Here is a 72,089-nt window from a genome sequence, read left to right on the forward strand (position 1 = left end):
TTCCGGCTCACGATGGATCAGAACGCATCCAATGAGATCATGAGAAGGGGGCATCAGAAGGCTCAATCTCGACTCCCTCCGGTTTATGATCCTCGAAACCTCTTCAACACGCCTGGTGCAGGGCCCAGTAACCCGCCAGAGATCACGGCACCCGGGCTGGAACGCCGATTCAGCCGCAAGTGATGGGGCCTCCCCGTGTGAACATTACCCCGCCTCACTACGTGCCGATACCGCCGGGTCATTATGCCAACCTGTTGGAAAACATGATCGCCGCAGCGGCGCGACTGGCGGCTCTCCCAATCGATGGCGACTCTCCAACGGCGGTCGAAACCCGCAGGGTCAGAGAACTTCTTCAGACGGCTCTGGCGCAACAGGAGGCATACTCATATAGCCGGGACAGGATTCATTCAACCCCTCGTCCAAACCGGAGCCCAAGTTATAGCAGGCACATGGTTTCAGCGACCGGCTCAAGCAACGTCCGGCGCCGTGACTTGCCAGCTGGCCATGACCCGGCACATAATGAAGCCGTTAATGTGATAGACCATGACAGAGCACGGCAAGAGGCTCAGTTGACAGCTTACCAGCCCCTCCCGGCTTATCCGACGGTTTCTGTCGATGCGGGCGTACCTACAAGGGCTGGAGGTGTCCCTTGTCTGGTGCCGGCTCTCCGTAATGAACGTCTGCCCAAGGATTTCAAAGGACCTAGGAAGGTACCTAATTACACGGCTGATTTACAACCCGGAGCGTGGATTGAGAGCTACGAGATGGCTATGGAGCTACTAGAGGTTAGTGAAGCGGCGATGGCCAAATACTTCACCATGATGTTGGATGGGACTGCCCGCACTTGGTTGAAAGGACTGCCACCTAACTCCATCGGATCATGGGCCGAGCTAAAAGCCCGGTTTATCCAGAACTTCAAAGATACATGTAGGCAATCTATGTCAATTGTGGATTTGACTAACTACAAACAGCAAGAGGGCGAGTCTACAACCCATTGGGTTTGCCGGGTCAAAGAGATAATACACTCATCTGATAAGATGGATGCCGGTTCTGCAGTCTTAATGTTGGAGCAGAATTGTCGTTTCGCGCCCCTGAAGATGAAGCTCGGGCGGCTCAAGCGCGATTGCAATGATATGGGTACGCTGATGGCGGCTCTGGTCATGTACGCCGACTCTGATAGTACCAAGGATCCCGCGTCGGATGATGAAAGGACAGGGAAGGGAAAACGGAATGGCAATGGCAAGGGCCCTCAGCATAACCCGGCGAACCATGGAGGTAACAAGCGTAAGGCTGATGGCAGTGTGGAATTTGTGGCCAACGCCAATGCGCAGGGTAACAACCACCGATGTAAAGGGAGACCACCTCCCCGAGCCGGCGGGTCAGGCCCGACGCTTGAGCAGTTGTTTAACGAGCCCTGCCCAAGGCACGGCTCTAGGGATAAGCCGGCCACTCATCTATGGAAAGACTGCGCAATCATGAAAGCCTTCAAAAATTCCAACGCTTTTAATGGCAACAGTGGGCCGGGCGGCGCCTCAGGAGCTGGCGGCTTTCATGGCCCGGGCGGCGGCTCAAATTCCAATTCTCAGAATTTTCAAGGGGGTTTTAATCAGCAGTCTGGCCAGGGTAATCAACAGCAGCAGCAGGGGGGATACCAGACCAATCCAAAGTAGCTTAATGGTGGGCAGTATCATGTGTTCACTACCAGTCTGTGCAAGCGAGACTAGAAGCTTCATAAGAGGGCTGTAAATGCTGTTGAGCCGGCGGTTCCCCGTTATTTGAGATGGTCTGAACAGCCTATCGTGTGGAGTAGGGAAGATCACCCTCCCCGGTTTGATAATCCGGGTCACCTGGCCTTGGTGGTGGCTCCTCAGGTTGGAGGATACAAATTCACTAAAGTGCTCATGGACGGAGGCAGCAGCATCAACATCCTCTATTATGAGACCTTCCGTCGTATGGGACTAACTGATAAAAGCCTCAGCCAGTCCAACACTGTTTTCCATGGGGTGGTGCCTGGTAAGTCGGCATACCCAGTCGGTAAGATCGAGCTGGAAGTAGCCTTTGGAGATGAGTACAACTACAGAGCGGAAAAACTGACGTTTGAGGTGGTTAAAATAAGAATCCCGTACCATGCTCTATTTGGGCGGCCAGCTTACGCCAAGTTCATGGCGCGGCCGTGTTACGTGTATTTGCAGCTCAAGATGCCGGGTCACAATGGGACCATTACGGTTCATGGCAGCCGAAAGATAGCCTTGGAATGTGAGGAGGGTGACGCTGCTTATGCTGAGTCAGTTTGTGCGACAGAGGAATTGAAGTTTTACAAGGATAATGTTGACCCGGCAGATATGACGTCTTTGAAAAAGCCAACCACGGAGCATGAGCCGGAAATGAAATTTAAGTCAGCTGATGAGACTAAACTTGTTGATTTTGTTCCAGGTGACTCATCTCAGCAGTTCAGCATCAGTGTCAATCTGGATCCGAAATAGGAAGGCGCGCTCATCGAGTTCATCCGTGAGAACAGGGACATCTTTGCATGGAAGCCTTCTGACATGCCGGGTGTACCTAGAGAACTCGCTGAGCACACCCTTAATATTGATCCAAAATTTAAGCCGGTCAGGCAATTCCTCCGGCGGTTTAATGAGGAGAGGCGGAAAGCCATTGGTGAGGAGGTAGCCCGGCTCTTGGCGGTCGGGTTTATTGTTGTAGTTTTTCATCCTGAATGGTTAGCTAACCCGGTGCTCGTGCTCAAGAAGAATGGCACCCGGTGGATGTGTGTGGACTATACGGATTTAAACAAAGCTTGTCCGGCTGATCCTTTTGCTCTCCCCCGTATTGATCAAATTATTGATGCTACGGCGGGTTGTGAGCGTTTAAACTTTTTGGATGCTTATTCTGGATACCATCAGATCAAAATGGCAGTTAAGGACCAGGAGAAGACGATGTTCATCACTCCTTTTGGAGCCTTCTGTTATGTGTCTATGCCCTTTGGGCTCAAAAGTGCACAGGCGACTTACCAGCGTTAAATTGTCTTCATAACCAGATTGGGCGCAACGTTCATGCCTATGTGGATGATATTGTGGTTAAATCCAGGGAGAAGGAGACCTTGATAGATGATCTGAGAGAGACCTTTGACAATCTCCGGGTCTACAAAATGATGCTTAACCCGGCCAAGTGTGTTTTTGGTGTTCCCGCAGGCAAGCTCTTGGGTTTTCTGGTTTCTCACAGAGGCATTGAAGCCAACTCGGAAAAGATCAAGGCAATCACCTCTCTGTCTAAGCCGGCGTGCATAAACGACGTCCAGCGTCTAGCGGGTCGCATCGCTGCTTTGAGTCGGTTTATAAGCCGGTTGGGTGAAAAGGCCATGCCATTGTACCAGATGATGAAGAAAACAGATGACTTTATTTGGAATGATGCTGCTAATGCTGCTTTTGAGGACTTGAAAAGACAGCTAGCTGAGCCACCAGTCCTTGCTGCTCCTGTTGACAAGGAGCCTTTATTGCTGTATGTAGCCGTTAACACACGAGCCGTCAGTGTGGCTGTGGTGGTGGAGCGTAAGGAAGCGGGTAAGGAGTATCCGGTTCAGCGGCCGGTTTACTACGTCAGCAAAGTACTCATTGAGTCCAAACAACGGTATCCACATTGGCAGAAGCTTGTTTATGGGGTGTTCATGGCGAGCCGGAAGCTTAAGCATTATTTCCAGGGTCACCCTATCACTGTGGTTAGTTCTGCTCCCCTAGGAGATATCATCCAAAACCGAGAAGCCACAGGAAGAGTTGCTAAGTGGGCTATAGAACTTGGGCCTCATGATTTAAAGTACCTGCCACACACTGCTATCAAGTCTCAAGCATTAGTGGATTTCATCAACGATTGGACAGAGCTGCAGGTGCCTGAAGAGAAACCAGATAATACTTACTGGACTATTCACTTTGACGGGTCCAGGCAATTGGAGGGCTCGGGGGCTGGAGTGGTACTAGCTTCCCCTCGAGGTGACAAGTTTTGCTATGTGCTACGGTTGATGTTTCCCTATACTAACAATGCAGCTGAGTACGAGGCCTTGCTCCATGGTCTTCGGATGGCTAAGGAGATGAGCTTAAGCCAGGTAAGGTGCTTTGGCGACTCAGATTTAGTGGCCCAACAAGTGTCAGGCAAGTGGGATTCCAAGGACCCCCTCATGGCGGCTTACCGCCGTGAAGTTGATGCCATTGCTGGACATTTTCGGGGGTACCAAGTAGAGCACATCGATCGCAGGAAGAACGAGGCGGCTGATGCATTAAGCCGGCTGGGCTCTCAGCGAAAGCCGATGCCGCCTAATACTTTCTTAGACATTTTGCATGACCCTTCTGTTAAGTTGCCTACAGAGGAAGATTTGGCTGTTCCTGACCCGGAAGCACAGTTGGTGGTGGCCCTCCACGTTATCCCAGATTGGATAGTACCATACTTGGCTTACATGACCCGGGGAGAATTGCTTGAGGATGAAACTTTGGCCAGACAAATAACCCGGTGGTCTAAGTCAATGATAATTATCAATGGCGAGCTGCATCGTCGTAGTGTCACTGGAACTTTCCAGCGTTGTATTTCCCCTGAGGAAGGTCAAGAAATTTTACGTGAGATTCACGAGGGGGATTGTGGCCATCATGCCGGCTCAAAATCCCTTGTGGCCAAGGCTTTTCGTCATGGTTTTTATTGGCTGGCGGCTCATGCTGATGCAGAAGACTTGGTCAGTAAATGTGACGGTTGTCAGAGGTTCTCACGACGGGCTCATGTGCCGGCTCAAGAGTTGGGGATGATTCCAATCACTTGGCCATTTGCGGTCTGAGGGCTTGATATGGTTGGGCCTTTTAAAAGGTCCAAGGATAAGAAGACCCACCTCTTGGTGGCGGTTGACAAGTTCACAAAGTGGGTTGAGGCAGAGCCAGTTAGTAAGTGTGACGCAGCCACATCGGTTCAGTTCATGAAAAAGGTGATATTTCGCTTTGGTTTTCCACACAGCATTATAACTGACAATGGCACCAATCTGTCTAAAGGCGCCATGGAGGAATTTTGTCAACAAGAGCATATTCGGCTCGATGTTTCATCAGTGGCTCACCCTCAATCCAATGGTCAGGTTGAGAGAGCCAATCAGGAGATCTTGAAGGGCATCAAGCCCCGGCTTTTGGTCCCTTTGCAACGGACGCCGGGTTGTTGGGTGGAGGAGTTACCTTCCGTGCTATGGAGCATCAATACTACTCCTAACAGGTCTACGGGTTACACACCTTTCTTCATGGTTTACGGAGCTGAGGCGGTCCTCCCTAGCGACATCCGTCATAACTCGCCTCGAGTGGCGGCTTATGTTGAGGCGGACAATGAGCATGCACGTCAAGAAGCTCTTGACTTGTTGGATGAACAACGTGACGTAGCAGCAGCTCGTTCGGCGATTTACCAACAAGACCTGCGCCGCTATCACAGCCGCCGGGTTAAGTCCCGGGTCTTTCAGGAAGGTGATTTGGTGCTCCGGCTCATCCAGGATCAAACAGATGCGCACAAGTTATCCCCACCTTGGGAACGGCCCTTTGTGGTCAGCAAGAATTTGCACAACGGGTCATACTACATTATCGATGTTCGAGGGCATAAAGATTCACGTAAGTCGGAGGAGGAGACCCGCCGGCCGTGGAACATAGCTCAGCTTCGGCCTTATTACACTTGAGCCGCCGGCTCTCTTAATGTACATATTTCTATAGCCATGTATATATTTTGATAAGTAATAAAGCAGGACCTCTGTCCTTTTTTCCTCCCAAGGTAAATGTATCATTGTTATTTCCATTGTAACATTACATGGTCACTTGGAGGATGATCCGGCTTATGATCGTATTCGGATCTCGCCGTTACAAACATGATCACTTGGGGGCTTCCTGTTCAAACATAGGTCGTATTCGAACCAAAGAGAACATAGCTGTCGATACCCATTTGATTGGCATATTGCCGAGCTCATTGGGGAGTTTTTCTTGATCATATTTGAATCATAGCTCAACCCCCTTTGGGAGCCGACATGGATCGTATTCGAATCAGCGTCGTTAAACAAATCTCAAGGTCATTTGGGGGCTTCCTGTTCAAACATAGGTCGTATTCGAACCAAAGAGAACATAGCTGTCGGTACCCTCTTGATAGGCAGCGCCAAAGCCACTGGGGGCTATATGATCGCATTCGAATCTTAGCTTAACCCCTTTGGGACGGTTCTCTGGTCGTATTCGAATCAGAAGCCCTTAAGTTTCTGATCTCTTGGTTTGCAACACGTTCTTTTAATCATATCAAAAGTATTCAAGGTTGGTTTTTATTCCACCGGTTTAACCTTGATTGATAATGTTGATAGCAAACAATAAGCATTATGGGTGCTGGTAAACCGGAGTTGAGTTCTGAACCTCATTATTCGGGTTACAAAAATCAGAAGTGCACTTGAAGGATCGCAGGTATGCTGTTATGGTTATCTCTAAGATATAATCGTGAGCCAGTTTATTATGACTCGGATTCATATTCCGGGTTATATGTAAGATATATGATTCTCCATGCGGTAAGCCGCCTAGGGACATGCGATTTGTTTTCTATGTAGAGCAATTACAGACAGCTCTTTAAACTTAAGGAAAGCAGAGGATCAAAACATAACCCGGAGGAATATAAAAGGGCAGCTTAAACATAACACGTGCACGATGGCACGACAAAATTAAGTGTTCAACCTACTCTATTACAAGACTCCCCGAGTCCAAAAGGTGAGGCATTGTTTTGAGGCATAACCATGAACCGCCTAAGAAATTAAGGTGCCTGTCGGGTTGAAGTTTCCGGCTCATCCCTCTCCGCTCCTCCGGCTGTTTCCATGACCTGGAAGGTTGATGATTTCCAGTCAATGCCGCTCAAAGCTTCAAATTGAGCCTCATCATCAATTAACCCGGCCGGGTCAACTTCAGGGGCGAAGGTATGCTTACGAGTTGGCGGAATCAGGCTGACTGCCTCATAGCGTGGTGTTGGGATTCTCTGATTCTCCGCGTCATAGCCCGGCTGATATTTGGTAAGATCTGTGTCATTGCCAATCAAGGTGGCCACAGGGCGTACGCTCTTCACACAGGCGGCGAAGTCCTTCTGGTCAAAGGGGGTGCCGTCTTCCTTCAAGCTGGGATACCCCAGGGCGATGTCGGCCCGGTCTAACTCCGGTAGAAACGCCTTGGCCCGGCTCAGAGCGGCTATGGCTCCGGCTCTCGCAGAAGCCCGTCTCAGCTCTTGGAAGCGCTGAGGAAGTACGGCAAGCCGCTTGAGTACATCCGCCAGGTGAGTGGGAACTTCATTGGACAGAGCCACAACGGCTAAAGCACGCTGTGACCCGGTGTAAAGTTGCTCCACCAAGGTGTAAACCGCCTTCAGCTTGGTCAACACGCTCTGGTTGAGATTGGAGCTCCTGGGACCTGCATTACAAAGTCAGGTGAGCTGATGGTAATTGAGATATCTATGGGAAATAAACGATGTAAAGTAGTTAGAAACTTACAGAGTAACTTACCAAAGATTGCGGAGACCATCTGAGAAACATGGCGTTTTAAGCCGGATAGCTCGGCGGTTCTTTCAGTAAGGGTAGCCTCCGCTTGTTCGGCCCGGCTGAGCAAAGTAGTTTTTTCATCTGCCCAGGCTTTCCTTTCTACTTCAAGCTTCTTCTTCAGTTTCTCTACACTGAGCTCAAATTTGGAGTTGGCTTTTTGGGTTTCACTTTCCTGAGTCTTCAGGCGGCTCTTCAGATCAGAGATTTCCGACTCAAATTTCTTACAGACGGCCTGTGCAAATTCCGGGTTACAGTTAAGGTGAGTATAATGCAATATTATGTCCCAAGCACTTTGCAAGCAAAGACACTTGGCACTTGGGGACTAATGTATGCTGAAAGGCTCTAGCTACAGTGCCGGTTCATGAAAGTAAGTCCCAAGCACTTCGTAGGCAAAGGTACTTGGCACTTGGGGGCTAATGTATAACTATGGAGTAAGCAAGAGAATCATACCTCAGATTTTTGCTGGATTTGCTTCACCATGTCAATTTCCAGGTCCCGGCTGTTGTGCACTTGATTAACATAGCCGGAGATAATATCTCCAATGCTCAATTAGCATAGTCAGTGATATCCAGCCTGACCCTGCGGCGTTCCAGCAGTTCTTCCTTGGCAGAGCATCTAGCTAACACAGTGGGTCTTCCCGGCTCGATAAACTCTGTCCGGGTGATTACAACGTCCGGATCATCGGCCGGTTGAGCCGGGCTGGGGATCTCCGGGTTATCAGAACCCTCCATGGCTTGTTCTTCAGATGGAGCAGTAGTGGGTTCAGGAGCTGAGGCAGACGGCGGCTCATGAGCAGAAGCCTCAGGTTCAGTCAGGACCGGCTCTTCGGCCGGCTTACTTTTCTTTGCCCTCTTGCTGGGCTTTACTTGTATACTGAAAATCAAATGGTTAGTGCAAGGACATGAGTAAGATAAGTACAAAAGAAGTTGGCTATCATTACCCGGGTGCGGTTTTGAAGGCCGGCAAGTTAGATTGCATGGAGTCGCCGGAGGAAGGTGAAGTCCCCTGATAGTTTGAATCAGAAGAATTGAGTGGTTGACGAGTGACGCCCGCCAAAGGATGAAAAGGATATAAGTCGGAGATAACCTCGGTCCGGCGCTTCCTTGATGCTTTGGGTAAGCCGGAGGAGAGGTCTGCATCCTTGCTGGTCCGGGTCTGCCGCCGACTCTCATGAATCTGTCGCTTCAAAAGAAATTGAGGATCTTGATAAGCTAAAGGATGTGAAAATCTTACTTTCCGGGTTACTCTTCAGACTTTCAGTCTTGGCAAGGGCTCCGAGTCGGAGGAAAGTATAGTTACCTCTTCAATCACCGGGTTACTCGCTCCGGTATCCTCCTGCTGATAATCAGTGTTAATAAGATGGTTAAAAAGAGTCTAAAAAGAATCAAGGGCTACCTCTGACTCGGAGGTGTCTTCCAGGTGAAGCAGGTCCGGGGCTCTAGGCTTACTCCCTTTCTTGCGGGGGGCGGCTCTCCTGGCGGCTTTTTTAGCCTTCCTGGCTTTTTTAGCAGCTTCATGGTCATACCTGACCTTCCAGAACTTATCATTAGCCTGAAAAATACAACAAAGGTTTTTTTGAAGTTAAGACGAAAATTGTTAAAATGGAAAGTAAGGTGTTCAGGTCAATAGCTTACCGCTGGGGCCGGGTTCGCCTTGCAGAAGGGGCTTAGACCTGTCCTCCCATAGTCTGCTAAGCTCTCATTCAGAAGAGACTTGGTCATCTCATCGACGATGTCCTCAGGTAAGTCGTTGGGGCTGTGCCGAAGAGGATCATCCTTCCGGCCCGTGTAATCACACATTAAGCCGGGGGCGGCGGCTTAGAGGAATCACCCGCCAAGCAATCCAGACCCGGACCAGATCAACGCCGTTCAGGCCGTTTCCCAGAAGAGCTTTGATTTTATTGATGGTGGGGATAAGCGGTTGACGCTCAGCTTGAGATAATTTGTCTGGCAGGGGGTGATTTGACTCCAGACGCAGGGCGTGAAAGCCGGGCAGAGGGTTCTCATCAGCCGGAGAAGTATCTTGACAGTAGAACCATGTCTGGTTCCAGTCCTTTGGGTGGCTTGGCGGCTCAGCATAAGGAAAAAGACAATCTCTCCGTCGTTGGATTGAGATTCCACCAAGTTCCAAGCTAGGCCCGTTGGCACATTCATTCTGGCGGTTCAGGTAAAATAGCTCCCTAAAAAGTAGCAAGTTGCGCTCTTCTCCAAGGTATACCTCACAGAACACTTGGAAGTTACAAATGTTCGACACGGAATTGGGTCCAATGTCTTGAGGTCGCAGATCAAAAAAGTGCAGAACATCTCTGAAGAATTTTGAGCCAGGAGGTGCAAAACCCCGGCTCATGTGATCAGCAAATATAACAACCTCTCCGTCTTTTGGTTGAGGTCTCTCTTCGGACGGGTCAGGAGCACGATAGGGCATGACCTCCTTTTTAGGCAGGTAACCCGTTTTCACGAAGTCATCTAAGGTGTTATCAGTAACGTTGGATCTCACCCAGTTGCACGTAATGGGCGCCTTGGGAGCCTTGGGCGGCATTGTGAAAGATGGAAGCCTATGACAAAAGGAAATTTCCGGTTCAAATTTCAGCCGGGGGAAGACTTCAGTACAGTGTTCAAGATGGCGGCTTATGAAAGGGCCTAATGATATATTACTAACTCTGTCAGGTTATCTAAGCCGCCGCGAATACTTAAGCAATTTAAGTTGTTTAACTCTACTGTGAGTAAGCCGGAGATTTCACAAAGCAGGGTTCCTTTAAGCCGGCGATATGAGCCGCCATGGCTAACAGATGCAGTTTTTTGTCTAAGTGTTGCACAAACAAGTTTCACAGATTGCAGGGATTATTTTGGATCAAACGATCGTCTGGAAAGGAAAATTTCTAGACCTAAAAAACTGGTACAGAGGAGTTCGTAAGCTCTAAATGAGGTCTTTTTTCAGGCAAAAGGGATCTACTAGCATAAAAATGAGTGAGAAACTACTACCGCAGGGAGTCTGTACCGTTTCCGGATCAAAAGGAGCCTCGGTGGAGGAACTGTGACGAACTCGAGATGAAACTACGAAGAACAGGGAAGAACGACAGAACCCTAATGCGAATCTACTGTAAGGAGTAGCAAGGACTTACTGGAGCTGATGAGCCGCGGAGGTCACCGCCGTTTCTCTGGACCAGTTCAGGGTGATGCAGCGGCCGAGGTTGAGGAAGACAAGGGGCGCGGCGGCGGAGCTCGAGCTCTGGGGCGTCAGAGGAAGAAGACGATGGATCGAGAAGAGTGATGAAGGCTTATGGGCCGGGCCTATTTATAGGGGCGGCTGATAAATGGGCGCGAGAAACGAGGAGGCTGAAGACATGATTATCCAGCCGCAGAAATGCCTCGATTCTCGAGACGGTTATTAAGATAAGATCCGTTGGGATATGGTGGAATAAAAAATGAATTTAATGGAAGATGACGTCATGGCGGGTTACCAAGAATCCGGAAGATGATGTCACGGCGGGTTATGACCTTTGCAGAAACAAAGCCGGAAGATTTTCTCTTAAAGGTATCGAAGATTGACATGAACCGGTTCAAATCAATCTGGGGCCTAATGTTGAGGATATAACTACTAGAGTCACCCGCCCAGGAGGGGCCGGGTTACATCGTAATGATCATCACATGAAGCCCAGTATCAAGCTCGAGGATGGCGGTTCAATAATGGGCTTAAGGCCCGGAGGTGGCTTAGAGCCCGTAGTGATAAACCGCCGTTATGATGTGACTTATAGTGTAAGGCAAGAATAGTTAAAGAGTCCGAGCCGGACATTGTTATAAGCCGGCCAGGACTCTAAGAGCCGCGGGGCGTTAACCTCTCTATATAAAGGGACAACCCGGCGGCGGTTAAGGGACAGGCAACATCAGATCGATAGCCAGGCATAGCGGTTAAGCTCCCTGGTCATCGAAACCCTAAGTAATTCCACCTCAACTGGAGTAGGCTTTTACCTTCACCGTAAGGTGCCGAACCAGTATAATTCTCGTGTCCTTTGTCCCGTTTAACCCCTTTAAGCTTCCTAGCTGCGATGGCTCCACGACTAAGTCCTTACACGAGGACATCTGTCGTGACAATTCCACGACACAACTGGCTAATCGTTTCTCAAGTCTCTCTTCCACATGCCTCCACTCAGCGATAGTTAACCGCCGATAGTGTATGGGAATACCCAGATACTGAATTGGAAACTGCCCAAGCTGGCATCCAAAAATCTCGGCATATTCGGGTGCTGATTCTGCAGCATTGCCAAAGCAAAAAAGTTCGCTTTTATGAAAATTAATTTTGAGACCTGTAAGTTCCTCAAAAGCACATAAGAGCAGCTTGAGATTTCTTGCCTTATCTAAATCATGATCCAAGAATAGTATCGTGTCATCCACATATTGTAGAATGGATAGACCATCTTCTACCAAGTGTGGAATGACTCCACTAATTTGACTATCCAGCTTAGCCCGCTCAACAAGGGTAGCTAGCATGTCAGTGACTATGTTAAACAGAATGGGAGATGCGGGGTCGCCTTGACGAAGCCCATTACGTGTCTGAAAATAGTTGCCAACATCACCATTAACTTTAATGGCCACACTACCTCAAGAGACAAAGCTCTCAACCCAGCGACACCATTTTTGTGAAAACCCCTTCATGCGCAAGGTTTGCAACATGAAGGGCCACTTAACTTTGTCGTAGGCTTTCTCAAAATCAATTTTAAAAATGACACCGTTCAAATTTTTCCGGTGCAGTTCATGTACAGTTTCGTGCAGGACGACCACTCCATCTAATATGTTTCGTCCTTTCATAAATGTTGTTTGAGTGGGTTTTACGACATGATCAGCTACACCATTCAACCGATTAGTCGCTACCTTTGTAAAAAAATTAAAACTTACATTCAGAAGACAAATCGGTTGATATTGTTGAATACGACTAGCCTCCTTAATCTTAGGCAATAGGATAATTTTCCCAAAGTTTAAACGAGAAATATCAAGGTCCTCAGAATGCAGTTGGGTAAACAACTGAACCAAGTCTGCCTTAATCACATCCCAAAAGCATTGATAGAACTCTGCGGGAAAGCCAATAGGATAATCAGACAGCTTTTAAGGCTACTCCCTCTGTCCTTTAAAAAGTGTACTTCCAAATAATACATCAACATTTATGCCATCAAATTAGTAGCATTAGATTTCTAATAAAATATATTTTCATCATATACCTATTTCGTTTCACAAACATTGATATATTTTTGCCACAAACTCGGTCAAACGTTATGATAATTTGACCCTCCAACAAAGTTGGAAGTACACTCTTTAAAAAACGGAGGGAGTAGCCTTAAAAGTGATGATTGACTCGACTACTGAAGTGTGAATCCTGGTTCCTCGATGTCTACCAGAAACCGCGTAGCTTTCAAGGGAAGGACCAAACAAAGGTCAACTGGATGATATGCATGCACACTAGCTGCACTTAATTATATACTCCGGTCCTCAGCTACAACAACTACCACTAGCATTTTATATTCAGAATTAATGGACGTGAAGTAGAAGGGATAATTAATTTACTTACATTATATTAAAGCAGCCTTTTTTTAGAAAAGGAAGATGACCTCCGGCCTCTGCATCTGGGAGATGCATGTGGCCATTTTATTAATTATTCTCGAGGACCTTATAAAGTAGAACAACAATATGCCTGAATCCGCCATGTTGACAACATCTGCCGCTACTTCTATCCAAATAATGAAGGGGTGCAAGCTAGGCCACATACCCAGACCTCTCACCTAAGCCTAACATCTAAAGCCGGAGGCCCCGACCGAGCCATCTGCCAGGTCATGGGCTCAAACCAGTTCGACGCACTCACATGTGTCGTCGCCGCCGTCTTCCACTAGTCCATCTTCATAGCAGATTGAGGTGACAACCTTGATAGGTCCTCCACCATCGACGTCACCATGACGTCAAACGACGACCTCCACCTATGCGAGCCTTGGCAGGTCCTCCGCCATTGACGCCACCACGACGGCAGCCGACGACCTCCACCTACGCGAGTCCATCTCCAAGCAACAGACGTAAATCCATGCTAGGATAGGGCCGCACCACTGCCGTCGCCCACCACCCACAAGCGCCACCCAACCCCATGGTTCCCAAAGCGGCGCCTTCAAGAAGGGAACGGCGCCGTAAGCGCCGCCGCCGCCCAACAAAGTTAGGGCTTTCGCCTGGGAGACCTAGGAGAAGGTGAAGTGAGGAGATCAGTTAATACCGACGCCTCCAAGGAGGGGAACGACGCCCTCAGGCGTCGCCGTCGGCGCGGCCGGTCAAGGCCGGCCAGGGATTTTGCCCGAACTAGATCCCCGCCACCACCAGCGCCTCCTGTACACAACCGGCGACCAAGAGAAAGCGCGGCCCGACTAGGCTGACCTGCACGCCAAACAGGGGAGGAGGGGAGGCGCCAGATCATGCGCACCGGCCGCCACAGGAGCCGCCGCTGGCCGCCAACGACCACCGGATCCCGCCGCCCGCGCGGACGGGACACCAGATCCACCGCCGGCAAGGCTGCTAGCCGGCCGTGCCTTTCCAATGAAGCCACCGCTCTAGATCCGGGGTTCCCCACGCAGAAGCAGGGCAACTGAGGCCCCGCCGCCACCATCCTTGACGCCCCGGGCTTGCCCGGCGGCTGCCTCAGGCGGCGGCGAGGAGGTGGGACGAGGTGGGGAGGGGGCCGCGGCGGCGTGGCTAGGGTTCCCCTGCCGCCGCCGGGGGAGGCGACACGACAGCTGGCACTAGTCAGTGCATCCGTGATAGATAATCATATACACTAGCAGTGCTTCTGTATTAGTATACTGCAACTGCAATCTCGTTATTCAAGCTACAGTACAGTAGTTCCATAAATCGAGGGCATCATTCATCCATCCATCCATAACTCAGCCAACTGAACTAATGTCGCGACAATATCAGTAACTGTCTGGTTTCAATCCTGTAATACCAATTTTTTTTGGTAAAGGAAAAGGAGCCAGTTACATATGTGGATTAGCAGAGTTTACACTCGTTGGTTAACCCACAAACACAATGATCTGACATTGTGTTTCACCAGTTCAAACAGAAGGTCGAGTCATATGTATGGTACAATATGTACATATTATTTCCGTACAGCATGGAGCATCAGATACTTAATAGGTAAAAGAGCCTCGTATGCTCCCCAGGCGCATGCATATAGCAATAAGAGTGTTGAAAATAGGCCGCAATCAAATGGAGTGGCGAACCAAGGACTTCAGCAAGAAAGGAATCAACTGACAAAGTCAAGTTTCCACACGCCGGAGAGGGAGTACTGTCCGCCCAGCCGCGCGTCCAGGATGTGGGAGATCTGGCGCTTGCTCCTCAGGTGCGGTCGCGCCCACTCCACCAGGTCTTGCTCACCGGATGGCCGGTTCCTGTCCAGTCGGCGCCGGCCTGCTAGTATCTCCAGCAGCACCACCCCGAAACTGTACACGTTGCTCTCTGCCGTTGGGTCCTCTGTCAAAGCAAAGATTCAGAAAGGACTAGGAGTAGTTCATATTCTTTCTAACGAAATGCAGTGTCACTGCGACTAGTTCATACTCAGATACTGCAGAGGAACAGACAATGATCCAGCTTGGATATAACCCAACATGGATTAACGTACACATTAGCAATATTTGTTTCGATAAAGGGCAACACATTAGCAATATTGTATGAGGATTGCACTACACTGCTCATTCCCCGCCGTTGACCAGCTGGTAGAAAGTACATGGATGCTTATCTAGCTGCAAGATTGTGCTGGATCCTTTTATGGATCGATCACCTGCTAGGCTCTTACTCCCTAAAGTTAAAGCGTATATAGCCAATATATCATATGGTGAAGGGGTCAAGCTAGGTCTGAAACCATAAAAAATATTGGAGCAGTTGAGCTGTACCTAACTAATATGACCTCCTCAAGACCTCAACAACCAACCCAAAATTTAATAGCGTTCTTCGCTGTTTGTCGTAGTGCTTCATAACAACCATACGTACTGGCTGCTGCATAGCAACAAAATCATTCAACCCTGAGAAGCAAACTATGATGCTTAAACTTCATAGCCTTTTTAGTATATAAATATACACTATAAATTGGAGGTTTTAGAAAATGGATAGAAGTGTTTCAGCAAACACCAAAGCATGTAAATATATCATATGCAGCTGATCATTGCTTTAAAGAAACAGACTAAGCTCCAAGCTCTGTATTACCGGTCGACAAGCCAAGATCAGACAGCCTTTTTGCATAGTAGCTCGGCAATTCATCAACATAAAAGCCCGGATCAATGGTTGGTTCTTCCTTTCGCTTCCCAAAATCAGACAGCTTTGCATTGTAGCTCTGCAATCCATATTCCATCAATTGACAAAAATAGCATTAATAAGAGTAATCACTTTCCCAATCCAATTAGAATGAAAGAACAGAAACATACCGAATCAAGAAGAATGTCTGACGTCTTGAAATCACCGTAGATGACATTGGCCTTGTCGCTGTGGAGGAATGCGAGCCCTTTGGCTGCCCCAAGAGCAACCTTCATCCTCAAATCCCATGACAGTGGCTGGAGATGTGAGGTACCTACATCATCATTCGACTAAACATGTTATTATCTCACCCCCCCCCCCCCCCCCCCCCCCCAGTAGTAACTAATTTGGGAGGTGTTAACTGATCAATGGAAGGCTAGAAGAAGATTATGTGGTGAACTGTTAATTACTCCTGAAAAGATGGTTCTCCAAGCTTCCTTGCGGCACGAACACATAGACTAGCAGCTGCAGCTCGTCTTCGAGGCAGTACCCTAGCAGCTTCACCAGATTGGGGTGCGACAATCGGCCTAGGTGACTCGATTCATCCTGCAAATGAGATTCAGAAACAGATTCATGATTGGATTGGAATTGGTTGGTACTGAGTTGAAAATTGTTTGGCACTAAGCAGTGAGCAACACTGACCGGCCATTCCTTTTGGATTTGGAAGCTATCCTGGTTGAGCTTCTTGATGGCGATGGGGATGCCGGTGCCAGGGCTGGCCGGGGCGAAGGAGGCCTCGTCAACCCACCCTTTGAACACCGATTCGAAGCCGCTCACCGAGCACGCTATCCGGCCGTAAGTTCCTTGTGGCCTTCTTGAGGTCCTTAAAGGTGAAACTTGTGAGGTTGGCTGGCTGGAGGATCTCGTCCTCGCTCCTAGGGGCTGCGGGCACCGTCGTCGACGGCCTCCGGAAGCAGTTTGCCATGGACGGTGATGTAGGATGTATCAAATCAAACCAAACTCCACGAAGCAGCAGATGATGGAGAGTTTGAAGGTGAGTGAGACCTCTTGCCCTGACAGAGCAAAGTTGATATAGCCTTAAATTAAAAGTGATGATTGACTACTACTGAGTAGATGTAAACGCTCACAAGTGTGAATGCTGATTCCTTGATGTCCACCAGAAAGCGCGTATCTTTCAAGGTGAAAACCAAACAAAGGCCAACTGGATCAACGCTGCCCTTAATTATTTATTCCGGTCCTCAGCTACCACAACTAGTACTCCCTCCATTTCTTTTTAATCCGCATATAAGATTTGGTCAAAGTCAAACTTTATAAAGTTTGACCAACTTTATAGGAAAAAAATATCAACATCTACAATATAAATTTGATCATGCATCTAATAATATTAATTTCATAGTTCGAATGTAGATATTTTTCTGAAATGAAAGGGGTTGCCCCCCTGCCCCAACTTTTTATTGAAAAAGCAAAGCCAACCAAAGCATACTGTTAACAGCTCTCGGCTCCAGCCAGAAGTAGCCGCAGCAGAATTATTACAGACGATGCAACTAAAAGTCTGAACACACACAAGATAACTGAGTTTCAGGCCCCTACATGAAAGGCAAAGCACAAGCTATGAAATCCCCATAGGGGCGAATGTAGATATCTTTTCCTACAAAGCTAATCAAACTTTACAAAGTTTGACTTTGACCAAATCTTCTATGCAAACTAAACAGAAACGGAGAGAGTACCACTGTATATTTAGTATTTAATGAATACAGAAAAAGAGGGATGATAAATTTAATTATTACTTATATTAAGGCAGCAGGCTCCGGCTCGTGATAGACAACCATACACATTAGCATTATTCTATATTCATGGTATAGTACAGTAGTCCCATAAGTCGGCAATACTGGAAAAATCGCCGTTACGGAGTACATTCCAATTTGCCTAGTACGTATCACGGGATCACGGCAAAAGCAATGTAAGATGAGTGTGGCTCTCGGCAAACAGTAGGACACGACACATTGGAAGCTCTACCAAGCCCTGCCCGGTACATACTCGGCAAACATAAAGGAACTCGGCTTATACACAGTATGCCGAGAACCCTGTGGAAGGCACCTGGCAAATAGGAGCTAGATGACACGGCCGTTTGCTGCTGACGCCCCCTGACGTTGGGCAAGGTTTGCCGAGACCCTGACTAAAGGTACTTGGCAATCTATGAGAAATTGAAACCGGCCAAACCCTTGCCGCCGCTCCCATTGTATTGTCAATCGGGAGCATGCCGCCAATCTTTGCTGTGTGGTTCCGTTGCCGCCGCCAGGCCTCCCCTCGGCCGTCGGGCCTATACGTTGATGGATTATGGATGGGCTTAGGCCCATATAAGACACTAATACCTGGTTAATCTTGAGGCCCATGTATGATATGGCAGGTGGTGGAAAGTTTAGTCCCACCTTGCTAGTTGAGGGGAGTTGAGACCCCTTTATAAGGGCTGCTCTACCACTTGCCATTGGGAGCTTCGGAAGAGGAGTGATACACGCGCGCTCCTCCTCCTCCGCCGCCCGACACGACACGCGCGCGCGCCGCGGGTTGCGACTATATAAGAAGGCTCTCCAGTGGAGTGACCTATTTCGGTTCACTCACTCCCTCTCGTGACGACGCCGACGCGGCTGCTGCCGCCGCCACAATCTTTGTGGGAGCATTTCTGAGTGTGATTGGAGACAAGTTGGTTGACACATATATTCATATGCGGGTTGCCAAAAACTTGTGGGATGCGCTCGAAGTCAAATTCGGTGCAACCGATGGTGGCAGTGAGCTATATGCCATGGAGCAGTTGATAACCGTCCTGTATTGGACCAGGCTCATGAGATACAGTGCATCGCTAAGGAGCTGGAGCTCCTGAAGTATGAGTTACCGGACAAGTTTGTCGCGGGTTGCATTATTGCAAAACACCCTCCTAGTTGGAGGAACTTGCTACTTCTCTCAAGCACTTGAGACGTGAATTCTCTGTTGAGGATGTCATTGGTCATCTCAGTGTTGAGCAGAACTCGAGAGCAAAGGACTCACACGTGAAAGGGGCAGAGTGTTCTTCTAGCGCCAATGTGGTGCAGAAGAACTCCCACAAGTTCAAGGGAAAGAACTCTGTCCAGCAGAATACTACCTTTAAGAAGAAGAGTAAGAAGAAAGACAAAAAGAGAGATGGCTGCTTTACGTGTGGTTCAGAGGAACATTGGGCAAACAAGTGCCCAAACAAGTACAAGAAGTCAGCACAGAACAAGTCTGTGAATATCACTCTGAGCAACAATGATGCTGCATCTGGGTATGGTAATCTGTTTACCATACTTTCAGTTTGTGAGTCCACCGATTGGTGGGTTGACACTGGGGCCAATATTCATGTGTGTGCTGATGTGTTTCTTCTTACCAGGTCGCACGAGATTGTTCAGTCCTGATGGAGAATGGCTCGCATGCTTTTGTTCATGGTGTTGGCACGGTAGATCTGAAGTTTACTTCGGGAACGATTGTGCAACCAAAGAACGTGCAACATGTCCCCGCCATCAAGAAGAATCTCGTTAGTGGCTCCCTTCTATGTAAAGAAGGATTTAAGTTAGTATTTGAGTCAAACAAAGTAGTTGTATCTCGGTATGGACTATTTGTTGGAAAAGGATATGATTGTGGTGGTTTGTTCCATCTTTCCCTAGAGGATTTCTGTAATAAAGTCGTGAACCAAATTTATTCTAATGTGAACGAATCTGAGGTTTGGCATTCACGTCTTTGTCACATAAATTTCGGTTGTATGACACGGCTAGCTAAGATGGATTTAATCCCGATTTTCACTTTAGCCAAAGGCTATAAGTGCCATGCATGTGTGCAAGCTAAGCAACCTCGTAAGCCTCACAAGCTTATGAAGGAGAGACACCTGGCACCATTAGAGCTCATACATTCAGATCTCTGGGAGATGAATGGTGTGTTGACTAAAGGTGGAAACAAATACTTCATGACTCTGATTGATGATTCCACTAGATTTTGCTATGTGTATTTGTTAAATACTAAGGATGAGGCTCTACACTACTTTAAAGTCTATAAGGCTGAAGTTCAGAACCAACTTGAGAAGAAAATAAAACGAGTCCGGTCTGATCGTGGTGGAGAGTACTTTTCTAATGAGTTTGATTTATTCTGTGCGGAACATGGTATTATTCATGAGAGGACGCCTCCCTACTCACCCCAGTCAAATGGGGTTGCCGAGCGAAAAAACCGTACTCTAACTGATTTTGTTAAAGCCATGTTAGATACATCGGGTTTATCCAAGGCATGGTGGGGGGAGGCTGTATTGACATCATGTCATGTCCTGAATAAAGTTCCCACAAAGGATAATGAGACTACTCCTTATGAGCAGTGGGAAAAGAAAAGAACTACACTCTCTTACTTGCGCAGTTGGGGCTGTTTGGCGAAAGTCAACGTGCCGATAACCAAAAAGCGCAAGTTGGGACCAAAGACCGTGGACTGCGTTTTTCTTGGCTATGCCAAGCATAGCGTTGGCTATAGATTTCTAGTGGTGAAATCTGATGTACATGACGTGAAGGTCGGTACGATCATGGAGTCTAGGGATGCTACATTCTTTGAGGATATTTTCCCCATGAGAGATATGCAAAGCATTTCTAGACTAGAATCTGATGAGACTCCTGAACCTGCCATTCCGATGGAATACTATGAACATAAAAGTAATGAGAGTTCCACGGAGGCTGACGAGGAAGCTCCTGTTAGGAGCAAGAGACAAAGGACTGCAAAGTCTTTTGGTGATGATTTCCTCGTGTACCTCGTGGATGATGACACTCCCAGTTCCATTTCAGAAGCTTATGCATCTCCTGGTGCTGACTACTGGAAGGGTGCGGTCCGTAGCGAGATCGATTCCATCTTGGCTAACGGGTCATGGGAAATCACTGACCGTCCTTATGGTTGTCAACCATTGGGATGTAAGTGGGTGTTCAAGAAGAAGCTTAGGCCCGATGGTACTGTTGAGAAGTACAAGGCTAGGCTTGTGGCCAAGGGTTATACCCAGAAAGAAGAAGAGGATTTCTTCGACACTTATTCAACTGTGGCTAGACTGACAACCATTCGAGTTTTACTCGCGTTGGCTGCCTCGCATGGTCCTCTCGTTCATCAAATGGATGAGGAAATTTACATGCAACAGCCAGATGTCTTTGTAGTAAATGGTCACGAAAGAAAGGTGTGCAAGCTAGTGAAATCCTTGTATGGCCTGAAACAAGCGCCTAAGCAATGGCATGAGAAGTTCAATACTACTCTGCCATCTACTGGTTTTGTTGTTAACGAAGCTGACAAATGTGTATACCATCGCTATGGTGGGGGTGAAGGAGTTATACTGTGTCTGTATGTCGATGACATACTGATATTTCGGACCCACCTCAAGGTCATTGAGGAGGTCAAGGCTTTTCTATCTCATAACTTTGAGATGAAAGACCTCGGCGTGGCTGATGTTATCTTGAACATCATGCTACTGAGAAATACTGAGGGTGGAATTACACTTTTGCAATCCCACTATGTTGAGAAGATTTTGAGCCGTTTTGCATATTCGGACTACAAACCTTCTGCAACACCATATGATCCTAGCGTGCGGATTCAGAAGTTCGAAGGCACGACTGTAGATCAATTGAGATATTCTCAAGTGGTTGGTTCACTGATGTACCTAGCATGTGCTACTTGTCCTGTCATCTCATTTGCTGTGTGCAAACTGAGCTGGGTTGTTTCCAATCCGGGAGATGTGCATTGGCATGCTGTTGAGCGAGTGATGCATTACTTGCAAGGTACTGCGAACTATGGAATTCACTATTCGGGGTACCTGACGGTACTTGAGGGCTATATGATTCAAATTGGATATCTGATGCTGATGAGATGAAAGCCACAAGTGGACATGTCTTCACAGTTGGTTGTGGTGCTGTTTCCTGGAAGTCTTGCAAGCAGACGATCTTAACCAGATCGACTATGGAAGAAGAACTCACAGCATTAGACACATCATGCATCGAAGCAGAATGGCTTTGAGAGCTTTTGATGGATTTGCCGGTGGCTGATAAACGAGTGCCGGTTGTCCTTATGAACTGTGACAATCAAACGGTGATTGCCAAGGCTAAGAGTTCAAAGGACAACATGAAATCCACAAAGCTCATAATAAGAAGATTGAAATCTGTCAGAAAAACAAGAAACTCCGGAGTGATAGCGTTGGATTATATCCAGACGGCTAAGAATCTGGCAGACCCTTTTACAAAAGGGCTATCACGGATTGTGATAGAAAATGCATCGAGGGAGATGGGTATGAGACATACGTAAGTTGGCATGGGGGTAACCCAACCTATGTGATCAGAGATCCCGTGAATTAGGACCTGGGAAAACAATCCAGCGGTCAACTGAGGAGAGTATCCTTAATAAACCCACTCCGTTGGAGATGTAGTAATACTCTCAATTCTGTAACGCAGGCTGACCTTTATCTTAATGTGTTCCAAAGCTTGTGTAAGCAAGATGCTAACCTACAGAGCATTCTTTGAAGGAACACACCTATGCGAGCCCGACTGCTGGTCACAGTCTATGAGATTGGGTAATCTCTAGGAAGCTCATGAGAAGGTACGGAGTATGACTAATAAGCTCCACCCGTGGGTTTTAGCCTTCAGTAGCCACTTATCAGCTGACAATAGGCGAAACTTCTGCACACCAAACTGACAATTCAAGGCATAGTCCATTGTTCAGTTGTGAATAAGTCTAATCCTCTTGCTCTAGTTGGAAGTTCAACTTAACAGTCTCCACTAGTGATGGATTATGACTCAAATTTCTGATATATCAAACATTGTGTGGAACAGTTGACAAACTTATGTGCATCGAGATCTGGTGGGGGATTGATGATTATGGATGGGTTTAGGCCCATATAAGACACTGATCCCTAGTTAATCTTGAGGCCCATGTATGATATGGCAGGTGGTGGGAAGTTTAGTCCTACCTTGCTAGTTGAGGAGAGTTGAGACCCCTTTATAAGGGCTGCTCTACCACTTGCCATTGGGAGCTTGGGAAGAGGAGTGATATACGCGTGCTCCTCCTCCGCCGCCGCCTGCCATGACACGCCTCGCCTCGTCACGACGCGCGCGCGCCGCGTGTTGCGGGAATGAGCCGAGCCGAACCTTAACAGGTGGGCCACTGTCCGAGACGCTGGACTGTCGACTGTGCCTCCGCCCAGGCCCACGACTTTCTACCCGACGGACTATATAAGAAGGCTCTGGCCAGTGGAGTGACATAGTTCGGTTCACTCACTCCCTCTCGTGTAACCTAGCCGCCATCTACTGTTCCTCACTCTGCGCTGTCTCCGGCGACCCCATCCCGACGACCGCGTGCATGGCTGGCCGGGAGAGCAGGTGCCTCTAGAACCCTATCATTCGAGATCCTGCCCGGGAGAACGGCAATAAGGTTTTTGGGGAGCGTCTCGACGCGACTACTCCCGATCCGTCCCCAACTCCGTCTGTCTCTGCTTTCACTACTTCCCCTGCATCGACACCATGGCCGACGACGCTGCCGCCAAGAAGAAGGCCACGGACGACGCCGAGACTGCTGCTAGCGCCGCCGCGTTGGCCTGGCCAACCGGAGTGTATGATCTGTTCATCCCTTGTTTACTCATACTTGTGCTAGCCGTATATGTGCTGCTCATAGATGGTTCGCTTCTACGTTCAGTACGTGCTAGTATGCTTAGGTATCGCTATGAGATGCATACTGTTTATGCCATGCTTACCGTTTACTCGTGGATTAGTCTAATCGGGAAAGTACTAATATTTCCAACATACGTACCCACCGGCCGCTGCCGTGCGAGCCAAGCGGTCGGATCCGGCTTCGCCAGCATCCTCCTCTCAGCATGGCTGCAGCCCCAAGCTCGCCGCCGACCGCCACACAACCTCGTCGTCAACACATTTTGCTGTCGGCCGACCACCCCTCCCACCTCGACTTCAACAACCCCAAGGTCAGCTACCTAGGGCGGCTTCCCCTTTCATTTCCTTTTTCTTTTTTGCTATTTATCTCAATATTTTTCTACATATGAAATATTTATCATAGTGTTTTTTTTCCATGAATTGGTAACTCCATTTGTCCAGTGTATGTCCTTATGGGTAAGCATCGCTGCATGAGAACTTCTGAAATCTTGTTTAGAGAAACCAGTTTTTACCAACTGAACTTCTATCAAATGCTTACAAGGCATCAAATTTGAATAGATATGAACAGAACAGAAAACATGGCAACTTAATTTAATTTGCCAACTAACAAAGCATGACCCATAAAAATATGAACAGTAGTGAACTGCTGGATATAAAATGTTTCGGAATAAAGTCAGTACCCTAACCTCACCTCTCACCCAAAAGAGCTACTATTTCTCATTCGCATATCGAACAGATAAACATGACAAGAATAGTATAGTTTACTTAAATAAAAAGCCCTTAAACCCATTCATGTTGGACACTATGTCATACTCCTTCGGTCTCAACATAAGTGTCTCAAGTTGTACTAAAGTTGAGATACTTATTTTAGAGAAAGGAAGTAGTTAAGTTGAACTTACTTATCTAAACATGAATTATGAAGTGCGAAAACCGTAGACGTACAATTGCAGTTCCACTTTATAACACCGGATAAATTTGGGTGACTAAAAATTGAAACCAAATTCGATATGAATTTTTTAGGACAGTCAGTACCTTTTGATCCGCTTGAGAACCTTCAGGCTGACGTGGAGACCAAACATCGGTATTCCATGCTGGATCCACTTCCCAGGAATCTCGTTCTTTTTTGTTTGAGGGAAAGCCATCATAGCACTTTATTAAGAGTCAAATAGGCTTACATCATTTGCAAGTACATCAGTGATAAAACCTGGCGGATTGCCCTGCCAAACAGTGGACAGGTCACCTTTCGCCCTAGATGCAAGCACATGTGCCACTATATTACTCTCCATAGGACAGTGAACAAAGGAAATACTCGAAAAATTCAGGGCTAAAAACCAACAAAAAAAAGTAGCACGCTATTTCGCCGTTATAGCACGGTTATAGCATATTCGGAAGGGAGACGTTACGTTTTGGCAAAATCGTACGGCGCTAATTGCGTAATTAGCGCGCTATACACGCTATAACGTTGTAGCGTTACACGTTTTAACATGCAGACCATGCAAAATTTAAACAACCACAGCCCAGCAGGCCCAGCAGGCCAAAACCAACCCACGACCACTACCTTTCTCATTCTTTTTATCTTGAAACTGTTTGAGACTTACAATTTTTATGTCCTAGATTTGGCCCTGATGCATATATTGCTTGCTCCTAGCAAAAATTTAGTTGCTTAAATACTTTATTTCTAGATATATTTGAATTTTTTTGCAAACGCTATTTTGAAATATAGCACGCTATTAGCACGCTATAACTTGTGTAGCATTTGGAGAAGGGCCTCGCTATATTTTGTAGCGCGCTATTTTTTTCGTTGCTAAAACATGCAGTCCTCATAAACAGCAGCAGCAGGAGAACTCGACCGGCCTCCCTCGTTCATCGTCTCCACCACATCCATGCAGTCGCTGTTAACTAGCACTTGATTGCACCCAGTCTGGCCCGCAAGAATTAAGCCATCCCGCAGCGCACGAGCTTCAGCCCAAGATGCATCTGCCACATGTGCTATCCCGCAGGAGCTTGCTGCAATAAACATGCCATTATTGTCTCTGAGTACAGCTCCTGTAGCACCAGTTTCAGTTTCCAAATTGAAGGCTGCATCTATGTTCAGTTTAACAAAACCCTCTCTAGGCTTCTCCCAGCCATGTCTTCGAATCTTGGGATTCTTAACAGACCGAACATAATTGGTGACAATAGCCGCAATCGCTTGGGCCGATCGAGCTGGGGTTTGAACAGCTTCTTCCCGGGCGATCTTCCGGCGTTCCCACCACATATACCAACAGGCCGTCGCTATCATTTCTTTCAGTCCAACTCCAGGTAGATGTGTGAATGAAACATCTTGTTTCTTGAGGATGGTCTCTAGCACACCCATCCCTGTATTGTCCACACACAATTCTGAAATAGATGCATGAACTCCCAAGTTCTTCCAAATTTCAGAAAGTCTGCAGCACTGAAAGCACGCATGTTTGATGTCCTCACAATGAATCCAGCAGACCGGACACAGGCTGCTAGGCTTGATATGCCGGTTTGCCAAAATACCATTGCATGGCAAGGTTCCATTTAGCATGCGCCAATAGAAGATTTTAACCTTTGCAGGTACACTTAACTTCCACACGGGGTTGACTTGGACAGGACTAGGAGAACTTGTACGTGCAAGTTTCCTCCCGTGCTGAAATTCCCATTCTACATGATATGCAGATCTTACCGAGAATGTTCCTGATTTAGTGTGGTTCCACGATACGAAGTCATCCATCTGATTGAGCGCCAAAGGGATATTGAGGATCCGGTTGGCATCAATCGGGTAAAATAAACTTCTGATGAGATCTTCGTCCCAAGAGTTAGTGTCCAAATTTATCAACTCCGCCACTTTTGTCAATACAATGTTTCCCCAGGAGTCAGAACATTCCTGGACGGGCAGTTAGGGATCCAAGGGTCGTCCCATATATGAATACTTTCACCATCCCCCACTCTCCAAATATAACCTTTCTTAAAACACTGAATTCTCGCATGGATGCTCTGCCAGGTAAAGGACGAGCCCTTCTTTATTTCTGCATTCAGAATGTCACCCGAGGGGAAGTATGTCGCCCTTAGTACCCTTGCACAGAGAGAGTCCGGTTCACAAAGTAATCGCCAAACCTGTTTAGCAAGCATAGCGAGGTTAAAGCATGGAATATCTCTGGAACTCATGCCACCCCTTTTCTTCGGGATGAAAATTTTCCATCAAGCAATCCAATGTATATGCTTCTTCACGTCTTCGTCTCCCCACCAGTAATGGGTCATAGCATCTGTGATCCCTTTTGTTACCTGCTTAGGAAAAGCCTGAAAACTGACATCGCATACGTAGGAATAGCCTGAGCCACGGCCTTGATCAGAACCTCTTTCCCCCCATAGGAGAGGATTTTTTTCCTTGTACCCTGCTAATCTCTTACACACTCTATCAATAAGATCTTGAAAACTATCAGATCGCTGGACACCAACTTGGGCAGGCAGCCCCAAGTATTTACCTGGTATTGCTTCGGTCATGATATTGTGGATCGAACAGATCTCCTCCCTTGTGCACATCTGTATGGGGGCTAAAGTAAATGCTAGATTTCGCATCACTAACCAACTGTCCGGACGCTGCACAATAGGCTTGCAGCACATTCTGCAAAGAAAGTGCATTGTCCTGATCCGCCTTCATGAAAATGATTGAATCATCTGCAAATAGAAGATGTATGATAGAGGGAGCCCCACGACACACTTTAACACCACATAAGTTACCAGATTCCTCCTCACGCATCAAAAAAATAGATAACCCTTCTGCATACAACAAAAATAGGTCAGGTGAAATAGGATCACCCTGACGAAGCCCTCTCGAGGGGCAAAATCTTTTTGTATCCTCTCCATTGACCCGGACTTGATATTGTACTGAAGAAACACATGCCATAATCATCTTTACCCACCCGGGGTCAAACCCCAGACGAAGAAGAATCTTCTCCAGAAACCCCCACTCAACTCTGTCATAAGCCTTGTGCATATCCAATTTGATAGCACACAGTCCAGATTCCCCCGTCTTCTTTTTTTGATAGTATGATAGGATTCATAAGCCACTAGGACATTATCAGTACTCAATCGACCCGGCACGAAGGCACTTTGATTGGGAGAAATAATCTCTAGTAGAATGAGTTTAAGTCATCCTGCAAGCACCTTAGAAATAACCTTATAAATAACATTACAAAGACTGTTTGGGCGAAACTTGGTTACCTCTTCCGGGTTATCAACTTTTAGAATCAGCACAATAGTAGTGTCGTTCCAATCTGCCGGTATGAGACCGGTATTAAGAGCCGCCAAAACTTCATCAGTGAGATCATCCCCTAGAAGGGACCAGTACCGTTTAAAGAAAATGGCGTGCAAACCATCCGGTTCAGGTGCCTTTAGGTCACCAATGCTAAAGAGAGCCCTTTTTACTTCCTCCCTGGTATACGGTGCACATAATGCATCATTCATTGCCTGAGTAACACAGGGATTAACCTTCTGAATAACCTCGTCACTCATATCAACAGCTTCCGTAGCAAAAAGCTGCTGGAAATACGCACAAATATGCTGGGGCAGATCTGCCTTATCTTCCACCCAATTTCCATTTCTGTCTTTCAGTTTCTTGATGAGGTTAATTTTCCTTCTCATAGATGTAAAGCTATGAAAAAACGACGTATTCCGATCACCACGCATCAACCAATTGGCACGACTCCGTTGAGGTAATGCATCTCCTCCATCTCATGGATATGCTCAATCTGCAACTGCAATTCCTGCTGCCTTGCAGTCGCCTCATCCGACAAGGCACCCGACATCACCCTATTTAGCTCTTCTTGGAGGGCGCGCAGTTGCCTCTTCGGCTCCTTCAAAGTTTGCCTGTGCCATGCATGCAGGGCTCCGTGCACTGCTTTCACCCACTGGGCCAGATCACCTGGGCCTAGACAAGCATGTTCCCAGGCCTTCCCAACAACGTTGTCCACTGTTTCCTCCAATAACCAGCGAGCTTCAAACATTTTCCTTCTCCTTGGCCTAGGAGCATCAGGATCAGCCAAGTATTCTGTATCCACAAGAATTGGTCTATGGTCAGACTTTGAGAATTCTCCATGAATCACATTAGCTAGTGGAAATTTGGTGTTCCACCTTTGATCATAGACCGCCCGAGCTAGCCGCTCGCGGACCTTCCCTCTTCTCCATGTAAAAAGATCCCCAACAAATCCCATGTCAAAGAGATTACAGTCATCGAGCGCGTCACGGAATGCTTGCATACTTCTCTGGGATCTCAAAACACCCCCATCTTTTTCCATATTCATCAAGATCTCGTAAAAATCACCTAGGACGGTCCAAGGAAGATCGACCAGACCTTGTAGGGAGCGAAGATACTCCCACGTCAAGTGCTTACGGTCACCGCTGGGTTCTCTGTACAAACCAGTAATACGCCATCCCGTACCACTGTTTTCGTCAATACGAATGTCCAAGAAATTTGAATGTACCTCTCTCGAAATGACCTTGAGCTCATTGCGCCGAAGGAGTAGCAAGCCACCACTCCTACCATCACTCTTCCAAAGGATCATATCATCAAAGGAGAGTTTTCTCTTCATTTTTTCTGCCCTAGCATTAGTCAGATGTGTCTCGGATAGGAAAAGAACATCTGGCTTAAGCCTCTCCTGAACTTCCAGGAGAGCTCTCACTGCCGAGGATTTACCCAACCCCCGGCTGTTCCAACTTACGATTTTCATTGCGATCGGACAGGTTCCCTCTTGGAACCCGGCGATATTTTATCACTGGAATCCATCACAGTGAGGTTGTCCACTTTTGCTCTCTTAGAGTCCTGCGAGGATGTATCTGTATCGTCCACACCCTCACCAGGCGACATAGACGGAGTTTTCCCTTCATCGAAGAGCACAAACTCCTTACCCGTTGTACCATCAGTAACTAGCCCCCCATGTGCAAGATACTCGTGCTAGGGGTTTCAAAATTCAGCCATTTCCTACCAGACATAAGTCTGTCCGGGTCCTCAGCAAGGGGAATTTTTGAAGGACTGCTAGCTGTGTCTACCAAATCCCCCTCCAATGCCACATTCTTCTGTGTCGACTGCTAATTTTCATTAGGTCGACCTCCAGTCCCCCCTCCCCGACGGCCGCCTCTGTGCCCAGGAGCCGGGTTCCCTCTTGCAAAGGGTGGGGTAATCATGGGCGCTAACAGCCATTCGCCCCAATCCATATCTTTTTCCTCATGTTTCCCATTGCCATGTTCCAGATAAGTGTGTCCTAGTAAGACACATATATACGTAGCAAAACTTATACGTACCCACCGGCCGCGGCCGTGCGAGCCAACCGGTCGGATCCGGCTTCGCCAGCATCCTCCTCTCAGCATGGCTGCGGCCCCAAGCTCGCCGCCGACCGCCACACAACCTCGCCGTCAACACATTTTGTTGTCGGCCGACCACCCCTCCCACCTCGACTTCAACAATTCCAAGGTCAGCTAGCTAGGGCGGCTTCCCCTTTCATTTTCTTTTTCTTTTTTGCTATTTATCACAATATTTTTCTACATATGAAATATTTATCATAGTGTTTTTTTTTTCCACGAATTGGTAACTCCATTTGTTCCGGTGTATGTCCTTATGGGTAAGCATGGCTGCATGGAAACTTCTGAAATCTTGTTTAGAGAAACCAGTTTTTACCAACTGAACTTCTATCAAATGCTTACAAGGCATCAAATTTGAATAGATATGAATAGAACAGAAAACGTGGCAGCTTAATTTAATTGGCAACTAACAAAGCATGACCCATAAAAATATGAACAGTAGTGAACTGCTGGATATAAAAGGTTTCGGAATAAAATCAGTACCCTAACCTCACCTCTCACCCAAAAGAGCTACTATTTCTCATCTGCATATCGAACATATAAACACGACAGGAATAGTATAGTTTACTTAAATAAAAAGCCCTTAAAGCCATTCGTATTGGACACTATGTCATATTCCCTCGGTCTCAAAATAAGTGTCTCAAGTTGTATTAAAGTTGAGACATTTATTTTGGACAAAGGAAGTAGTTAAGTTGAACTTATTTATCTAAACATGAATTATGAAGTGCCAAAAGCCGTAGACGTATAATTGCAGTTCCACTTTATAACACCGGATAAATTTGTGTGACTAAAAATTGAAAGCAAATTCGATATGAATGGGACAGTCAGTACCTTTTGATCCGCTTGAGAACCTTCTGGCTGACCTGGACACCAGACATCGGTATTCCATGCTGGATCCACTTCCCAGGAATTTCGTTCTTTAAATAACAGCTGCTCTCTGTTCTTTAAAAAATAGCTATGTACGCCGCACGAGTACCTACTCCGGCCGGGACAGCACAATTCACGCACGTACACAACAGTAAGCTGATCGAGTCGACCAGCTGGACACACACGAATGCACGCGAGAACTCGTTGGATTTATGGCCGCGGGTACGCATCGTACCTGTTGATTTCTTTAGGACCTGATAAGTTTCACAAGTCTGGCACGAATACATCGTCAAGCCGAACGTTTTTTATGGCAAATTTAGTAACGCGAGGATAACAATTTTAATTGTCAAGCGTGATAACCTTCTTTTCAGATGGTAAGTTTTAGTTTTTTTAGTTTGTTTTCTTTTTCGTTTTAGATGGCAACTTTAGTTGTATATCAGGACCGAAATATTCCGTCCCACACGTGTGACACTTATTATTTGAATTTCTCGATGATGTTTATAGGGATCTACATGGGTACAAGCTAGGCTGCCTAGTTCCAAATGCGAGTCAGCTAAGTATACTAACCCTACAAGGTTGCTAATTGGTGCACTAATTGAACACGTACACACATGTAGTCCTACCGGATGTTGGGTTTACTTCCAACGATCACCCCCTTAAAGACGATGTCGTTATGTTACAACTCGGATGCTGATCCTTCTTCGCCTAGACTCGCGCTGATGCGCCAACACAATGGACTCGCGCTGGACAGGTCCCGCCCTCGGTCGGGCGTAGTACCCCAGGAGCGGTGGAATGCAATGTGGACGGCCATTGCCTCCTTCAACCCGCACGGAACGACACCCTAGTCGATGGATCCAGACTGGTCGGAGAGTTAGATCCGTTGCCCGCCATACCGAAAAAGGCCGGAGATCACCGGCCGGGAGCTTGGATTGCGGAGTGAAATGACTAGGGTTGATCAGGGAAGCGGATGAGATAAATATATGTGGGATCGGACGGACCAGCGTGGCCTAGGTCCGACGTGGCAGACGCGCCCGGTTGCACCCGGGCCTCCTCGTATAAGGGGTGCGGGTCATGCCGGGTGTTAGAATCCGGTTTGAGATGTTCGTTTGGGTCGGTTCGTTTTTAACCGGTCAGTGATTTGATCGCCTGTCCGGGCATATAGGGGCAAGAGGTTGAGGTGCCTAGCCACGATGTTTCCAGACTCATATATGTATTTCGATGTATGTAGGCACCTACGACTACTCCTGTCTCTCGTCGAAAAGCTGTGACCAGTACCATCTAACCATAAAAAACTGCTACAATGTTAAACCTTTCTGCAAAGTACCAATACAATAGACAGGGGAAAGACACGGCAGGACCAAGGTCTTTTTCGCGGCAATGCCGTCTCCGGTGGCAACTAAATAATGCAAGGTAGAGCGTGCTGCATCTGGCACAACGTTGTAAATTTCTATAGCTAAAGCTGTGCCCAGTAATGCTGGAATTTAGTCTACTTTGGGCCAGCCCAATAGCAATTTCAGAAATTTCTAATAAATTCTAGAGGCACATTGAGCCCATTCGTACAAGGCAAGAGGTGGAACCAAAGTTTGGTCTCACATTCCTAGTTTGATGGGAGCTGGACCTTCTTTTAAGGGAGGATGCTTCCCAACATGTATGAGCATGAGAACAAGAGGGACATTCACGCACGCTCCTCCGCCGTCCGCCACGCCACGGGTTGCGGGAATGAGCCGAGCCGATGTCTAAATTTTTGCCACGCACGACGGGTAACGATGCACCTCTTCGGCTGTAGTCTGTTCGCTTTGTTTCCCTCTTTTGCTTCACCTCCCGTCGCTGCCCTCTGAGCTACTGCTACAATCTTCCCATCCCGGCGTCCACCGCAGGTCGGGACACACCAGAACAACACATTCCTCTCGCCTACAAGTTCCTGAGCACTGAGCTACTGCTACGATCTTTCTCATTCCGTCTTGCGGCGTGCACCGCAGGTCGGGACAGTAGGCCTCCGAAACCGCACCTCTTTGAGTTTGGTACGGGAGAAGGGTGATAAGGTTTTTGGGAAGCGCTCCGCGCGACTACTGACTTCTTCGTCACGGACAGCCCGGACTCAGACGACTACTTCCCCGACGACGACTTCCTCCCCGACGTCGACAACCTCTTCGACAACATGGCTGGCGAGGACACCGACCCCAAGAACGGTGCTTCTGCTCCTGTTCCATATGTTCTCATGCTCTTTCTGTTTGAGGTTCTACCACAGCTTCTTGCTCTAGTGTCTGCTCTAGATATGTTCGGTTCTACACTACTAGGGAAAACCCTAGTAGTAGCGCGGGTTTTGAGGCTATCAGCAGCGCGGGCAGCCGCACTACCAATAAGGCGCTACAGCTAACTGTTAGTAGTAGCACGGTCTGTACCCGCGCTACTACTATTGACTATATCAGCATCGCATTTCCGGAACGCGCTACTATTAATTAGCTGTAGCGATTTCCTGGACCCGCGCTACTGCTATACCTTTCATCATTTCCCCCCGGCTTCCTACCCCGTTTCAGCTTCAATAAACTGCAATTTTCAGATACTAGGTACTACTAGATATCAATTTCATAAAGCATTATAGGTACTAGGTAGTACTCCCTCGGTTCCAAATTACTTGTCGTGGTTTTAGTTCAAATTTGGACTAAAACCACGACGAGTAATTTGGAACGGAGGGAGTACTAGATAACAATTTCATATATACTCAACATGCATCCTCATGCAGTACTAGGTGACATCGACGACGGCCATCATATGTAGTTCTAGATGATATCGACGACGATCATCATATGTAGTTGTACATGATATCGACGACGATCATCGTATGTAGTTCTAGATGATATAGCCACACACACATATGTAGTTCTAGATGATATCGACGATGATCATCATCCTCAAGCCTGGGCGGTGGGTGTTCCTGACAGTAATTAGGATGGCCTGTCCAACACGAAGATTCTTGCCAACGAGGAATCTCTTCCACCCAACCGAGTTTAAGTGTGTGCGACCATTTGTGTCCATGTGGTAAGTACAGGTGGTGACGGAGCCCCTTGCGGTAAGGCGTAGTCCAGCTGAGCCTTCTTCATCAGGCTCGATACCACAACTCACAGATAGGTTCTTTGGCAATTTCTGAATAAGAAAAACATATCAATTAATAAATAGCCTCGCACATACTCGTGCAAATATATTTCTATTAAGTCTAGATTTCTACACTATCAAAAGACACAGTACTACACATTTATACTAATTAATCATGAATTCTACTAATAAGTATATATGGATTATCTACACTATTAATAGTTCCTTGGATTCTACACTAATAAGCATGTGATCAGACTCTACACTAAAGCATATCATCGACTAGATTCCACAAAGCATATCATTGGACTCTACACTAAGCATATCATCGGATTCACTAAGCATATCATCGGATAATTTGCATTTGTAAGGATAACATTAAAGCATATATATATCATCAAATTACTACAGTCAGTACGTATAACATACCATTTCATGCCGATCGACCATGGTACTTGTCAGGCGGGTCACGAATGGCACCCTGACAAAGTTATCACGTGGCGGAATTATGTCCCATAGGTTGCACACCTCCTCCTCGCTCAGCCTCATTCTTTGAGCTACGATGGATTTATGAAGTGGGTTCTCATCATCTTCATCGAGTGGGTCCTCATTATCTTCATCATCTTCGTCATCTTCATCATCTTCATCATCTTCCACCAGGTTCTTCCGCGAGAAGCAATTTTATGGACAATTATAATCCTAAGATCTAGTAACATATTAGATGACAAGGTACCACCTACCAAAGCATTTCGGTGGCACCTATTGCTGAAAAAACTTTTCAAAAATATCTACCAAATGGTGCATACTAAATCAACTAAATCAACTACATACTAAATCCACTAGCATACTAAATCAACTAAATCAAAATGTTCTAAATCAACTAAATCAACTAGCCTACTAAATCAACTAAATCAAAATGTTCTAAATTAACTAAATCAACTAGCCTACTAAATTAACTAAATCAAAATGTTCTAAATCAACTAGCCTACTAAATCAACTAAATCATATCAACTAAATCAAAATGTTGCACATGAACTAGCCTACTAAATCAAAATGTAGCAGGGAGGAGGGAGAAGGAGGGGCCACTCGAGGAGGGAGAAGAGAGTAGGACGGAGGAGGAAGGCGGAGCGAGGAGGGGCCGGCCGCCGGTGAGTGGAGGGAGGACGGAGGAGGAAGGCGGAGCGAGGAGGGGCCGGCCAGCGGCGAGTGGATGGAGGACGGAGGAGGAGGCCGGTACCGAGTCCAGCGAGGAGGAGGAGGTGGCGGCGGCGCAGATTGGAGGAGGGGCGACGGGGGAGGACCGGCGCGGGGGGTTGAGGGGGAGATCGAGTGAGTGTGAGTGTGATTTGGATCGGATAGAGGAGAGTGGGGGGTGGGAGATGGAATGGCTTAGCAGTAGCGCGCTATAGCAAAAGGCGCTACTGCTAAACGACCTATCAGTAGCGCCTTTCACAAAGAACGCGCTACTGCTATGTGTCAGCATGTAAAAATAGACATAAAAAATACATTGATCATCAATGGTCTTTTTGTGTACAATCTGATTTGTCAATATGAGTCCTCACTAGTTTAGGAACTGGTGAAGACTCATATTGCGGCCACAAATTCTACACATAGAGTTCAATGAAGATCAAGTGCTTGTGAAAGCTTGAGAAGTAACATATTTAAGGTGGTACAAACTCTCTTCACGGAGCGAGGTGGGACTAAATTTTTGTACTAAACTTAGCAGTAGCGGTTATTGTGTAAATGCGCTACTGCTATGATCCGTAGCAGTAGCGCTCTTCATATTAACGCGCTGCTGCTAGAACTAGCCTCGCGGCGGCGTCGCGGCAATTATAGCAGTAGCACGTCTTAGAGCGGGCGCGCTACTGATACATTTATTTTAGCAGCGAGTTTTGTGCGCACGCGCTACTGCTACTTAGCAGCAGCGCCTTGTTTAAAGCGCGCTGCTGGTAAGATTCTGTGTATAGGCTTTTCCCTAGTAGTGCTATTTCATATATGCAGATACTATTTACCTTCTCTCTATCTTAATGCATGACTTGTTTTATCTCTGCTACAATAGTCATGTTTTATCTACTATTTCTGTTAATAAAATTATATGGTAAATTGTTCATATTTCCAACAAGTAACCTTCTGGTTTCCCATGCAGATGATCCAGGGGGCAACAAGGGGCATGACAGGGAGAACTCAGTGAGGAACAATGATCCAAGCAAGAGGTCTAAACCCACTACATCATCCAACAATTCCTCGGACCCTACATCATCGGGTGGTGTGGTTCGCATGCAGATGGCCTCCGTCGTCACACCTACGAGCCCTCATCGAGGCTTACCCGCCATGGCTGCTCCATCGCCATTAAGGGGGTCTTCTTCCTCGGGGTCGTATACTTCGTCTAGGGCTGCTTCTCCTACGACGTCGGAGCCACGGCCCTAGACACCGCCACCTTCGACTTGCTGGTCGCCACCGCTTAACCCCCATGTGGGGACTCGCGGGCGCCCCGTGCCGGAGGGAACCGCTCCTTCGCCGTCATCATCGCCCACTCCTGCTTCTCCGACTCGACGTGGTGTGATATTCTCCCAGTCCGTTCGAGCTAGCCAGGAGTCTGCCATGGCGGTGCTTCGCACGTTATCTTCAACTCCTCCGTCACCGGGAGGGACGCCGTCTCCCGGGCTTGAGGAGGCTGAGGAGCAGCCTTCTCTATCTTCTTCTTCATCGCAGCAGCAGCCCACCACGCCTTGCGGAGTCGAGGTGATGGGCTCCGAGCCCGATGTCACTCCTTCACCGCTGAGGCGCAGCGGGCGTCATCAGGTAGGGGCTGACGGATCAGCAGCCACCGACGAGGACACTATGGTGAAGGCCATGCGTAGGACTGCTGCACGTAACCTCGACTTCGAAGGTACCCCCTCTAGTAAATCTTTTATGTCTTTTGATAATTCCAAAGTATCTTCAAATATTACTAGACTTGGGGTGTCACTAGGACGTAATGACAATGAGATAGATCTTTCGGTCAGGGCTCTAAAACAAGTGGATTTCGATCGGCTTACGGTTGCTCCGAAGTTATCGAGCTTTGTCGACCCTCTCGTGTCAGATGAGGAGGTGGATGATGCTGATGCCAATCATGAAGGAAAGCTCCTCTCTCATTTGATTAAAGACACGACTGAAGTAGACCTTGATGACACTGTACGTGACACTACGCTTTTTAAGCTTGTCGCGACTGTGCGCAAGAACAAGTCTAACTCAGCAAAGAAAAGAGGGCGCTCTTCTAAGAAAGTAAAGGTCTCTAAACATAAAGTTGGTTCAGCATGAAAGGCATGTTCTGGAATAGCAGAGGTCTTGGCGACTTGGCTAAACACAAACACATTGCCGATTGTGTAAAGGATCATTCGTTGGACTTTGTGGCTATCACTGAGTCGGGTAAACGTGATTTTCCAACACGTGATCTGGACCACTTTTCATGTGGTTTTGATTACGAATGGCACGTCTTATCGCCGACAGGGAGGTCCAGGGGAATTTTGCTAGGTATTAACTCTACATACTTACAAATATTGTCCACGTCCAAGGGGGAGTATCATATTAAATTCCACCTTTGAAATAAGTCCGACAACTTCATCTGGAGTCTGGTGGCTGTATATGGGGCCACTCAAGAGGAATTTAAGTATGCATTTCTAAAAGAATTAGTCAACACCTGTCGAGACAATCCCCATCCCATGTTAATCGAGGGGGATTTTAATATCCTTCAATATCGACAGGAAAAAAACAATGATCGGTTTGACACTAGGTGGACTTTCCTCTTTAATGCTGTTATTGACAGCCTGGATCTGATGGAGATCACGATGTCTGGTCGTCAGTATACCTGGGCCAATAACCGATCAGTGCCAACCTTTGAGAAACTAGACCGGGTGCTAGTTACCACTTATTGGGAATATAAATATCCCCTAGCCTCGGTTCGAGGACTAGAAAGAATTGAGGCCTTATCGGATCATGCTCCGTTGCTAACCAATTTTGGACAACCAATCCCATGTTCTAACCGTCATCAGTTTAAATTTGAACTGGGATGGCTCACTAGAGAGGGATTTCATGAGCTAGTTAAAAAGGTGTGGGCGCGCCAGCCTCGCTGTAACACACCCATTCAATGATGGAATAATCGAATCCGCGCCTTGCGTCGATTCCTTCGAGGATGGGCAAAACATACTGCTGGTATTTACAAAAAGGAAAAAATGCGATTGTCTACCTTAATTGATACCCTTGATAAAATTGCGGAGGTGAGGCCTCTGTCTGCTGTTGAGATTGAACAAAAAAGTAGTCTTAGCGAGCAGATTGCTCGCTTACTACGCGAGGAAGAGATTAAATGGTATCAACGTAGTAAGGCGGATTCGCTGGTGCAAGGTGATGATAATACGAAATACTTTCAAATGCTAGCCAATGGCAGGCATAGAAAGAAGCGTATATTCGCCCTTGACCAGGAGGAAGGCCGAATAGAGGGGGAAGTACCACTTAGAAATTTTATTACTAAGTTTTACAAAGACCTTTTTGGGCCTTCAGCTGAAACTAATTTTCAGTTGGACGAATCTGTTACTCATGACATTACTCAAGTAACAGAAGCGGAAAATGAATTCCTAACCTCTCCGTTTTCTAAGGAGGAAATTCGAACTGCTGTGTTTTAGATGGAACACAACAAGGCGCCGGGACCGGATGGCTTTCCCGCAGAGTTCTATCAATGCTTTTGGGATGTGATTAAGGCAGACTTTGTTCAGTTGTTTACCCAACTGCATTCTGAGGACCTTAATATTTCTCGTTTAAACTTTGGGGAAATTATCCTATTGCCTAAGATTAAGGAGGCTAGTCGTATTCAACAATATCGATTGATTTGTCTTCTGAATGTAAGTTTTAATTTTTTTACAAAGGTAGCGACTAATCGGTTGAATGGTGTAGCTGATCATGTCGTAAAACCCACTCAAACAACATTTATGAAAGGACGAAACATATTAGATGGAGTGGTCGTCCTGCACGAAACTGTACATGAACTGCACCGGAAAAATTTGAACGGTGTCATTCTTAAAATTGATTTTGAGAAAGCCTACGACAAAGTTAAGTGGCCCTTCCTGTTGCAAACCTTGCGCATGAAGGGGTTTTCACAAAAATGGTGTCGCTGGGTTGAGAGCTTTGTCTCTAGAGGTAGTGTGGCCATTAAAGTTAACGGCGACGTTGGCAACTATTTTCAGACACGTAAGGGGCTTTGTCAAGGTGACCCCGCATCTCCCATTCTGTTTAATGTCACTGACATGCTAGCTACCCTTGTTGAGCGGGCTAAGCTGGATAGTCAAATTAGTGGAGTCATTCCACACTTGGTAGAAGATGGTCTATCCATTCTACAATATGTGGATGACACGATACTATTCTTGGATCATGATTTAGATAAGGCAAGAAATCTCAAGCTGCTCTTATGTGCTTTTGAGGAACTTTCAGGCCTCAAAATTAATTTTCATAAAAGCGAACTTTTTTGCTTTGGCAATGCTGCAGAATCAGCACCCGAATATGCCGAGATTTTTGGATGCCAGCTTGGGCAGTTTCCAATTTAGTATCTGGGTATTCCCATACACTATCGGCGGTTAACTATCGCTGAGTGGAGGCATGTGGAAGAGAGACTTGAGAAACGATTAGCCAGTTGGAAGTCCAAACTCTCGTCTTATGGGGGCCGACTGATCTTGATCAATTTCGTCCTAAGCAACATGGTTTTATATATGTTGTCATTCTTCCACCTGCCGAAAGGGGTTCTACAGCAGCTAGATTACTTTAGATCCAGATTTTTTTGGCAGTGTGATAACGAAACCAAGAAATATCGACTTGCTAGGTGGATCGTATTATGCAGACCTAAAAGTCAGGGGGGCCTGGGAATCCAAGACCTTGAGATTAAAAATATCGCTCTTCTCAGCAAGTGGGTTTATAAACTACTCACCGAGAATGGAGTATGGCAGGAAATCATTCACAACAAGTATGTGGGATCCAATGCCATTTCTCAACTACATTGGAAACCTGGGGATTCACATTTTTGAAGTGGTGTCATGAAGGCCAAGGAATTCTTCTTTCAATTTGGGACCTTCTCGGTTAGGGACGGCTCTCAGGTTCGTTTCTGGGAAGATACCTGGCTAGGGAACAGCTCACTAATGGTGCAATATCCGAGCTTGTACCGGATTGTTAGACATAAATTCGTCACGATCAAACAAGTCTTAGGACAAGAAAACCCCGATATTTGTTTTCGTAGGGACCTTTTGGGCACTCGTCTGACAGCATGGAATGAATTACTCACTCGCCTGGAGGACATTCAACTGTCAGATGAGCCGGACACTTTTCGATGGAACTTGCATCAGAATGTCAGATTTTCGGTCAAATCCATGTATGATGCAATGGTCCATTGTGATGTTCCAGTTGATAATATAAAATTGTGGAAGCTAAAAATCCCTCTAAGAGTGAAGATATTCCTTTGGTTTCTAAACAAAGGAGTCATCCTAACTAGAGATAACCTCATACGACGAAACTGACACGGGTCCAAGACATGTGTCTTTTGCCAACATGACGAGACTATCAAACACTTATTTTTTGAGTGCAAGTTCGCTCGGGCAGTTTGGGCCATGGTCCAAGTAGCTTCGAATTTATACCCACCACGTAGTGCACGGAATATGTTCGGCAACTGGTTGCGGGGTATTGATAAACAATTTTTTGCACATATTCTTGTGGGAGCGGCGGCCTTATGCTGGGCAATGTGGCTTACCAGGAATGATGTGATTTTTAACAATAAATGTGTCTCATCTCCTATGCAGGTTATCCATGTTTGTACACGATAGCTCCGTACGTGGTCTATCCTGCAGAAGCCGGAGGACAGTGACCTTTTTATGATGGTGTCTACACGACTGGAGCGTACGGCCAGGAAGATTTTCTACCCACATGGATGGCGATGTGATTTACGGATAGGATCTACCGTTTCTTAGGCTGGACATGTTTTATTGCTTGACATTGTATCGAATTATTTTATTTTTAGGGTGCTCTGGATTTTTTGGCTGTGTGCATCTAGCTAAGCAGAGGTCGGGTTTTTTTTCAATACGATTGTATCACCTCGATATATCTATTCAATGAAAAGTTCTTTATCAAAAAAAAAAACCTTCTGATTTCCCGGCAAAGCCAACCGCAGTGCCAAGTAGTGCAAGATCGAGAGCGCAGCATCGGCGTCAACGTTGTAAATTTCTATTTACGCACGCCATTTCTACCTATCACTGAAATAGCTACCGTTCGTCACTTTGAGAACGTACGACAGAATGCCAGCAGGCGGACGGACCGGCTGCCCGTTTGAATGCAGTAGATATCAGTCCCTTCCCGTCCTCTCATTGCTCCGCATTGAACAGGCAGGAGACCGGAACGTGAAGCCGCCGGCACTCTCGGCCGTTGCTCATGTTCAATGCCGGAGCGACGTGAGAGATCGCGTCCACTCTAGGCCGCGTGAATGCGGCACTAACGCTTTTGGGCGGCATGAATAAGCGGCAACTACTTCAGATGGGAAAGGGCACGGGGTGAGAGAGAGGCTTTAGAGTGGGATTGGCAGACGCGTGCAAGGCAGCGGTCCGGATGACCACAAAGCCCACCGCTTCTAATTTGCGGACCGGTCCGGGGACGAATACGGGGAAGTGTTGGTTCAAACGGGGCAGTCCGGACGGACAGGAGTGGTTTGAGGGTCAGTGTTGAAGATGCCCTAATGGCCATATGTGCGTAGCCGAGACAAGTGTTTGCTTCCTGGCGTGGCGAAGGCGACAGAGGGTATTCAGGTCTCCTCCACATGCACGCACGCATGCAGCCTCCGCTTTTCTTCTCACTCCGACACCCCATCACCACTTGGTAGTACTATTTTTCTAGCAACGCCGGTGAAAAAGTGTTTTCGGTGCTGTAGTACTAAATTCCTGACATCGAACCTTTAATCATGTCGTAGTACGTACTAAATTCATACATTACAAATCCATCAATTTACGCGTGTTGACGAACTTGCCTAGTCGTCATCTAATATGACCTGCAAAAGGAAATGGAGCATGGCAACGAGCCTTTTGATATAAGAAAATAGGAGTGGGCGTAGCTGGGAAACCGCAGGGAATATTACAAAGACGGGACATTGAGCTACAGATCGCGGCTATATAAGGGATGGCCGGCCAGGATTCATTGATCAAACCAGGAAGCAAAGGTTCAAGGACACAGACACACATCACAAATACACACAATGGTAGAGTAGTAGACATATATAGGACTTTTGTTTCCTATGTTGTTACCTTTTGTACTTGTTCTTCCTTGGTGCACTATCACATAGTTGTACTGACAACTCTCTTGTTGCAGGCAGAGGCATCGAATGGGCGAACTTCAAAGGTCAAGAAAGCAGTGGTGGAGGAGAAGCGAGAACCCAAGAACAAGGTAAACAAACTGAATGAAATTGCAGGCAGCCAGGTTCTCATCGGGGAAATTAAAGGACCAAGAAGAAAACCAGAGAGGACTTAATTACTATTCTCTTGTTGCAGGGAAAGGCATCGAATGCCCAAAGTTCGAATGGCGCACAAGGCTCTGACAACAGAGAACTAAAGAGGACTATTGAAGACCTGGTGGGCAAGATTAACACACTGAATGTTGACATTGAAGCATCCCAGAAGCTCATCGAGAAAATGACCAGGGAGAAAAATAAAGTGGGAGAGGAGATCACAAAGCAGCAGAAGAAGAAAACGGAGACGGGAACAGAGATTGAAGAGCTGGACTTGAAGAAAGGAGAGTTGGTGGGGAAGAAAGGAAAGCTGGGAGAGGATATTAGAAATCTAGACCTGCAGAAAGAAGAACTCGTGAAGGAGAAAAGAAAGCTGCGACAGGATATTGAAAATCTAGACTTGAAGAAAAAAGAACTGGTGGATGAGAATAGAAAGCTGGGAGAGGATATCACAGAGCTGGAGAAGAAGGAAATAATGACTCAAACTGAGATTGCAACTCTGAATAAGGCGGAAACTGAACTGGTGGTGAAGAAAGGAAACTTTGCGAAGGAGCTAGACGAGAAAATAAAGATGAGGTTTGATAACCTGGAGAAGGGGAAGCAGGAAGTGGTGGAGGAGAATCAGGAGCTGATTAAGGACAAAAGGAAGCTGGCCAAGGACAACGAGAAACTGAGGAAGGACAACGAGAAACTCAAGAAGGACAAAGAGGAGCTGGTGGGTCAAGAAGGAAAGACGAGAGAGGAGATGCAAAAGAGGTACGACAAGCTGCAGGACAAATACGATGGGAGATGCTGCAGCTGTTGCTCAATTTGTTAACAGTCTCAGTACGCGCTATTACTACGTGATTTCGACATATGTACTAGTGATGCTGCTGTGTACGCAACATCGGTACTTGTCCCTTTTAATTTTCGTCTACGCATGGCTATGCGTTTCTTTCCACGTATTGTAAGCCCCTTCAAAAATTGTTGTCTACCACTTTATTTATCTATCCTTTGGGTGTAGTAATACCTTGTGCTTTCATTAAGACAAATGGGCTGGACTGAACTGATGAATTCCTACATACATAACTGAACTCCAAGTCCATTGTACTGCATTTATCATCTGATGAAGCCCTCAGTTGCATCGTGCTCGTGGCTCGGCGGATTCGGCCTAGTATACGGTCGTTTTAACCAGCAGGGAGCAGTACTGCCCATACTGGTACTTTGGGGCGTCGGCCGTCTCGGGTAGCATGCTAGATGACCCGGCAGCACCGGGGTGCCAGTGAGCGGAGACATCCACATGTGCTTGTAGCTCCTGTGTGACACATTTCACGTGAATTGAAAGGAGTGCGATGTGGTTGACGAAAATAGCTGTAGTGCAACGCTTCAGAAGCTCAAATAGCCAAGGCCCACTCGGGCGATTAAAATGGTCGTCAACGGGAGTGAGATTATGTTTAAGACATGTGGGTCCCACTTGACAGAGCATCTAGTTACGGCCCCACTTGGCAGTGCATCAGGTGAGATGTGGCTCCGTGCCTGTCTGAATCAGGTGAGCAGTGACCCGTTGCTCCCTCCTCTTCGTTCTCGGCGGTGAGCCGGCGACGGCGCCGGAGCTTTTTTTCTCGGTGACAGCAACGGCGGAGCTGTCGTTCTCGGCGACGGCGGCGGCTGTGGTGAGTAAATCCTGAACCCTTGTCCTGTTCCCCTCCTTGTCGAGTTAGATCTCACTGCATCGCCTCTGTTTCCTCTGTTTTTGGTCGATTTGATCCAGATTTGGGTGCGGGGGAGGGGGGCTGACCGCGATGGAGCCGCCAGAGACAACAACGTCGACTAGGTATGTGCATCCTTTCCAACCTATACGATTTGTGCGTTGTCTGCTTCCGCTAGCTCACACTGCCCGCCATTGACAAACAGGGGTAGGACATTCGAATTCACTGTCAAATTCTTTCCTTCTAAGGTGAAGCTAGGTGATGGTAGCGTGCGAGACATAGAGAGGGATAGAATTGTGAAATGGGAGGTTGAATGTGCAGAGATTGATCCTCAGGAAATATAGAGCATGGAAGAGAGGGCCGTGAGAAATGTCGTGTAGAAAATTGGGGAGAGCATTTTTTTGGGGTCCAGAGAAGGAGCTAGCATTGTTACGGTTTGATAATTGGAAGGGTGAGTATGTGAGAATTGAGAATGGTGAAGAGATGGTTGATGAAATCGATCGGCAAGACGGCTGGGCAAGCAAACAGACTACCTTTCATGCAGAGCTCGTTGATCTGAAATCAGATTTTAAGGTTGGATATGTGCCTTCAAAGTTGGCTTCACAGATGGTAGATGATGATTGAGCTTCACAGAGACAGATAACGCCCATGTTTACGGGTGAAGTGGCAGTAATAGGAGGGTTGATCAAGATGTAGAAGAGGGTTGTGATGGTGCTGCAAGGGTTGTTTGTGTTGATTGGAATTCGGTACAATTAGAAGACACTACTGATTTGGTCATTGCACCAATGACTGACACTGAGATGGCCAAAAAATTTGGCATTCCAGTAGATCCAGTAGATGATCAAGATGAGGAAGAGAGGGATGAACTTAGTTTGCCTAATGATGCTAACAAAGATGCTTGTGAAGATGGGGATGAACAGCTGATGAAAGATGCTGCAGGTGATGTAGATGATGCACATGATGATGAGCTTGTAAGTGTGTATGACAAAGAAAATCCTGATATTGAAGTAGGCAAGTTGTTCCCATGTATGCAGGAGTTTAGGATATGTTTCAAGACTTATGCAGTCAAACATGAGTTTGATGCCAAGACTATGTTGACTGACAATGGCGTAGGTGGAGGTCGTCGGCTGGCGTCGTGGTGGCGTCAATGGCGGAGGACCTGCCAAGGCTCGCATAGGTGGAGGTCGTCGTTTGGCGTCATGGTGACATCGATGGTGGAGGACCTGTCAAGGTTGTCACCTCAATCTGCTATGAAGATTTACCAGTGGAAGACGGGGGCGACGACACATGTGAGTGCGTCGAACTGGTTTGAGCCCATGACCTGGCAGATGGCTCGGTCGGGGCCTCCGGCTTTAGATATTAGGCTTAGGTGAGAGGTCTGGGTATGTGGCCTAACTTGCACCCCTTCATCATTTGGATAGGAGTAGCGGCAGATGTTGCCAACATGGCGGATTCAGGCATATTGTTGTTCTACTTTGTAAGGTCCTCGAGAATAATTAATAAAATGGCCACATGCATCTCCCAGATGCAGAGGCCGGGGGTCATCTTCCTTTTCTAAAAAAAAAGCTGCCTTAATATAATGTAAGTAAATTAATTATCCCTTCTACTTCACGTCCATTAATTCTGAATATAAAATGCTAGTGGTAGTTGTTGTAGCTGAGGACCGGAGTATATAATTAAGTGCAGCTAGTGTGCATGCATATCATCCAGTTGACCTTTGTTTGGTCCTTCCCTTGAAAGCTACGCGGTTTCTGGTAGACATCGAGGAACCAGGATTCACACTTCAGTAGTCAAGTCAATCATCACTTTTAAGGCTATATATCAAGCTTGCTTGGTCAGGGTGAGATGTCTCACTTACGTTCATACTTTCTAACTCTCCATCATCTGCTGCTTCGTGGAGTTTGGCTTGATTTGGTATATCACCGTCCATGGCAAACTGCTTACGGAGACAGTCGACAACAATGCCTGTAACCCCTAGGAGCGAGGGCGATATCCGCCAGCAGGCCGACCTCCGGAGCTTCGCCTTCAAGGACCTCAAGGAAGCCACCATGAACTTCCGGCCGGACAGCGCGCTCGGCCAGGGCAGGTCCGGATCGGTGTTCAAAGGGTGGGTCGACGAGACCACCTTTGCTCCGGCCAGCCGTGCCGCCGGTATGCCCATCGTTGTCAAAATACTCGAGCAGAAAGACTTCCAAGGCCACATTGACTGGCTGGTCAGTGCCAATCCCTTCATCTCTTCATTTCTGCACATTTACACATTCAGAATTAATAAATCAATTAATGGATTTCTGAATCCTTTTTTTATTGGATAATATACGTTCTTAGTTTTCGGATCTGTTTCTGAATCTCATGGGTAGGCTGAAGTGAATCGCCTTGGCCAATTGTCGCTACCCAATCTGGCGAAGCTTCTAGGGTACTGCCTCGGAGACCATTATCTGCTCCTCGTTTATGAGTTCATACCGCAAGGAAGCTTGGAGAATCATCTTTTCGGTAGTAATTGTCAACTAATCTTCTTCTAGCCTTCCACTGGTCATTGTAAGCACCTCCCAAATTAGTTTTTACTGGGGGTGAATAATGACAAGTTTTGTGAATGATGGTGTAGGGGGCTCAAATTTACAATCACTGTCATGGGATCTGAGGATGAAGGTTGCTCTTGGGGCAGCCAAGGGCCTCGTGTTCCTCCATAGCGACAAGGCCAATATCAGCTACGGTGATTTCAGGACCTCGCATAGAGAGGCGAGATTCTGGACCATGGTTCGGCCGAACCTATGGTCTATGCCGTACGATTGTCCAGCCTTTTGCATGTGGATTCGTGTACCATTTGAATTCAAAAATACCGATTAAGGCTTAAACAACCCGAGGCCTGCATTACTCTCATTGATTATATTGATCAGCTGACACACCCCTAGGCCTGCGGGGGCTAGTTTTTTTTGTTCGTACTGATGGCTGGCACACTTATCTAAACACTTTAGCACTTGAGCCAATGCCCGATGTATAAAAAAACCACTCCTCTGTTCATCCATTTGTAGTACTGTTCATCTTCCAGACTACTACATATTGAGGATGAGGAGCCCATTTGGGCCACAACTCCTTTGCTCGCAGCATGAGTGCTCCATCCATGACGAGTGAAGAAGACACCTCTCTAGGCCATCAGCACATGGCCATTGCTCTCACTTCTTCTGCCGGCATAGATGCGCTCTCCAATAGGTATTTAGGCCGTTCAGCAGCCATCAGAACGATGCGGTCTCATCTTTGATTTTTATACTTATCATTTTTCCCCTGAGAACACTGTGTGCAAGCATAGCTCATGATTCTATCACCGATGATATGGCCAAAACCACTAGTATACTTCAGGAGATCAGTGCCAAAGATCCGGACTTCAAAGTTTTGCGTGCAAGTAGACGGTGAAAGCAGTGTCAAAACAGTAATATGGTGTAATGGTAAAACAGTAATATGGTCATCATTCTCAAACAGTCTTGTCTTTTTTGTCGACCCATTCGGCGAACGAGACGACAAGTACTGAGAAAAAGACACAACCCTCTTGCCTCTTTGCTTGCTGTGTCCTGCACATATATATGAAAAATGGAGTGTTCATTCATCATCATATTTATTTCTATCTAGGCGGACAAATTAAAAAGCTTGCGTGTCAGACTGAATCATGTTTTTCAGTATATCATTGTTGAAGACTGATATCCTTGGAAGAATACCATGGTCCATGTTCATCGGTCCAAGGTCGGCATTGTCCAGATAGAAAACCTGAAAAAACAAGTATTACTTAAACGTACTGAACCGGCAGTTCAATAGAAACATGTTATGTGAATAGAATTGTTAATGCATACCTGTAATGCACAACTTTAGGGCTCATTTTGTACTGCCTATTTTCATCTATAATTATCATATTTACGTCTAATTTCATCCACTTTGCTCAGCAACCAACCATACTGAAAACTTCAAGTTCAGTTTGTTCAGCAAGGGGAATTTTAGTAAATCTTCAAACCTCATTTCTGTAACAATTTTCCTTTTAAATTCATCAAAGGATGATATGACCTTGAACACCAGTTTTGTGGAGCACCTGGATGTCGGACAGCTACCATCGCTGCATTCAAACTCCTCATCTGACCAGTCTGGTATATCCATGATTTGTTCAATACCGTCCACAAATCTGTCAAACAATATCAGATATATATAAGTGTTGTTCATGCTTTGTTCTCGAGTTTATTTATGAAGCAAAAACGTACTATTATTTTGAGTACGTCTATGGATGAATTTCTCCCATAATTTCTCACTGAATACGCGGCTTGTCTATTTTCACTATCTGAATTGAGGAAACTTTCACGTACATTCAATGTCCGGATGGCCACAACTGGATACCTTGGCCTGCTAACAAGAACTGGCACAGCTCTTGTTGGAGAAGAACTATGTGAGCGACCCGGTTTGCCTTAGACTGGATAAATGGAAGAAGGAGGAGGTCTGGGGTGAGGAAGATCATTGCGGCTGTACCTTCACTACTTGGTCATTGCATTGGATACCTTGGCTACTCAATGCTGCTCTTGGGGAGAGAGCTGTCACGCATATCAAGCAAATAAACAAATAGTGAACAGTGTGGTCATGCATGGAGACGGCATTGCCATGCCCGATGCAGTCTGACTATTATATTGCCTATTGTATAAGAAATGAGTGGTTTGCTTAGCAATGCATAGCTTATGACCTAGACTAAACTACTCGTGTCATGCATGACGACACCCGTCAAACTCCCTCCAACAGTTCCCGCCATGCATTGTTTAGCATGCAAACTCTTCCCGCCATGAATTGTTTACTCAACCATGCACAGATCCATAGAAACAGTGTCCAGCGATCAACGTCTTCGAGCGTAGGTTCGGCTGGACCATGGTCCTGCCCAACATTTTCGACCTCGCATATTCTTCTTGACTCGGTATGCTTCTGTTCTTCCATTCTAGTTTGACCGAGAAAGTAATTTTTTCAGCACCTTAGTAATGATAATTGTGTCATTTGATGGAATATGGATTGCAGAGCTACAATGCGAAGCTGTCCGATTTTGGGATGCCGAAGGATGAACCAACCGTTGATAAGAGCTTTTATATTGATGAATTGCCGAGCTACAATGCAAAAAGGTTGTCTGATCTTGGGTTGTCGACCGGTAATACAGGTGAATTAAATTAATTTAACCTAGAGCTTAGTTTGTTTCTTTAAAACCATGATCAGCTGCATATGATATATTTACATGCTTTCGTGTTGCTGAAACGCTTCTATTTAGTCCAATTTATAGTGTATATTTAGATACTAAAAAAGCTACGACATTTGAGTATCATAGTTTGCTTCTCAGGGTTGAAGCACTACGAGAAACAGCAAAGAAGAACATTAAATTTTTGGGTTGCTTGTTGAGGACGTCATATTAGTTAGGTACAGCACAACTGCTCCAATACTTTTTATGGTTTAAGGCCTAACTGGACCCCTTCACCATATGATATACAGGCTACATGCACTTTAACTTTAGGCAGTAAGAGCCTAAGAGGCGAACGATCCATAGAAGGATCCAGCACAATCTTGCAGCTAGATAAGCATCCATGTACTTTCTACCAGCCGGTCAATGGCGGGGAATAAGCTGTGTAGTGTGATCCTCATATAATATTGCTAATGTGTACGTTAATCCATGTTGGGTTATATCCAAGCTGGATCATTGTCTGTTCCTCCGCCGCATCTGAATATGAACTAGTTGTAGTGACACTGCGAGTAAATTTCATAAAACCACCAGTTTGATGGTTAGATTTGCGAAAAACACTACAATATTTTTTTTCAAAAAACACCATGTCTTTAGTAATGTTTTTGCAAAAAAAACTAATCGGCAGATTTGGCTCTGTTAATTGAGATTATGACAGATGGGACCCATTTTTTTGCCTATGTGGCGTAAATTTTACACATGCACCCCTCCCTTCTTCTTCATCTTTCTCCCCTCTCGGTAAAAATTAGACACCAGTGACTAGCACCGCCGGCTGCCACCCACACTCCCTGCCGCCCTCAAGCATCCGGCGGCCTGCCGCTGCCCGTCGCCCTGCACTCACTGCCGCCCTCCACCGCCGCCCGTTGACCCACACTCCCTGCTGCCCGCCGTCGCCGCCCGGGATCTCACCGCCGCCCGTTGACCCGCACTCCCTGCCGCCCGCCGTCGCCGCCCATTGACCGCACTCCCAGCCGCCCGCCGTCACTACTCCATCTCCTCGGTGGCCGTCGTCTGGGTCGCCAACCGTGACCGCGAGCTTCAGCGCCTGCACATGCAGCCCAGTCAAGAGTCCCTCTGGTGCCTGCATACGCCGCACGCGACCAAGAGTGAAGCCAGCGGCTGCTGGCTTAGTGCCGTGCCTATCCAACAAACGATGGACCTCGGCTCCTGCTACTACTAGAGCTTCACCATGGATGCGGTGGCTCGTCGCGCCTGCTGCTGCTTGCCGCACCTGCAGCAGTTGCTCGCCTGCTGATGCTGCTTGCTACACCCGCTACTTCTGCTAGCCAAGCTAGCCGCACCTGCTGCTGTTACTCGCCACACCTGCTGCTGCTGCTCGCCTTCTTCTAGCTGCACCTGCTGCTGCTTGCCGCACCTGCAGCTCGAGTCGTCATGGCGAGGTCCACCTCCGGGGAGGAGAGAAGAGGAGGCACACGTCAAGATGGGGCTGATTGCATTTTTTTCGTTTTGATTGAAGAGTGTTTTTGTAAAATACCAGGGACTATTTTGTGAAGTTAAAACAAACCCTGTCTAAAGTCGTTACTTGCAAACCGTTATGGCACATCAGCAAAAATCGGGCCCATATGTCATAAACACGTTCAAATGACCCTAATCCGTTTATCAGTGGTTTTTGCAAAAAGATTACACAAGACGTGGTATTTTCTGCCAAGAAAATGTAGAGTGGTGTTTTCTGCTAACCTAGCCTTTAATGTGGTGGTTTCTTGCAAAACAACTCTGACACTGCATTTTGTCAAAAAGAATATGAACTGGTCCTTCCTGAATGATTGCTTTGACAGAGGATCCGACAGCAGAGGGTGATGTGCATAGCTTCGGGGTGATGCTGCTGAAGATACTAACCGGCCGGCGCCGACTGGATAGGAACCGGCCTTACAGTGAGCAAGACCTTGTGGAGTGGGCGCGGCCGCACCTGAGGAGCAAGCGCCAGATCTCCCACATCCTGGACGCGCGGCTGGGCGGTCAGTACTCCCTCTCCGGCGCACAGAAGGCCGCCTGGCTGGCGCGCAAGTGCCTCTCTGGCAACTTGAGTGTCCGGCCGAGCATGGAGCAGATGGTTGCGGCACTAGAGCAACTACAGGACACCAAGGAGACCGCAGTGAGTGATCAGGGGAAGGAGAGTGGCGGTGGCGCCTGCGGCTTTGTCAGGAAGTTTGGGGGTAGCCGGCAGCAGCAACCGTAGTTGGCGGAGAAGCGGCATCATCGCGGGCCCGCTGCTGAGCCAATGATGAATCGTAAAGAGCGAGGCAGAGACGATTTTGTCTCTGAATGTGAAATTTGTGCTTCTTGCTTTTGCAAATTCAGGTCTGCCATGGTTTTGCTTCTTTATACAGAAGGGGGAAAGACTGGACGTACGAGCGAGCTTTTCGGCTCTGCCCGAAGCTCGCTCCAGCTCGGCCCGTTACAGCTCGGCTTGATAGGATAATGGAGCGGGCCGAGGTCTGAAAACAGGCTCGTTTCGCGACCGAGCTGAGCCGAGTTTCGGCCGGTCCAGCTCGGTGACTCGCTTGCGGCCCAGCCCAATTTCGCCGTCCATCGCAATGGCTAGCGCATTAGGGCACGACCAACACACATCCAGTCTCTCGTCTCTCCCTTTCTTTGCTCTGCGCCGCCTCGCCCCTCTCTCACCACGCCGCGAATCTGGATCGACGGCGACGAGCGACGCCGCGTTTCCTCGCCACACCGACAGCAACGGACTCGGCACCGACGGCGACGGGCGGTGCGACCGTTCCTCACCACACCGGACACAGACGGACGCGCCTCCCCTGGTTTCTCGCGGAACGTGACGAGCCGGAGCACGTACCTCCTTCCTTCCCAATCCCTAGTCGCAGCTCTCTGAACTTCAGTAGTACGCATGTGATGGATCAATGGATGGATGGATGTAGTCATGTAGTTCGAACTTCCAGTACACATCTGATGGATGGATCGATGGAACGATGGACCTAGTCAGGTAGATGTAGGACTAGATGGATGGATCATGGATGGATGTATTGTAGCCTGTACGGCTAGATGTAGCAGCGATTGATGGAGTTGTAGGGCAGATTGGATGGATAGACCAAAATTTTCATTGATTCTATGTGTAATTAGTTTTCTGCTGTTGATGACCTAGTTGATGATCTACTTGCTGTAGCATAGCAGCTTGAAAAATAATCTACTTGCTGGAAAATTACATAGACTCCATGTCTAATTAGTTTACTGTTGTTGATGATTGACCGTTTGTTGTTTGCTGATGTGTGCAGACAATGGACAAGGAAAAGGGGAAGGCGAGTGGGAAGGAGAAGGAGAAAGAGAGGACGTTGGACTCCATTATGAAGATTAAGTTGCCGGTCTCGGGGATACAGAAGGGGAATGGGAAGGGCAATGCAGCAGCTACTATGCGGCTGCCGAAGAAGTTGGCAAATGATTCCAGCAATGTCCCAATCGCTGAGTTGTTGTATAGGGTAAAAAAGAAACCTCCGCCTCGACGTCTCCCTGACCCCACCGGCGCTGGCGTGCGTGCCGTAATAGCCGTTGCCTCCGGCTCCACAAACTACTATGAGAGGGAGGCTACATCTTCCCAGGTATGTACGTGCAAATTATATATTTGTGCAAGCTTGTGTATGTGCTATTTTTGCTTTTTGAAAGTCAAATTTATGTGTGCCCAAGCTCATATGTGCTGTTTTTGGTATCCAAATGTCAAATATATGTTTGTGTAAGCTCATGTGTGTGCTCTTTTTGGTATCCAAATGTCAAATATATGTTTGTGCAAGCTCATGTGTGTGCTGTTTTTGCTATCCAAGTGAGGATGAAGCAAAAAAAGTGCAACGAAAGAGTGCCAAGAAGCGAAAAGGTCAAGCTCCTTCGAGGTCGAGGTCGGTGGTTTGGACCTTCTTTCATAAGGTAAAGGTGCCATCGAAAGAAGGTTTGATGGAGTTGAAGGCACAATGTAATTATTGTGACAATCAATATGCATATGTCCAAGGTGGAAGCACCTCATCCCTGGGAAGCCTTGGTGTGCGGTGCTAGTTATATCAAAGGTTCTCACAAGGACTTCAATGTGGTGGTATGATTCCTATCTTTTTCTTCTATGGTTTCTGTCTGTTTCTTGTATGTAGCTGACTTCCAAATAATTAGGAGAGGGATGAAGATGAGGAGGAAAATGTTGAGAATATCAAGTTGCCCAAGATTGTTAATGTGGGGGATAACAACAATTGGTAACTATTCTTTCGACACGTTTCAGTTTTCATATCTTTACATGATCCCAATATGTTTACAAATCTGTGTTACATGTAGACATTTGTCATGTGGGTGTTGCTCTTGCTGTTTTGAAGATGGATGTCTACATGATCTTGTCACGTGGATTGTTGAGGTCAATGTGATCGTCTCATGCCATTTCTTTTGTTGTGATGAACTTCGAGTTATGTGTTTGTTGTGATGAACTATGGACCTTCAATGATGTTGTGATGAACCATGCACTTTCAACGATGTTGTTGCGAATTTGTGATGAACTATGAACTTTGTATTATGTGGTTTTCACTAGTCAATGTTTGGCTGTCAACATTTTCTCATTTTTTATGTCAAAGTGGTAAGTGTTATGCTATACAAATTTTCTTTGTTCGGCTGTCAATATTTGATGTTTGTGTAAAGTTGAAATGAAGTTCTGTCCAAAATACAGTAGAAATGCTGCCCAATTTTTTTCTCATATCTGTTACATTGTTACAATTTTTGTAGAAGAATTCGTAAAAGAAAGCTTATTTTTCATTACTATGACCATTTCTTAAAACAATAGATTGCTCGATGTTTCATTTTTAGCAATATAAACTGTTAGTTTTTCAAAATATGGGTTTAATTTTTAAAAGAATCAAGACCGTGGAGTATATACTGATATACATAGGTACAAAAGGCTCTGGGGGCAGCTAGCTTACGAGCCGGCTCGGTCTGAGCCGAGCCACTCCTAAAACGAGCCGAGCCGCCTGAAGTAGGCTCGTTGGCTGAGCGAGCCGAGCCGAGCCGAGCTGAAGCGGCTCGGCTCGGCTCATGTCCAGCCCAAGGGATGATGATTAGTGAAGTTTCTGCTTTTAGGACTCTGCCGCCAAGCTGATTGGAAATGAGATGAAAAGAACTAGTACTATGCAAAATAAAATAAAAATGAATCAATCAATTCATGGAATGGGAACTGAACTGGTTGGTTATCCTGCACACAGGTTGCTTGCTCTGTCAGCATTAAGATTACTATTTATACAAGAAAGTTACAAGGTAGTTGGATATACTCACTGCATTCCAAATTGATTGAGGTTAATGGACAAAGTCTACAGAAAAAAATGTGCCAATATTTGATAACATCTACGGGAATATATTTTATGATGGATCAAATGAAACTATTTTAATATTATAGCTCATTATATATTTTTCTATAAACTTTGTCAAACTTTAGCGCTAGAATCAAAGGTAGCGATTTGATTTGCACACTATGGGAGAGCTAATATGTCCTGATCATGGGCTATTGCCAAGGTTGCAGAATCCATGATGGCCTGCAAGGGAGAGCTCCACTTGCATTGAAAAGGCTATCATTCCAAATTGATAAATGGCAGTCTGGTGCATTGTTAGGGCATTTCTAACCGATCCCCTAAAACTTAAGGGAGCAAACGGCCGAGTAAAGTTAGTAGAGTAAAATTTTACTACACTAACGGTGGCCGCACCTAGCCGATCCCCTAAAAGTTAGTGGAGTAAACATAAAATTGTCTCGATTTTGTGTCCTAGCCACACCAACTTCAAACACTACACAATACATATCTTAAAATCATTCAAATGAAAGCATGGATAGCAATAATCATCATAACATAAAGTTTCAACATCGCATTTTTCAAATTTAAACATGTGAAGTTCACCCAAAAGACATCACTTCAAACACAATGTTTGATTCAAAATCGCCACAAACATAGCATGTATATGGTGTGGATCGAGCTAATCTTTGGCATGCACCACCACCCTCTCGGCTACCACCACTTAAACAAGGTCATCCGCAAAGAAATCAACATTGCGACCCCCTCGGCAACTATCACCCTCACCACCACCCTCTCGGCCACCATCACCACCACCACCATCACCACCATCACCATGAGCACCATCACCAGCCCCTCGGCCACCATCACCACCACCCCTCGGCCACCACCAACATTCCGAAGAGAGGCCAAGATTTCTCCACGAGTGAGCTGCCAATACTTTCTTGTGGTTTCATCCATTATGTTTGGATTCATGAACATGATAGCACGCTCTTCGGCCTTCTTCGCATCACGAATCCTCTCCGCATCGAGTGCAAGCCTACCCTCCTCGGCCCACAAGTTCCTCTCTTTGGCCGCCATCTTGGTCTTCCTCGAAGGCCTTGAGCTCATTCCACCTCGCCACCTTGTCTTCTTTGCATACGGCCGCCAACACCTTCTTCGTCTCGATCATTGCCACAAGTTCATCCTTGTAAGTGCCACTGAATGCATTCCGCTTCTTTCTTTCTTTTGCAATCTTGTTTCCGTTCGGTCTATTGTTGTTGTAGGGGTAGGCGGAGTTGCTGCACGAGGCATAGTCCTTGCACGATCCGGCGCCGCGGTCTTCTTCATCTTCTTCTTGGCCGGACGCACAATATCTTTTGTTGAACTCTAGCCTCGAGTGTAAACCAACCTGTGGTTGAATGGTTAGAGGGACAGTGGTATCCCCTGCCCACTAGCACAAGTAGAAAAAGGCCCATTTGTCCCGGTTCTGGAACTGGGACTAAAGTGTCGGGACTAAAGCCCAATACCTTTAGTCCCGGTTCTTATACGAACCGGGACAGATGGTGCTCCACGTGGCCGCTGCGGCTTGCCTAGGCAGGAGGGCCTTTTGTCCCGGTTGGTAGCACCAATCGGGACCAAAAAGCATCCACGCGTCAGCAGTTCAGGGGCTGGAGTTTTTGTTTATTTTTGAAAGGGGTGGGGGTGGGGGTTTTTGGGGTTTTTATAGGGTTAATTTAGGGGTTTCATATATTGTGTTAGCTAGCTAATAGAGAGAAGTGTCCTCTCTTATCTCCGTGCTTGGTCGACGCTAGGTACTATACGTATATAGAGGACTCGACACGCTAGCTAGTAAGCAAATGAAGGAAACCATTAAGTACACTAGATCGTCATGAACATATATATACACAGAGAAGTGATCAACCTCTCTTTATCCGAGAGATTGGTCGAACAACAAGTTTTCATATATCTATCCGACGCTACTAGCTACATATATATACAATATAAGATCTCTTACAATTCCCTAACATCTAATGTCAAATTCCACATGGTATTCTCCGGCTTTACTTATGACGTGCTCAAGAAAGAATCCCGCCAATTCCTCTTGAATTGCTCGTATGCGATCTTTTGGTAGGAGTTCATTCCGCATCTGCCACATCTAATTTGAAGAATGTGAATATTATTGCTTACGCACTTCATATTGTTTTTTAGAGTAGCCCCGCTTAGAGGTCGTCACGTTATAGATGAACTCGCAAATGTAGTATCCACAGTAATCATTCCCGAATTCCTAACACAAGCACTTTACAAGAAATAGAGGTCAATCAAACTAATATAATCAAGCAACTCTTCTTCTTCACAGTCTCTTTGATGATCCATAGTTTCTGCAAATATTACAACATGGCAATTAATATACAAACATGACAGATGGATATATTAGTGGCAAACGTAGACCTAGCTAGCTCGACGCTTCTACGGTTTGGGGTGGCCTCGACAACGCTTCTAGGGTTTGGGGTGGCCTCGGCAACGCTTGTAGGGTTTGGGGTGGCCTCGACAACGCTTCTAGGGTTTGGGTCGGACCGCATCTCTCATGAATGTACGACGTCCGGACTGACAAGGGATTTAATAAAATGACACCATTCTGGATGTGCAGAAAATGGTCCCTATTTTTTCTGATCTCATCTAGCCTTCTATATGTCATGTTGTCTGGTGTCAAAGGATTCAAGAAAACCATGGCTTCATCATTAGCTGGAAGTAATAGGCGCATGATGGTATGAAGCTCTCCAAAATTATTTTGGAACGGAGTCCTCATAGGATAATTCGCTTCTTTGTACGAAATTCGGCAACAACCTTTCGAATATTGCTACTTGGATGGCCTTTGCCGAACTTCGTACCAAAAGGCGAATTATCCTATCAGGACTCCGTTCCAAAACAACTTTGAAGTGCTTCATACCATCATGCGCCTGTTACTTCCGGCCAAATATGAAACCATGGATTTCTTCAATACTTAGACACAAGAGAACGTGCAAATATAGAATGGTAGATGAGATCAGGAAAAATATGGATCAACTTAATTATTTACATCCATAATGGGGGCATTCTTGATAAATCTCTTATAAATCTCGAGAGAGTTGTCTAGGGTTTGGGTGTCCTCGACAGTTGGTCGAGCAAGAGGGGGGGGGGGTGATACCGTGGTCTAAGTTATCGGGGAGGGGGTATTTCGACCCCCCCATGTCGAAGTTATCAGGGAGGGGGTATATCGACAACGACGACATACATACATGGGAAAATAATGTTATCGGGGAGGGGGTATATCGACCCAGCCCCCCTCATGTCGAAGTTATCGGGGAGGGGGTATATCGACAACGACATACCCGATAAAAATAAGAAGAGGAAAAAGAAGAAAAAAAGAGGAGAAGAAGAAGGAATAGAGGAGAAGATCGAAGGAAAAAAAGAAGAAAAAAAGAGGAGAAGAAGAAAAAATAGAAAAAATATTCTATTTTTTCTTCTTCTCCTCTATTCCTTCTTCTTCTCCTCTTTTTTTATTCTTTTTCATCTTCTTATTTATTTCTCCTCTTCTACCTCTCCTCTTCTTCTCCTTCTTCTCCTCCTTCTTCCTCTTCTTATTTTCCTTTTCCTCTCCTTCTTTTTCTTCTTCTTCCTTCTGCCTTCTTCCTAGATAAAACTTTTCTAAAAATGTAACTTTTGCATATATAAAAGTTTTTCTTCTTCTTCCTTCTTCCTTTCTTCCTAGCTAGATACATAAAACTTTTCTAAAAAATGTTACCGGGGAGGGGGTATATCGACCCCCCTCATGTCGAAGTTATCGGGGAGGGGGTATATTGACCCCCCCTCATGTCGAAGTTATCGGGAGGGGGTATATCGACCCCCCTCATGTCGAAGTTATCGGGGAGGGGGTATATCGACCCCCCCCTCATCATGCATATAGCTACCACATACATATATACATTGAAAAAATTTACATATATGAACAAAAAATACATATATGAACAAAAACATGCTCTGAACAAAAAAATTAATACGTTATGAACATCTACATACATATAGCCACATACATACATATATACATTATATATATGAACAAAAATTAATCTAATAAAAAATGAAAAAAACAGAGCCTGGGCAGCGCGGCGGCTGGCGACGACGGGGCGGCGAGGGCGCCGGCGCGCGGGGGCGGGCCGGGGTAGGGGCTCGGGCACAAGGCAGGGGCCGGCGGGCGACGGCGTGGTCGGGGGCAGGGGCTCTGGGCGACGACGACGAGGAGCGGGCGACGACGACGAGGAGCGGGCGACGACGACGAGGAGCGGGCGACAACGGCATGGAGGGCTTGGGACAGGGGCGGCGTGGCGACGGCGTCAGGGGCAGGGGCGCGCACGGCGATGAGGGCTTGGGGCAGGGGCACAACGACGACGTCGGAGGTAGGGGCGGTGCGGCGACGGCGTCGGAGGAAGGGGCGGCGCGGCGATGATGTTGGAGGCAGGGTGACGACGGGGCAGAGGGGCAGACTGGCGGCGTCATCGGAGGGATCGAAGACGAACTGAAAATTTTGACAAGTGCTGCTTATATAGACAAAGCATTGGTCCCAGTTCGTGGCACCAACCGGGACCAATGCCCCCCTTTAGTCCCGGTTGGTGCCACCAACCGGGACCAAAGGTCTCTTTTCAGCAGCCCAAAGGGCGGGAAACAGGGACCTTTGGTCCCGGTTGGTGGCACCAACCGATACGAAAGGGGGGCATTGGTCCCGGTTGGTGCCACGAACCGGGACCAATGCACCCCTTTCGTCCCGGTTGGTGCCACCAACCGGGACCAAAGGCCTTATGCTGGCGCGGTGCGGTGGGAAGTTTAGTCCCACCTCGCTAGTTGAGAGAGCTCGAGAGTGGTTTATAAGCGCTGCTGCGCCCACTCTCTCGAGCTCCTCTCAACTGCAGGCTTTCGGGCCTAATCTTTCAAACCTTACATGTGGGCCTACTGGGACTACTGCGGGCCTGAATCCTGGCCCATGGTTGGTTTCTAGTCGTATTCAGGCCGTGGTGGCCCAGTAGGTGGCATTTCTTTTTATGTTTTTTCCAGTTTTTTTTGCTTTATTTATTTTATTTTGTTTCTACTTACAGCAAAATACTTACTATTTTGAGTGACTCTTTTTGCTTTTAGGTAATAAAAATTATAAACTTTATGTTAGTGCCATTAGTTTTCCAATTTGAATAGTTTAAATTTGAATTTTCTGAAATTTGTGTGAATCACTAGTTTGTGAATAACTTTACTATAAAAATAGATTTTTAAGTGATTCTTTTTCCTGCTATTTAATATTACTGTGTTTTATCATTATATTAAATTTGGTAATTTTTTGGTTATTTGAAATGTCTGTTTTAATCAAAAACAGATTTTGTTATTTTAGTTTGCTATGAAAGTTTGAAACAAAAAAATCTTTATGAAAACTCTTTTTGCTATTACTGTTTTGAACAAAAAATTCTTTGATAATTTTAGTTGCACAAATTTTATATAATTATAGTTTCAAAAATACTAGAGGTTTATAAAAGGTATTTAGTTGATTTCTTTTGCTATTAGAGTCTCATTAAAGTTTTCTAGTTCATTCTTTTCGCTATGAGAGTTTCATTAAATTTTTCTAGTTCATTCTTTTAGTTCATTATTTTTGCTATTAGAGTTTCATAAAAGTTTTTCTAGTTAATTCTTTTTGCTATTAGTTCATTCTTTGAGCTAAATGACCCTGAAATTGAAAAGCACTTCAAATGAACTCTGAAGAGGTTGAAAGTTGTCAAGGTATCATCATTTCACCCGCATAGCATGTGCTAAAATGTTGAGAGGACTACGACAAAAAATGGATGCACTTCGTGTACAAAATGGACAATCTCTTTTGAAGTATCAGGGTTTCGGATGAAAACTCATCTGTTACAAAGGGATTTCATTTTTTTGAACTTATTTGAACTCCAGACTTTTTGTGTGTTCAAAATGCACCATTCAAAGCCACATCATCAATTTTCAACCCTTTCTGACTTCATTTGTTATTTTTCATGCATTTACTAATTTTTTTGAGCTATATGACCCTGCAATTGAAAAGCACTACAAATGAACTCCGAAAAGGTTGAAAGTTGGCATGGTATCATCATTTCACCCACATGGCATGTGCTAAAAAGTTGAGAGAGTTATGGCAAAAACTGGATGCACTTCGTGTACAAAATTGACAATCTCTTGCGAAGTATCAGGGTTTCGGACGAAAACTCATCTGTTACAAAGGTATTTCATTTTTTTGAACTTATTTGAACTCCAGACTTTGGTGTGTGTTCAAAATGCACCATTCAAAGACACATCATCAATTTTCAACCCTTTCTGACTTCATTTGTTATTTTTCATGCATTTACTGAGTTTTTTGAGCTATATGACCCTGAAATTGAAAAGCACTACAAATGAACTCTGAAAAGGTTGAAATTTGGCATGGTATCATCATTTCACCACATAGCATGTGCTCAAAAGTTGAGAGGGTTACGGCAAAAACTTGATGCACTTCGTGTACAAAATGGACAATCTCTTTCGAAGTATCAGGGTTTCGGAGGAAAACTCATCTGTCACAAAAGGCATTTCATTTCTTCACATGTAACTGCAGTGATATTCTAGATCAAAGGCATCATCATAATAGTTGTGGAGAGAAAGTCTTCACTTTTTCTTCGCTTGTGTCCTTTGCTTATTGCGCCGTAACCATGGATAATCTTCATCGTTTAACAGGGTGCTTGGGTCAGCCTTGACTTTGAAGGGAGGAATTTCAGGAAACTTTTCATAATCTTCAGACATGTCTGTCTTGCCCTCCAATCCCACGATGTCTCTTTTTCCTGAAAGAACTATGTGGCGCTTTGGCTCATCGTATGATGTATTCGCTTCCTTATTTTTTCTTTTTCTCGGTTTGGTCAACATGTCCTTCACATAGAAAACCTGCGCCACATCATTGGCTAGGACGAATGGTTTGTCTGTGCACCCAAGATTGTTCAGATCCACTGTTGTCATTCTGTACTATGGGTCTACCTGTACCCCGCCTCTTGACAGATTGACCCATTTGCACTTAAACAAAGGGACCTTAAAATCATGTCCGTAGTCAAGTTCCCATATGTCCACTATGTAACCATAATATGTGTCATTTCCCATCTTGGTTGCTGCATCAAAGCGGACACCACTGTTTTGGTTGGTGCTCTTTTGATGTAACCATATATGTAAAATGTATTCCCATTTATCTCGCATCCTTTATAAGTCAATACAGTCGAAGATGGTCCCCTGGACAGCGAGTACAGCTCATCAGAAACAGTGTTATCACCTCTGAGACGTGTTTCCAACCAACTGCCGAAAGTCCTGATGTGTTCACATGTAATCCAGTCATCACACTACTCCGGGTGTTTGGAGCGCAGAATGTTCTTCTGTTCATCGACATACGGGGTCACCAAGGTAGAGTTCTTTAGAACAATGTAGTGTGCTTGATACCAAGAATGCCCTTCCCTACATATTATTGAGTCCCCTCCTAGTGTGCCTTTTCCAGTCAGTCTCCCCTCATACCGCGATTGAGGGAGACAAATCTTCTTTAGGCCAGGAATGAAGTCAACACAAAACCCAATGACATCCTTTGTTTGATGGCCCATGGAGATGCTTCCACTACAAAAAAAGACACTTCCGTGATGATACGTGTTTGTCACAGTAGGTCACGTTTTCTGTCATGCATGTACATCCATGACGATTTTATGACAGAATCAAGATAGTCATACCTATGGTGTCGTAGAAGTGTTCCATGAGATTACCAAAATTATCATCATGGAAGTGTCCACTTCCATGACGATAAATCACGCGTCATAGAAGTCCTTTCGTCAAGGGTGACTGACACGTGGCATCGACCGTAACGGCTCGCCGTTAAGCTATCGGGTCCAGTATCCGATAACCCGTTAACAGCCCGGACCAATGGGGATTTTCCACGTGTAAAATTCTCATTGGCCGACGGAACCACGTGTCAGCTCCGCGTTGGGACAGATGTCATCCAATCATTGGACAGGAGGCGCCTATGATACCTCCACACGTGGCACGGCCTAATAGAGGCCCATTCCGGTAAAAAGGCCGGCCCAGCTAAAGGCCCACCATGTTTTTTCAGACACTAGTGGGCTGGCCCGTTAACAGCTTGTCATTTTTGGGTCAAATTGAGGCCCATAGAAGAGCAGGCCCGTTCACAGCCTGTCGTGTTTTGGGACAAATTAGGGCCCATATCGGATCAGGCCCCTTAACAGGCCAGTGTACCTTTGGGCCCATTCTAATACAGGTTTGTATTTCAGCCTGTTAAATTCCTGTTTACCAGTTCGGCCCGATAATAGTTTTGGCCTGTTAGCGGCCCATGGAGTATCTTGGACATTGTCGACCCGGTTTAACTTTAGGCCATTTAACAGCCGACGCAGAAACTGGGCTATTTCTTGTCCGAAGTAATTTAGGCCTCTTAATGGCCCGTAGTCTTCGTGGATAAATTTCAGCCCAACTGGCCTATCGGCCTGTTAATGGCCCGTGTAACAGTTGGGCCTAATTACAGCCCGCGTTGAATCCGGCCTGCTTACAGCCCATCTGATAATGACCCGTGACACTTTTGGGCCTATGGCCCGCGTGGATACTGGCCTGCTTAAAGCCCATAATTTTATTAGGCCAAACAGGCCCGAGATATATTTTGGCCTGTTAACTGCTCGTCCTATTTGGGCCCAACATGGGCCTTAGGCAGTTTCGGCCTGTATTGGCTCATGAATTTTTCCGCTCAACGCTAGCCCAATCTAGGTTTTAGCATGTTAAAAGCCCATGGTATTCTCTGGCCCAGCTGGCCAGAACTTTACTCGGCCTGTTAAAGGCGGGAAACTACTATAGGTTTAGACCTGCTAATGGCCCAAGATGATTATAGGCCCACGTTTTGGCCCATATGAGTAACAGGCCGGCTTGAAGACCGACAACACTGAGATCCACTGAACCTTCCGGCCTAAATTACAGCATACCGACCAAAGAATAAACCTAGACTATACAATAAAGAAATTATGGCATATTACATCCACTGGGAATCAAAGTTTGCTACCGGTGATAATAAAGCGCAACATGACCGCGGATTACATACACTGGGCATCAAAGGTCGCCACCAGTGCATATAAACGCGCCGACAAAAGAATATACAAAACTGAGAGCACTTCAGAAGTCACTAGGCCTGGCAAGGTCGGGCCCCGCAAGCAGCCGAACAAGCTGATGAGACCTCAGTTGTGTCAACGATAGATGCTTCATCCCTAGCTGTATGGCACCATAGTGTGCATGGCAGTCCCCTGACATCTTCATTATATCTTTTACTTCAAGTTGGAGCTGAGCTGAAGCAAGCCTTTCCGCTTTAAGTTGAGATTGAAGAAGTCGAACTGATTGAGGCAGCGACTGCACAGAGGTTGTCTCACACCTGCTGGTGAGTAGCTTCAACTCACTGTCTTCATCAAGACAGGACCTTGGGGTCATCTCGCTATCCTCAAGATGGTTTGGCTCACTATCTTCCCTAAAGTTTTGCCTGGCAGAAGAGATACGACTCTGAAAGAGAAACAAGGAGACACGTAACAGGTTTCACAATTATATAAGAAAATAAATGGATCTGTTCTGCATAAGGAACATGTTTTTACAACTACAATTTAAAACTGGTAGTTGTTGCAAACATCCAATCAGATGTAAACAACAGTGGAGGAAATGATGCCTATCCAAATCTATACTAGAACAAAGTTTGAATGCTTGAGAAGGATGAACTTACATTACATGTTAACACGGGCTGGACAAAGCCCTTCTCCATGTTGATGGAAGGATAATTCAATAAATTCCCCAAAGAAAATTCTTTATAATTGTTGCCATTATTCTACATTTTGCAAAGAGTAAATATAGATCAAATATTATTGGAAAAAACAGAGGATAATGAAGCTCAGGTGCAGGCTGGTGATACATAATCAAATTGAAATTAATTAAGTACAACGTTACAAGGCAAAAGGTACTGACAAGATGAATGCAGACATCAACGTGTGCAGTGGCATTGGCTTTATTCAACATTTTGGTAAGAGTAAATGTAGATATGATAATTTGGAGAAAGTGGAGGGCAGGGAAGATAAGATGCAGAGTAATGCTAGACAATCAACTATCTCGTGAAGCAAGTACAGTAATACCACCACCGTACGTTATTACTTGTCGCTCAAATGGATGTATCTAGCACTATTAAGTTCTAAATACATCCAATTGATCAACAATTATTCGATCCAGAGGGAGTACATGACAACAATTAATTCGATACAGAGGGAGTACATGACAACAAGTACTTACATGAGCAATCCAAAACTTCATAACCATTGTGTTAATTCTACATTTATCTAAGAGTAAATATAGATCTTATAATTTCAAGCAAAGGGAGGATAAAGAAGTGAACATTTGCAGTGATGCTACATAATCAAACAACAATGAGTGTAAGTATGCTGACAAAGGGCAAGAGGTACTGACAAGAGCAATGCAGAGCCCAGTATTGTCGTGAGATCCTATGATCCTTTGAGCAAGGAGATTCATCTGAAATTAGTTTTCATACAAGAGAGAAGGTAAGGAAAATGCAGAAATTTAGGAGTTCAAATTTTGAACTGATATCATAGACAGTACCTGACGCTGGGCTCTCAGCAGTTCTATTAGGGGTTTGGCGACTGGAGTAGGCGTAAAGTGTGGTATAGTTGGGCCTGTGTTTTCTGTGGCTGCTGATCTATCTGATTTAACAGGTATCACTACCTTTTCCAAATACCTAGTTTGTACTCCTTGAGGATCTGCACTCACCCTCTTCCTTTTGGACATCTATTACGAAAGAACAACATTTGACTGGAAAAACATAGTATGACGACACATGGAATAGGTATAGAAAATGGATATGGCATATACTCATATATGATGCTTAAACTAAGCAGATGGTGTAACAAAGTAGAAGTAATGCAAGAGGTCGGATGCAAAATATGTGCGACCAATACAACCTTGCCAAGTTAGAGCAAGCACCTTGATGGGTGAATAAGATAGGCCATCCTCCACCATGCCAAGTTTGTTAGCCAGTGGACTATTTCGCTATATTCCTCTCGTGCGCCCATTCTCATATTCATTTTGATAATGTTAAATACCTGACATGCATGAAAACATAAAAACAAGTGAGATTCTAATCCAATACTTCCTCCCTGTAAACCCCTTTGTGCTATCTCTGCAATTCTTCTAAGAGGTGCCATGCAAGCTGTAATTTGGTGTGTGCATTAATATAATGTGGCCTAGTACTCAAAATATGAGAGCTCCAGAAGTGATGATACTTCGCAGATGACAGCTTCAACATATAGTAAAGAAGAACAAGTCGACCTGACCTGACAGATTCAAAATATACTAAGGGAGAATAACTCGACCTGACCAGTCCACCGCAAGAGAAGAGGATCATCTTAAAGAAGAGCAGAAGAGCAAGCAGATTGAAGATATTACAAGTCTTTCTATACAATGTCGGTTGGCCACCCATGATGAACCAGAGCGCACAGAGAAATACTATTCCTTCCGGTCTCTCCATATGTGGCTCACATGCATTTTGAAACTAAAGTAGGAACATTTAGCTGACCAATTAAACATCTGTCAGTTTTACTAATATCAGCATAATATCAAATTTGGATTTGTACAACTAAGCTTCTTTAGCTCGATGGGTGGAGCAGTGCTATTACGACACGAACCACGTAGGCTGATTGTGGTCGTCATAAAATGGGGAAACCGTAAGCATGATGAGTATAGTGTTGACCGTGGCAATGGGATGGCAGATCTGAAGTTGCAAACCCCGCAAAGGGTAGTTAGCAACCGATGTTTGCTTTTAAATAACAACTAAGATTTGGTATGGACAAGAAAGTACAGTCAACAAGTGACAAAGAAATGCAATTCTGCTGTCTCTCTATAGGTCGCGACATGCATTTGGAAACTCAAGTGGGACCTTTAGCTAACCAATTAAATTTGTCTGTTAACTAATATCAGTATCATATCACAATCATATTTGAACAACTAAGCTTTGGAATTTTGAGTGTTGTGTTGTTTAGCTTGAAGGGTGGAGTAATGCTAGTACGACAGAGAGCACCTACGCAGATCTTAGTAGAGTAGATAAAAGGGGAAAACCCTAAGCATCAAGAGTAAAATCAGGAAGGTGGAACTAGCTGGACCAGTGGGTGGCGCACATGCTTTTCAAAACGAATATAGGAACATTCGGTGACCAATTAAACGTTCTCTGTTTTAGTAATATGAGCATCATATCATATTCGTATTTCAACATGTAAGCTTTGGAATTATGAGTGGCATGTTGTTTCGCTTGATGGGTTGAGGTCTTGAGGAGTAGTGCTAGCACGACACGAAGCAGTGAAGCACCTATGATGATGGTAGTGAATATAAAGGGGGGAAACCATAAGCTTTACGAGTATAGTGACCGTGCCATGGCGGATCTGAAGGTGCAAACCGGACAAAGCTACTTCGCAACCAATGTTTGCTTTCAACTAGCCACTACGATTTGGTACGGACAAGAAAAGTACAGTAAACAATTTACGATCAACTTTCCGGGTGAGAACAATAACTTAAGCACATATTGAAGAGTACCACCTCTCTTGCGACGCCGTGTAGACCCCTGCTGATACGTTGAGGGTGCTGTGGGTGCGATGGTTGTCGTCGGCGGGGAAGAAGATTTTAGAAGGCAGACGGCCGGGTCGGGGGATAAATCTTGTTGCCGTGGACGAGGCGGTCGTACGAGCGGCAACGGTAAGGTGGACGACGGCGCCGATGAAGCGAGACGATGCGATGAAAGGATCCTGGTACGGCGCCGTGGATGAGAGACGTCCATCTCTTGCAGTGGACGACGGGGTAGGGGTAGCGGCTCCTGCAAGGTGGAGGATGGGGTGGCGGACGGAGGAGGCTGGCCGCAGTGGGGAGGTTGTTGTGGCGCCGACGGTATATGAATGGGGAAATGGAGGGGGAGGGGGGATCTCAAACTTTGGGACGCGCTTGTCTGAAATGTGGGAAAGTTATGAACTTATCCCCCGTTTAAAATTTCGAACATCACGTCGGTTGGGGATAGGACGGTAATCTCGCATCTCCCAAATATTTGCCGGTAACGATTTCGGGTAAGGAGAGGGTGCTTTGCCGCCCACGGTTGGCGCCCACGGTGTATGAACGAGGCTGACAGGTAGGGCGGTTGTGTCACGTTTGAGGGAAGTTACACATCCGCCCCTATTTAAAATATAAGCCTACATTGATTTCAGATGAGGAGAGTTTGTTTTGCCGCCCACCGTGAATGAATGGGGAAATGGAGGGAGAGACACATGTCTTTTGGATGAGCTTGAATCAAATGTGTTTTGTGGCCCACGTTTGGCGCCCATTGTGTCTGAATGGGCTAAGAGGCCGTCGTGTCACGTCTGATTGAAGATACTAGTCTACCCCTATCGACGGCAGTGTAAATCCGGTCGATAAGGATGTCAAGTGTGAGGGGGTAGACAGTAATTTCCATCTCGCAAACACTTGCTTCGGGCAGCCCACAAATGATAGTGGGTGTTTAGCCGCTTCGTTCAAAACTTGGGAGAATTAGCATTCACGTTTGCCCTGGGCCCGGGCAACTAAATCCAAATCCAATTTTTATTTGATTACAAATATCCACAGATAGTTCTACGTTTTGTTATTTTTTTCTTCAAAACCACAACAAAGATTTATTCTACCTTTATATATGAATATGATTTAGAAATGCCGTGATCTTTGAATTGAGTAGGTTGGATAAACTTTGAGTCAAACAGTTATTTCATCCAATACAATATGCTCACACGAAAAAGAGTTCACCTTATGTCAATCATTCAAGTACTGAGGATTACCTCGCCTAAAAAATTCAGATCATTACAACTCATGGACAACATAAGGGGTCTTACAACATAATCTATTTAGACACATGACACAACATGCAAGTACAATAATCTAATGAAAATTTCAACTGGTATCTAAAGAAGAACTGGGATTACCCTGGGCTTCACATAGCAGAAGCAGCAGGACCTCCTCCATCTTCAAATGCAACATTCTTACTTCCTCCAATTCTTGGATTACTTGCATAAGCGTGTAGCTAATTACATAATTTCCAGCTTCAAGATCGAGATTACCTCATTCATGGCAGCCACACCATCTCTTTCTACCTCTAGTAGAGCCTCAAGAACTATAATATCTGTGCTTAGACTGCTCTCCGGCAGTGTTGCCTCTGAACTGCTACCATCTGGTAACATGGATGGCGCACTGCTTCCACAAATAGATTCTGGGGTTGTACATTTTGTCCTAGTGTGAACGGCATCCTGAAAGGTTTCCGCTGGACATATGTAAGAGATAGTTATCGCATGATCCAGACAGTAAGCTTACATGGTAAACAACATACGAATTATTGCCGAGCATGGCAAGATATATTTAAATGGTTCGAAGTAGCATCAGCCAAAAAGAAATTAAAATGGTAAGATGAAACTAGGGATGTAAGTGGCAAATAAACGACATCCGCCAGTCCCATCTAGTTAGTTTTGGCTAGCTCCCTAGTTCATTTTCCTAAAAAAACGAAAACTCTTTTGAACTATCATACCACTAGTGGACTTTAATCAGGATTAAACGAGACCCAGTTGACATCCCTAGTTGAAAGGGAGTGTACCACCGCTATATTTAAGTTGCCAAGGCATCTAAGCAGTTGAAATAATCTGAGAAAGCACCTAACAGTGTGACCTTATATAAACTACGAAGACAGTCTTGTGATGAAGTTCAGAGGAAAAGTGAAGGACTCAAATCAACTAGGCACGCATATCTTTACGATAGTACAACAGGCACTGTTGACATATTGGCCAACTCAGGTATAGCGTAACAAGTAACAGACAAGCTTTCGAATCAAGAAATACAGCAAAGCAGACAACTGCACTATTTGTAATTTTGTAGGATTACAGATTGAGGGCACAAGCCAAGAAAGCAGCCCACACGCATTACATTTCACATGTACTAAATCTAGTTGTTGTAGTTTATTCTGCACCCTCTATTTAGTTAAAATTAATTTTAATCGCATTCACTGGTTTGAATTTATCATCAATGCTTCATCTAAACTAATGAAAGAAGGGGGTGTGCATACACGACAATATATGTGCTTCCCTCTATTTTTATGCTTGTGCGAGGTGCCAGCCCCAAAAGAACAAATATTTTGTTTGATGGGGTTGGCAGCTCCATAATTAATAGAAGCATCAAATTAGTCATCCAACTTGGGAAGATCAAGAACACACAAAAAAGTAATGAACAGAGGCTCGGAGCAGTGATGTAATAGCTAGCATCAGAGAATGTAGGGTAAAACGAACAAAATGCAGCGGAATCACATGCTAGTTTGCTCATGTGTAACTAAGCATAGAGAACATGAAGTAGTCTGATGGAACCAACAGGTGGCATTAGAACAACACCATTATCATAAATATAGCATGCAAGAAGTAAAATAGTAGGTAGTGATATCTAGGAAGTACAGTAATACTTAGGACAAAACTAAAGCATATTAACTATATGTGCACTCGTATGTAATTTAGCACATGTAACATGTTCACTGCCAGAAGTATGGCCTTACAGGTGCAAGTAGAATAACCCGTCTCATGAAAAATTGAATGATGTCCTGAAGAAATTCAAAGGTGCGGTGCTTATGCTAAGAAAGTGAACGTATGCGCTAGCCGTTGGATAATAGTACCTGATTCTCGGCGGCGTATGGGTATCATTGTCATACTTGATAGCTAAGGATCGTCGATGGTGCTCGTGTTGCGGTTGAGTTTGGGCCGGCTGTCACCATCGGTCAAGCGGCTCCGGTGCTTCGGTTGCAGCGCCTGTCGACATGCAAGAAAACTCATCTGTGGTAAGTGAACAGTTGCACGATCAAGAAGAGAAAAACCTAAGGAGTACGAATCGAAATAACCTGATGAGGCTGCGGCGTCAGTAAAGCAGGGCCGGTGGAGTTGAATATGGCGTCCGTGGAGCGGGTCCGGTGCAGTGGACGAAGCCTTCGGCGGGCACGGTGTATAGTGCTTTTGGTGAGGCGGATCTGTTGCGGCGGACGAGGGCTTGTATGAAGGGCGGACGAGGGAGTCAGTGAAGGGCCTACACTTTGGTGGATGAGGGCGTCGGTTAAGCAGATCCGGTGTGATGGACCATGATGGCGGTCAAGGAGATCTGGAGCGGTGGACAAGCCAGTCACTGAAGCGGCTCCGGTGATGTGGTGAGTTGGCAGTTGGGGGTCCCAAGGTGCGGAAGGTAGATCCGGCGGGGTGTGAGGTCCACCGCTGCGGCGGAGGACTAGATTCGGCGGCTTGCCGTGGTTGGGGGGGGTCGGGGAGGGGAAGGGGAGGGGCTCTGGAAAAGAATGTTGGGGGCAAAGAGGGGAAAACAATGGAGTTAACAAAGCAGCCCTTTCCGTTCATGTGGCAGGGGTAAAACAGGAATATCGCAAGGCTAAACTTTCGGGCGCAAGATATTTCGATGTGAGCGGGAAGTTTGAAAGCTTTTGGCGCCTGAAATTATAAGTGTTCTGCTCTTGTACGGCCGACTATGATATCTTGGCCGAGATTTTATTTGTTTTGCACGCAAAAAAGTGCAAGTTTTGAAAATCAATGTCTTCAACTCGAAACATAGATTGTCCATTCAATTCAAATATGGATCATTGAGCTAGTACAAGCAAATACCATCATACGGTCCAATTCAAATGAAATTCCAAATGTGTTTATCCTAGATATGATGACAAAAGCAAAAATGTGTATGTGTATGAATAAAGTGGATGATTATAAAGTTTGAACATGCCCATATGTGTATATCTCTAGGTTTGGTATATGAATTTGAAATCACGAAATCCCGGCTTAAAAAAATGTACCTCCGTTTAAATGAATTACAAAAGCTAATGATGGAGTCGAATTCCAAAATTCCAATCTTAGGTTTGTAATTCTGGTACATCAAGGTATATCACGCATGTTCAAATGCACACACTATTGACCATATATATCTCAATTACGCTAAAGTCCCTCAAATATAGACACCTCACTCTTTATCTAAAGCCAATCCCCCACCCCGCACACCCCCCCACACACAAGTCGTTCTCTCCCCTAGACACGAACACATGAGCACATTAACACCCCCCTCTCTTCTAATGTCCAGACACCAATATAGGTCTCTATCACTTTGTCCTCGAGCATGCACACATCTCTTCCCCCACTCTCTAGGTCTCCCGATCTCTCTTTCCCAAGCACACGCACTATGTAGAGTGTATCTTTCCCATACACACAAAACGTCGCCCAAACGTCTATCTCCCTAGTTATGTGGTTCTCGCACACTCACCTCACACACCACCCCCACTGCAAACAAGCACACTTTGTCTCCTTGTGCACCACTCTCCCCTTTCTATCTCTCTCACATGCGGACCCGCCCCAGCTCCTTCCCTGTATACATATATGCCATGACTCTTTCCATAGCTCCCTAGTATGATCGTTCTCAATCTCGCAC

The 72,089-nt window shown here is 46.0% G+C and overlaps 3 protein-coding genes and 1 pseudogene across 3 annotated transcripts; 2 read left to right on the forward strand and 2 right to left on the reverse strand.

Annotated features, from left to right (window-relative positions):
* Window positions 1-15,328: 15,328 nt before the first annotated feature.
* On the reverse strand, window positions 15,329-16,841 carry LOC109772673 (receptor-like cytoplasmic kinase 176; annotated as a pseudogene).
* An 8,458-nt stretch (window positions 16,842-25,299) lies between these two features.
* On the reverse strand, window positions 25,300-28,142 carry LOC141027549 (uncharacterized). Its single transcript, XM_073504618.1, has 3 exons — window positions 27,875-28,142; window positions 27,723-27,775; window positions 25,300-25,929 (listed from the first exon to the last, which is right to left on the reverse strand). Exons 1-3 carry the CDS (start codon window positions 28,140-28,142, stop codon window positions 25,300-25,302), a joined length of 951 nt encoding a protein of 316 aa, XP_073360719.1.
* Window positions 28,143-42,024: 13,882 nt separating this feature from the next.
* Window positions 42,025-43,387, forward strand: LOC109772668 (uncharacterized). The gene is made up of 3 exons (XM_020331372.4): window positions 42,025-42,069; window positions 42,180-42,254; window positions 42,359-43,387. Exons 1-3 carry the CDS (start codon window positions 42,067-42,069, stop codon window positions 43,130-43,132), a joined length of 852 nt encoding a protein of 283 aa, XP_020186961.1. The 5' UTR covers window positions 42,025-42,066; the 3' UTR covers window positions 43,133-43,387.
* A 2,285-nt stretch (window positions 43,388-45,672) lies between these two features.
* LOC109772675 (receptor-like cytoplasmic kinase 176) lies at window positions 45,673-54,525 on the forward strand. Its single transcript, XM_040396298.3, has 10 exons — window positions 45,673-46,216; window positions 46,361-46,496; window positions 46,606-46,723; window positions 48,912-48,936; window positions 49,035-49,170; window positions 51,051-51,400; window positions 51,562-51,696; window positions 52,497-52,817; window positions 53,371-53,450; window positions 54,441-54,525. Exons 1-10 carry the CDS (start codon window positions 45,932-45,934, stop codon window positions 54,523-54,525), a joined length of 1,671 nt encoding a protein of 556 aa, XP_040252232.1. The 5' UTR covers window positions 45,673-45,931.
* The last annotated feature ends 17,564 nt before the right edge of the window (window positions 54,526-72,089 follow it).

The sequence above is a fragment of the Aegilops tauschii genome, chromosome 7 (genome assembly GCF_002575655.3).
Source record: "Aegilops tauschii subsp. strangulata cultivar AL8/78 chromosome 7, Aet v6.0, whole genome shotgun sequence".
NCBI lineage: Eukaryota > Viridiplantae > Streptophyta > Magnoliopsida > Poales > Poaceae > Aegilops > Aegilops tauschii.

Excerpts from the sequence above, each read along its gene's own strand:
- LOC109772668 (XM_020331372.4), top strand. Across the intron at positions 42,255-42,358 it reads AGCGAGAACCCAAGAACAAG|GGAAAGGCATCGAATGCCCA; the intron begins GTAAACAAACTG and ends CTCTTGTTGCAG.
- LOC109772675 (XM_040396298.3), top strand. The coding sequence starts at position 45,932 with ATGGCAAACTGCTTACGGAGACAGTCGACAACAATGCCTGTAACCCCT. Across the intron at positions 48,937-49,034 it reads CGCATATTCTTCTTGACTCG|AGCTACAATGCGAAGCTGTC; the intron begins GTATGCTTCTGT and ends TATGGATTGCAG. Across the intron at positions 49,171-51,050 it reads GTTGTCGACCGGTAATACAG|CAGAGGGTGATGTGCATAGC; the intron begins GTGAATTAAATT and ends AGGATCCGACAG.
- LOC141027549 (XM_073504618.1), bottom strand. The coding sequence starts at position 28,142 with ATGAGAAGGAAAATTAACCTCATCAAGAAACTGAAAGACAGAAATGGA. Across the intron at positions 27,776-27,874 it reads AAAGGCACCTGAACCGGATG|ATTGGAACGACACTACTATT; the intron begins GTTTGCACGCCA and ends TCATACCGGCAG. Across the intron at positions 25,930-27,722 it reads AAGTTGATAACCCGGAAGAG|TGCTGCAGACTTTCTGAAAT; the intron begins GTAACCAAGTTT and ends GCGTGCTTTCAG.